General features: G+C 47.3%; 2 non-coding genes and 1 pseudogene across 2 annotated transcripts; all 3 read right to left on the bottom strand.

The window, feature by feature from the left end:
• Positions 1-51,299: 51,299 nt before the first annotated feature.
• On the bottom strand, positions 51,300-54,696 carry LOC149548688 (25S ribosomal RNA). Its single transcript, XR_016354921.1, has one exon. It is a non-coding gene; the product is annotated as a 25S ribosomal RNA (ribosomal RNA).
• A 224-nt stretch (positions 54,697-54,920) lies between these two features.
• Positions 54,921-55,074, bottom strand: LOC149548687 (5.8S ribosomal RNA). Its single transcript, XR_016355003.1, has one exon. It is a non-coding gene; the product is annotated as a 5.8S ribosomal RNA (ribosomal RNA).
• Positions 55,075-55,780: 706 nt separating this feature from the next.
• On the bottom strand, positions 55,781-57,477 carry LOC149548686 (18S ribosomal RNA; annotated as a pseudogene).
• Positions 57,478-72,089: the final 14,612 nt, after the last annotated feature.

The following is a 72,089-nucleotide window of genomic DNA, read 5'->3' as shown; positions in this document are numbered from 1 at the left end:
TAGTGTGAGGCTCACTCTACATTAGAAAATAGCAAAAACACCGAAAACTGCCTTAAAAATCCAAATCCTTGAAAATTCTGATCAAACAGCCATTCACGACCCAATTTTTTATGAGGTCGGCAGAGGAGCAAAAGATTGTCATCGGTTAGGAGATGTGAGTTCATGGAGCCAAGGGACTGAAATGGTCATCGAGCTCATCCAATCAACTGGATGAATTTCACCTTGAAGGGGGCCCAATCCAAAATTTCTAGAGGTCATCTCCTGGAACTCTCAAGAACAAGGTCCATCTTACATGCGAACTCTGCTACTGCACAAACATAGGTTGCAATTAAAGAGAAATTGCGAGGCCATCACACTGGCCTGAGGCCAATGCTCTGACTCAATCAATTTTCTCTTGCAATCACCATGCCACCGTTCATAGAGAGATCTCCCCATTCACTTGTGACACGATGCACAATCCAAGTGCTAGATGCGAGCTCGCCCTTGAAAGAAAGATCACTTTCCAAGACATCCCCCGATGACACATTGGAAGGACAACTGCTGTTGAACCATTCCCAATGTTGTGCCGATTGAGTTGGCACAGAGGTGACCTTAGGGAGCTCTCGTGTAGCAATCGGGATGTGCTTTCATACCCATCTCTCACAAAAACCAATGTTAGCTATGAACAAATTTAGAATCCAAGGCTCGTATCCATCAATATCGTCGGCACTGGGTCTATATATTCAAAGGCCATGGAGAGGTTTCGATAAGAGAAGCTCCCCTGCTCACCCGCACAAACATCCCAAATGCTAGACATAAGCTCCCACCCTTAGCATTGCTCTCTAGATCACCACAATGACACATTGGAATGACAACTGTTGTCGAACAACTCCCAAATTTGTGCCGATGGAGTGAGAAAGAAGAGAAAGTTTTGGGAGCCGCGCATAGCAAACGGGCTGCTGCTTCATTCCGCTCTTATATATAGATCCGATGTCGTTGATTTCATTTGGAATCCGAGGCTGCATTCATCCTTGCTCACACAAGAAAATGGCTCTTCTCATTGAATGGCCATGAGGAGCTTCCGATTACAAAGGCTCCCTTGTCACTCGTGATGTGTAGCCCAACTGCTAGACGACGGCTTGCCCTTCAGATTGTTGCCTAGGCAACCACCACAATGGCACCATTGGAACGACAACCGCTGCCGAACCATTCCAAAAATTTTGTGCCAAAGAAATTGTTGTGAAGAGAACCACTCTAGGGAGAGAGCACTCACATAACAAAATCGGGATGCCTTAACGGCCCTTCTAATAGAAATGATGCTGGTGCCAATATTCCAAATCCGAATAACATGTCTTTCTCAAACACTAGCACCACTTCTATTAGGGAGGGTCGCCGAGAGATTTTTTTATCATAGCCTCCCACTATAACCACGATAGGCATGCAAAAAATAATACTAGAGCTCCAAGCACCCACCTCATGGCTAGAGATAAGGGCTCGCCATTAGATCAACTTCAAAATTGCAGAACAGATGCGCTGTAGAATGGCAACCGCTGCCAAGTCTCTTCCGTATTTTGCGTCGGTCGAGTGATCGAAGAAGGTGATCTAAGAGAGGGTCCAAGCGTAGGCATTCGTTGGGGGATTCGTGCCGATAGAAAAAATTCATGCAATACCCTAGCAACACCAGATGGAGGTGCTAGACGAGGGTTCCCGTTTTAGATCAAGTTTTAAAATCACCAAGTAGATGCGGTGAGGGCTGGTAACCGTTGCCAAACCTTTTTCTAAAATTATGCCAGTTGAGTGACAAGAAAACATGATCTAAAGGAGAGTTGAGGAATAGCACCTCGAGGGTGGGCTTCATGCCCCTCCAATTGATTCAACGTCGGCGTCCACCATTTCAAAATCTGACATTTCCATCCACCTTGACATCGGCATTGAATCAATGAGAGGGGCACGGGAGAGGCTCATGGCAACAACCTCTCCTATATAAGCTATTAGTGCGAGGCTCGCTCTGCATTAGAAATTAGTGAACACACCGACATCCGCCTTAAAAATCCAAATCGTTGAAAGTTCTGACCAAACAGCCATCCACGACCCAATTTTTTATGAGGTCGTCTATAAGGAGCAAAAGATTGTCATCGGTTAGGAGATGTGAATTCGTGGAGCCAAGGGACTGAAATGGTCATCGAGCTCATCTGGTCAATTGGATGAATTTCACCTTGAAGGGGCCCAATCCAAAAGTTTTGGAGGTCATCTCCTGGAACTCTCAAGAACAAGGCCTATCTTACTTGCAAACTCTGCTACTATGCAAACATAGGTTGCAGTTAAAGAGAAATTGCAGGGCCATCACAGTGGCCCGAGGCCAATGCTCCAACTAAGTCAATTTTCTATTGCAATCACCATGCCATCGTTCATAGAGAGATCTCCCCATTCACTTGTTATGTGATGCACAATCCAAGTGATAGACGTGAGCTCGCCCTTGAAAGGCCACTTTCCAAGACATCCCTGATGACACATTGGAATGACAACCACTGTCGAACCATTCCTAATGTTGTGCCAATCAAGTTGGCACAAAGGCGACCTTAGGGAGCTCCCGCATACCAATTGAGATGTACTTTCGTACCCATCTCTCACAAAAACCAATGTTAGCTGTGAACAAATTTAGAATCCAAGGCTCGTATCCATCGATATCGTCGACACTAGGTCTATATATTCAAAGGCCACGAAGAGGTTTCGATAAGAGAAGCTCCCCTGCTCGCTCGCACAAACATCCCAAATGCTAGACACAAGCTCCCACCCTTAGCATCGCTCTCCAGATCGCCGCAATGACACATTGGAACGACAACCGCTGTTGAACAACTCCCAAATTTATGCCGATGGAGTGAGAAAGATGAGCAACTTTGGGGAGCTGTGCATAGCAAACGGGCTGCTGCTTCTTTCTGCACTTATATATAGATCTGATGTCATTGATTTCATTTGGAATTCGAGGCTGCATTCGTCCTTGCTCACACAAGCAATGGCTCTTCTCATCGAATGGTCATGGGGCTCTTCCAATTACAAAGGCTCCCTTGTCACCTGTGATGCGCAGCCCAACTGCTAGACGACAGCTCGCCCTTCAGATCGCTGCCCAGGCAACCACCACAATGGTACCATTGGAATGACAACCGCTACCAAACCATTCCAAAATTATTTTTCCAAAGAAGTTGTTGCAAAGAGAATGACTCTAGGGAGAGAGCCCTCGCATAGCAAAATCGGGATGGCTTCACGGCAGCTGGATGGGATTTGAATTCATGGAGCCAAGGGAGTGAAATGGTCATTGAGCTCATCCGATCAACTAGATGAATTTCACCTTGAAGGGGCCCAATACAAAAGTTTTGAAGGTCATCTCTTGGAACTGTCAAGAACAAAGGCCAATCTTACATGCAAACTCTGCTACTGTGCAAACATAGGTTCCAATTATAGAGAAATTGCAAGGCCATCACAATGGCCCAAGGCCAATGCTCTGACTACTAAGTCAATTTTCTCTTGCAATCACCATGCCACCGTTCCCAGAGAGATCTCCCCATTCACTTGTGATGACGCACAATCCAAGTGCTAGACACAAGCTTTCCCCTGAAAGGACGCGTTCCAAGACATCCCAATGACACATTGGAACGACAACCACTGTCGAACCATTCCCATTGTTGTGCCGACCAAGTTCGCATAGAGGTGATCTTAGGGAGCTCCTGCGTATCGATCAGGAAGTGCTTTCGTACCCATCTCTCAGAAAAACCAAAGTTAGCTGAACAATTTTAGAATCCAAGGCTCGTATCCATTGATATCGTCGGCACTGGGTCTATATTCAAAGGCCACGGAGAGGTTCCAATAATAGAACCTCCCCTGCTCACTTGCAAAAACATCCCCAAATGCTAGACGCAAGCTCCCGCCCTTAGCATCACTCTCTAGATCACCGCAATGACACATTGGAATGAAAACCGCTGTCGAACAACTCCTGAATTTATGCCGATGGAGTGAGAAAGAAGAGCCAGATCGAGTTGACGAAAATGGCTAAGCCAGATTGGGTCGGCCAGCATGGCTCGGCCACCATTTTTTGCAAAGACCTTTCGATATTAAAGCTCCCATGTAGCCGCGATAAGTACACCATGAAAAATTGCTAGAGCGCTGAGAACCCATAGCAAATTGCCATTATACCAAGCAACACTGGAGTGCTAGACAAGGGCTCATGTTTAGATCAAGTTTTAAAATCACCAAAAAGACAAGCCATGGATCGGCAACCACTGCCTCACCTTTTCCAAAATTGAGTCACCGGAAAACATGATCTAAAGGAGAGCCGAGGAAAAGCACTGAGATCATTTCATGCCCCTTCCATTGATTCAACATCACCATACACCGTTTGAAAACCCAACAATTCGATCCGCCTAGATACCAATGTTGAATCAATGAAAGGGGCATGGGAGAGGCTTGCGGCAACAACCTCTCCTATATAAGCTCTTAGTGCAAGGATCGCTCTGCATTAGAAATCTGTGATAGCACGGACAACTCCCTTAAAAAAAAAATTCAATGAAAAATGTCACCAAACAGCCATCCACGACACTATTTTTGGAGCTCGCCCAGAATGGCTCGGCCAGAATGGCTTGCCCAGATCAGCTCGGCTAGATCGGGTTGGCCAGCATGGTGACTTGCTAACTTGGTGAGAGTACTTGGAACTGTGAAGAACAAAGGCCAATCTTACATGCAAACTCTACTACTATGCAAACATAAGTTGTAATTATAGAGAAATTGCAAGAGGCCGTCACAATGGCCCGAGACCAATGCTCGGACTACTAAGTCAATTTTCTCTTGCAATCACAATGCCGCCGTTCACAAAGAGATCTCCCCATTCACTTGTGACGACGCACAATCCAAGTGCTAGACGCGAGATCACCCTTGAAAGGCCGTGTTCAAAGACATCTCGATGACACATTGGAACGACAACTGCTATCGAACCATTCCCAATGTTCTACCGATCGAGTTGGCACAGAGGCAATCTTAGGGAGCTCCCACGTATCTATCAGGAAGTTCTTTCGTACCCATCTCTCACAAAAACCAATGTTAGCTGAACAATTTTAGAATCCAAGGCTCGTATCCATCGATATCGTTGGCACTGGGTCTATATTCAAAGGCCATGGAGAGGTTCTGATAAGAGAAGCTCCCCTGCTCGCTTGCACAAACATCCCCAAATTCTAGACGCAAGCTCCTACCCTTAGCATCGCTCTCCAGATCACCGCAATGACACGTTGGAATGACAACCGCTGTCTAACAACTCCCAAATTTGTGCCGATGGAGTGAGAAAGAAGAGCCAGATCGGGTCAATGAAAATGGCTAAGCCAAATCGGGTCAGTCAGCATGGCTCGGCCACCATTTTTTTCTGAGAGCTTTCGATATTAAAGGTCCCATGTAGCCGTGATAAGTACACCATGACAAATTGCTAGAGCGCTGAGCACCCATAGCAAATTGCCATTATACCAAGCAACGCCGGAGTGCTAGACAAGGGCTCACGTTTAGATCAAGTTTTAAAATCACCAAAAAGACACGCCATGGATTGGCAACCACTGCCTCACCTTTTCCAAAATTGAGTCATCGGAAAACATGATCTAAAGGAGAGCCAAGGAAAAGCACTGAGATTGTTTCATGCCCCTTTCATTCATTCAAAATCAGCATACACCATTTGAAAACCCAACAATCCGATCTACCTAGACAATGGGAGAGGCTCGTGGCAACAACCTCTCCTATATAAGCTATTAGTGCGAGGCTCGCTCTGCATTAGAAATCTATGATAGCATGGACAACTCCCTTAAAAATCCAATTCAATGAAAAATGTGACCAAATAGCCATCCACGACACCATTTTTGGAGCTTGGCCAGATCGGGTCGGCCAGCATGGCTCGCCTAGAATGGCTCGGCCAGCATGGCTCGCCCAGATCGGGTCGGCCAGAATGGCTCGCCCAGAACGGCTCGGCCGGATCGGGTCGGTTAGCATGGTGACTTGGTTACTTGGTGAGAGTACTTGGAACTGTCAAGAACAAAGGCCAATCTTACATGCAAACTCTGCTACTGCGCAAACATAGGTTGCAATTATAGAGAAATTGCAAGGCCGTCACAATGTCCTGAGGCCAATGCTCTGACTACTAAGTCAAATTTCTCTTGCAATCGCCATGCCGCCGTTCACAGAGAGATCTCCCCATTCACTTGTGACGACGCACAATCCAAGTGCTAGACGCGAGCTCGCCCTTAAAAGGTCGCGTTCCAAGACATCCCGATGACACATTGGAACGATAATTGTTGTCGAACCATTCCCAATGTTCTGCCGATCGAGTTGGCACAGAGGCGATCTTAGGGAGCTCCCGCGTATCGATCGGGAAGTGCTTTCGTACCCATCTCTCACAAAAACCAATGTTAGCTGAACAATTTTAGAATCCAAGGCTCGTATCCATCGATATCGTCGGCACTAGGTCTATATTCAAAGGCCACGGAGAGGTTCCGATAAGAGAATCTCCCCTGCTCGCTTGCACAAACATCCCTAAATGCTAGACACAAGCTCCTGCCCTTAGCATCACTCTCCAGATCACTGCAATGACACATTGGAATGACAACCGCTGTTGAACAACTCCCAAATTTGTGCCGATGGAGTGAGAAAGAAGAGCCAGATCGGGTCAACAAAAATAGATAAGCCAGATCGGGTTGACGAAAATGACTAAGCCAGATCGGGTTGGCCAGCATGGCTCGCCCAGATCGGGTTAGCCAGCATGGCTCGCCCACCATTTTTTGCCAAGAGCTTTCAATATTAAAGCTCCCATGTAGCCACGATAAATATACCATGACAAATTGCTAGAGCGCCGAGCACCCATAGCAAATTTCCATTATCCCAAGCAACGCCGGAGTGCTAGACAAGGGCTCGCATTTAGATCAAGTTTTAAAATCACCAAAAAGACACGCCATGGATCGGCAACCGCTGCCTCACCTTTTCCAAAATTGAGTCATCGAAAAACATGATCTAAAGGAAAGCCAAGGAAAAGCACTGAGATCGTTTCATGCCCCTTACATTGATTCAACATCAGCATACACCGTTTGAAAACCCAACAATCCGATGCGCCTAGACACCAATGTTGAATCAATGAAAGGGGTATGGGAGAGGCTCGAGGCAACAACCTCTCCTATATAAGCTATTAGTGTGAGGCTCGCTCTGCATTAGAAATCTGTGGTAGCACAGACAACTCCCTTAAAAATCCAATTCAATGAAAAATGTGACCAAACAGCCATCCACGACACCATTTTTGGAGCTCAGCCAAATCGGGTCAGCCAGCATGGCTCTCCCAGATCGGCTCGGCCAGCATGGCTCGCCCAGATCAGCTCAGCCAGCATGGCTCGGCCAGAACGGCTTGCCCAGATCGGCTCAGCCAGAATGGCTCACCCAGATCGGCTCGCCCAGATCAGCTCAGCCAGAACGGCTCGGCCAGCATGGCTTGGCCAGAAAGACTCGGCCAGCATGGCTTGGCCATAATGGCTTGCCCAGATCGGTTCTCCTAGATCGGCTCGGCCAGGATGGTTCAGCCAGAATGGCTCACCCAGATCAGGTCGCCCAGCATGGCTCACCTAGATCAGGTCAGCTAGCAAGGCTCGGCTAGCATGGCTCACCCAGATCGGGTCAGCCAGAATGGCTCGCCTAAATCGGCTCGGCCAGCATGGCTCTGCCAGAATGGCTCGCCCAGATCAGATCGGCTAGCATGGCTCGCCCAGATCGGCTCGGCCAGGCTGGCTCACCCACCATTTTTCAAGCACACTACCTCCCCTATATAAGCTATTAGTGCAAGGCTTACTCTACATCAAAAATGTACATTCAGTGCACAAGTACCTTACAACCTAATTCAATGAAAAATGTGACCGAATAGCCATCCACGACTCCATTTTTCATGAGGTTGTCAACGGAGACAAAGATTGGCATTGGTTAGGCGATTTGATTGCATCAGTTAGGGGGGTAAATTGATCAATTTTTGGAGACCGACTAGAATGGCTTGATGACCATTTTATATCGGAAGCTACTCGATTTAAGAATTATGACTCAAGTAGAATGGCTCGGGTACCCATTTTACGAACTTAAAGAGTCAACTTGGTGGGCCGACCTGGCAGGGTGACTTGATGAACAAACTTAAAGAGTCGACTTGGTGAGAGTACTTGGTGGGCCGACCTGGCAAGGTGACTTGATGAAGTAACTTAAAGAGTCGACTTGGTGAGAGTACTCGGTGGGCTAACCTGGTCACGTGACTTGATGAACGAACTTAAAGAGTCGACTTGGTGGGCCGACTTGGTCGGGTGACTTGATGAACAAACTTAGAGTCGACTTGGTGGTTCGAACTAGCGGGATGACTTGGTGAGAGTACTTGGTGGGCTGACCTGGCAGGGTGACTCGATGGACGAACTTAGAGAGCCGACTTTGCGAGAGTGCTTGGTCGGTCAAACTGGTGGGGTGACTTGATCAATGAACTTAAAGAGTCAACTTGGTGAGAGAACTTGGTGGGCCGAGCTGGTGGGGTGAATTGATGAACGAACCTAAAGAGTCGACTTTGTGAGAGTACTTGGTGGGCCGACTTGGCGGGGTGACTTGATGATCGAACTTAAAGGGTCGACTTGGTGAGAGTACTTGGTGGGCCGACCTGGCGGAGTGACTTGATGAACAAACTTAGAGAGTCGACTTTGTGAGAGTACTTGGTGGGGTGACTTGATGAACAAATCTAAAGAGTTGACCTGGTGAGAGTACTTGGTCGGCTGACCTGGCAGGGTGACTTAATGAGAAAACTTAAAGAGTCGACTTGGTGAGAGTACTTGGTGGGGTGACTTGATGAAAAAACTTAAAGATTCGACCTTGTGGGTCGACTTGGCAGAGTGACTTCATGAACGAACTTAAAGAGTCCACTTGGTGGGCTGACCGGGCGGGGTGACTTGATGAACGAAGTTAAAGAGTCGACTTGGTGAGAGTAATTTGTGGGCTGACCTGGCAGGGTGACCTGATGAATGAACTTAAAAAGTCAACTTGGTGGGGTGACTTGATGAACGCACTTGAAGGGTCGACTTGGTGCGGTGACTCTATGAACAAACCTAAAGAGTTGACTTGGTGAGATTACTTGGTGGGGCGACTTGATGAATAGACTTAAAGAGTCGACTTGGTGAGAGTACTTGGTGGGGTGACTTGATGAGCGCACTTGAAGAATTGACTTGGTTAGAGTACTTGGTGGGGTGACTTGATGAACGGACTCAAAGAGTCGACTTGCTGAGAGTACTCGGTGGCTTGACTTGATGAGCAGACTTAAAGAGTCCACTTGGTGAGAGTACTTGGCGGGGTGAACTGATGAACGGACTTAAAGAATCAACTTGGTGGGAGTACTTGGTTGGCCGAATTGGTGGGGTTTCTTGATGAACGGACGTAAAGAGTCGACTTGGTGAGAGTACTTGTACTTGTTCTGGTGACTTGATGAACGGACTTAAAGAGTCGACTTGGTGGGGTCACTTGATGAAAGGACTTAAAGAGTTGACTTGGTGAGAGTACTTGGTGGGGTGACTTGATGAAAGAACTTAAAGGGTCAACTTGGTGGGGTGACTTGGTGAATAGACCTAAAGAGTTGACTTGGTGAGAGCACTTGGTGGGGTGACTTGATGAACGGACTCAAAGAGTCAACTTGGTGAGAGTACTTGGTGGCTCGACTTGATGAGCAGACTCAAAGAGTCCACTTGGTGAGAGTACTTGGCGGAGTGAACTGATGAACGGACTTAAAGAGTCGACTTGGTGGGAGTACCTGGTGGGGTGACTTGATGAAGGGACATAAAGAGTCGACTTGGTGAGAGTACTTGTTTTGGTGACTTGATGAACGGACTTAAACAGTCAACTTGGTGGGGTGACTTGATGAAAGGACTTAAAGAGTCGACTTGGTGAGAGTACTTGGTGGGGTGACTTGATGAACGGACTTAAAGGGTCGACTTGGCGGGGTGACTTGATGAACGAACCTAAAGAGTTGACTTGGTGAGAGTACTTGGCGGGGTGAACTGATGAACGAACTTAGAGAGTCGACTTTGTGAGAGTACTTGGTGGGTTGAACTGGTGGGGTGACTTGATGAACGAACTTAAAGAGTAAACCTGGTGAGAGAACTTGGTGGGCCGAGCTGGCGGAGTGAATTGATGAACGAACCTAAAGAGTCAACTTTGTGAGAGTACTTGGTGGGCTGACCTGGTCATATGACTTGATGAACGAACTTAAAGAGTCGACTTGGTCGGCCGACTTGGTCGGGTGACTTGATGAACAAACTTAAAGAGTCGACTTGGTGGGTCGAACTAGAGGGGTGACTTGGTGAGAGTACTTGGTGGGCTAAGCTGGCAGGGTGACTTGATGAACGAACTTAGAGAGTTGACTTTGTGAGAGTACTTGGTGGGTCAAACTGGCAGAGTGACTTGATGAAAGAACTTAAAGAGTCGACCTGGTGAGAGAAATTGGTGGGCCAAACTAGCAGGGTGAATTGATGAACAAACCTAAAGAGTCAACTTTGTGAGAGTACTTGGTGGGCTGACCTGGCGGGGTGACTTGATGATCGAACTTAAAGGGTCAACTTGGTGAGACTACTTGGCAGGCCGACGTGACAGAGCGACTTCATGAACGAACTTAAAGAGTCGACTTGGTGAGAGCACTTGGTGGGGTGACCTGATGAACAAACCTAAAGAGTTGACCTGGTGAGAGTACTCAGTGGGCCAACCTGGCGAGATGACTTGGTGAGCAAACTTAAAGAGTCGACTTGGTGAGAGTAGTTGGTGGGTTGACCTGGCGAGGTGACTTGACGAACGAACTTAAAGAGTCGACTTGGTGGGCCGACTTGGCAGAGTGACTTCATGAACGAACTTAAAGAGTCCACTTGGTGGGCCGACCTGGCAGGGTGACTTGATGAACGAACTTAAAGAGTCGACTTGGTGAGAGTAATTTGTAGGCTGACCTGGCGGGGTGACTTGATGAACGGACTTGAAGAGTCGACTTGGTGGGGCGACTTGATGAATGCACTTGAAGGGTCGACTTGGTGGGGTGACTCTATGAACGGACCTAAAGAGTTGACTTGGTGAGAGTACTTGGAGGGGTGAATTGATGAAAGGACTTAAAGAGTCAACTTGGTGAGAGTACTTGGTGGGGCGACTTGATGAACGCACTTGAAGAATCGACTTGGTTAGAGTACTCGGTGGGGCAATATGATGAACGGACTCAAAGAGTCAACTTGGTGAGAGTACTTGGTGGCTCGACTTGATGAGTAGACTTAAAGAGTCAACTTGGTGAGAGTACTTGGCAGGGTGAACTGATGAACAGACTTAAAGAGTCGACTTGGTGGGAGTACTTGGTGCGCCGACCTGGTGGGGTGACTTTATGGACGGACTTAAAGAGTCGACTTGGTTAGAGTACTTGTTCTGGTGACTTGATGAACGGACTTGAAGAGTCGACTTGGTGGGGTGACTTGATGAAAGGACTTAAAGAGTCGACTTGGTGAGAGTACTTGGTGGGGCGACTTGATGAACGGACCTAAAGGGTCGACTTGGCGGGGTGACTTGATGAACGGACCTAAAGAGCTGACTTGGTGAGAGTACTTGGCGGGGTGAATTGATGAACAGACTTAAAGAGTTGACTTGGTGGGAGTACTTGGTGGGTCGAGCTGGTGGGGTGACTTGATGAACGGACTTATAGAGTTGACTTGGTGAGAGTAGTTGTTCTGGTGACTTGATGAAAGGACTTAAAGAGTCAACTTGGTGGGGTGACTTGATGAACGAACTTAAAGGGTCAACTTTGCTGGGTGACTTGATGAATGGACCTAAAGAGTTGACTTGGCGAGAGTACATGGTGGGGTAACCTGATTAAAAGACTTAGAGAGTCAACTTGGTGGGCTGACCTGGTTGGGTGACTTTGTGAACTAACTTAAAGAGTCAACTTGGTGGGAGTACATGGTGGGGTGACTTGATGAATGGACTTCACGGGTTGACTTGGTGAGGTGACTTGATGAACGGTCCTAAAGAGTTGACTTGGTGAGAGTACTTGGTGTGGTGACTTGATGAAAAGACTTAAAGAGTCGAATTGGTGAGAGTACTTGGTGGGGTGACTTGATGAACATAGTTAAAGAGTCGACTTGGTGAGAGTACTTGGTCGGGTGACTTGATGAACGCACTTGAAGAATCGACTTGGTTAGAGTACTTGGTGGGGTGACTTGATGAATGAACTTAAAGATTTGACTAGGTGGGCCGACCTGGTGGGGTGACTTGATGAACGAACTTAGAGAGTCGACTTGGTGAGAGTACTTGGTGACTTGGTGGGCCGACCTGGTCGGGTGACTTGATGAAGAAACTTAAAGAGTCAACTTGGTGAGAGTACTCGGTGGGCTGACCTGGTCATGTGACTTGATGAACGAATTTAAAGAGTCGACTTGGTGGGCTGACTTGGCCGGGTGACTTGATGAACGAACTTAAAGAGTCGACTTGGTGGGTCAAACTAGCAGGGTGACTTGGTGAGAGTACTTGGTGGGCTAAGCTGGCAGGATGACTTGATGAATGAACTTAGAGAGTCAACTTTGTGAGAGTACTTGGTGGGTCGAACTGGCGGGGTGACTTGATGAACGAACTTAAAGAGTCAACCTGGTGAGAGAACTTCGTGGGCCGAGCTGGCGGGGTGAATTGATGAACGAACTGAAAGAGTCGACTTGGTGAGAGTACTTGGTGGGGTGACCTGATGAACAAACCTAAAGAGTCAACCTGGTGAGAGTACTCGGTGGGCTGACCTGGCGGGGTGACTTGGTGAGAAAACTTAAAGAGTCGACTTGGTGAGAGTAGTTGGTGGGCTAAACTAGCGGGGTGACTTGACAAACAAACTTAAAGAGTCAACTTGGTGGGCCAACTTGGTAGAGTGACTTCATGAATGAATTTAAAGAGTCCACTTGGTGGGCCGACCTGGCGGGGTGACTTGATCAACGAACTTAAAGAGTCATCTTGGTGAGAGTAATTTGTGGGCTGACCTGGCAGGGTGACTTGATGAATGAACTTAAAGAGTTGACTTTGTGGGGCGACTTGATGAATGCACTTGAAGGGTCGACTTGGCAGGGTGACTCTATGAACGGACCTAAAGAGTTGACTTGGTGAGAGTACTTGGTGGGGTGACTTGATGAAAGGACTTAAAGAGTCAACTTGGTGAGAGTACTTGGTGGGGTGAACTGATGAACGGACTTAAAGAGTCGACCTGGTGGGAGTACTTGGTGCGCCGACCTGGTGGGGTGACTTTATGGATGGACTTAAAGAGTTGACTTGGTGGGCTGACTTGGTTGGGTGACTTCGTGAACTGACTTAAAGAGTTGGTGGGGTGACTTGATGAATGGACTTCAAGGGTCGACTTGGTGAGGTGACTTGATGAACGGTCCTAAAGAGTTGACTTGGTGAGAGTACTTGGTGTGGTGACTTGATGAACAGACTTAGAGTGTCAAATTGGTGAGAGTACTTGGTGGGGTGACTTGATGAACATAGTTAAAGAGTCGACTTGGTGAGAGTACTTGGTCGGGTGACTTGATGAACGCACTTGAAGAATTGACTTGGTTAGAGTACTTGGTGGGGTGACTTGATGAACGAACTTAAAGATTCAACTTGGTGGGCTGACTTGGCAGGGTGACTTGATGAACGAACTTAGAGAGTTGACTTGGTGAGAGTACTTGGTGACTTGGTGGGACAACCTAGCCGGGTGACTTGATGAACAAACTTAAAGAGTTGACTTGGTGGGAGTACTCGGTGGGCTGACCTTTTCACGTGACTTGATTAACGAACTTAAAGAGTCGACTTGGTGGGCCGACTTGGCCAGGTGACTTGATGAACGAACTTAAAGAGTCGACTTGGTGGGTCAAACTAGCAGGGTGACTTGGTTAGAGTACTTGGTGGGCTGAGCTAGTAGGGTGAGTTGATGAACGAACTTAGAGAGTCGACTTTGTGAGAGTACTTGGTGGGTCGAACTGGCGGGGTGACTTGATGAACGAACTTAGAGAGTCAACCTGCTGAGAGAACTTGGTGGGCCGAGCTGGTGGGGTGAATTGATGAATGAACCTAAACAGTCAACTTTATGAGAGTACTTGGTAGGCCAACCTGGCGGGGTGACCTGATGACTGAACTTAAAGGGGTGACTTGGTGAGAGTACTTGGCAGGCCGACCGGGCAGAGTGACTTGATGAATGAACTTAAAGAGTCGACTTGGTGAGAGTACTTGGTGGGGTGACCTGATGAGCAAACCTAAAGAGTCGACCTGGTGAGAGTACTCGGTGGGCTGACCTGGCAGGGTGACTTGGTGAGCAAACTTAAAGAGTCAACTTGATGAGAGTAGTTGGTGGGCTGACCTGGCAGGGTGACTTGATGAACAAACTTAAAGAGTCGACTTGGTGGGCCGACATGGTAGAGTGACTTCATGAACGAACTTAAAGAGTCCACTTGGTGGGCTGACCTGGTGGGGTGACTTGATGAACGAACTTAAAGAGTCGACTTGGTGAGAGTAATTTGTGGGCTGACCTGGCGGGGTGACTTGATGAATGAACTTAAAGAGTCGACTTGTTGGGGTGACTTGATGAACACACTTGAAGGGTCGACTTGGTGGGGTTACTCTATGAACGGACCTAAAGAGTTGACTTGGTGAGAGTACTTGGTGGGGTGACTTGATGAAAGGACTTAAAGAGTCAACTTGGTGAGAGTACTTGGCGGGGCGACTTGATGAACGCACTTGAAGAATGTACTTGGTTAGAGTACTTGGTGGGGCGACATGATGAACGGACTCAAAGAGTCGACTTTGTGAGAGTACTTGGTGGCTCGACTTGATGAGCAGACTTAAAGAGTCAACTTGGTGAGAGTACTTGGCGGGGTGAACTGATGAATGGACTTAAAGAGTTGACTTGGTGGGAGTACTTGGTGCGTCGACCTGGTGAGGTGACTTTATGGATGGACATAAAGAGTCGACTTGGGTAGAATACTTATTCTGGTGACTTGATGAACGGTCTTGAAGAGTCGATTTGGTGGGGCAACTTGATGAGCACACTTGAAGGGTCGACTTGTTGGGGTGACTCTATGAACGGACCTAAAGAGTTGACTTGGTGAGAGTACTTGGTGGGGTGACTTGATGAAAGGACTTAAAGAGTCAGCTTGGTGAGAGTACTTGGTGGGGCAACTTGATGAACGCACTTGAAGAATTGACTTGGTTAGAGTACTTGGTGGGGCGACTTGATGAACGGACTCAAAGAGTTGACTTGGTGAGAGTACTTGGTGGCTCGACTTGATGAGCAGACTTAAAGAGTCAACTTGGTGAGAGTACTTGGCAGGGTGAACTGATGAACGGACTTAAAGAGTCGACATGGTGGGAGTATTTGGTATGCCGACCTAGTGGGGTGACTTTATGGATGGACTTAAAGAGTCAACTTGGTTAGAGTAGTTGTTCTGGTGACTTGATGAACGAACTTGAAGAGTCGACTTGGTGGGGTGACTTGATGAAAGGACTTAAAGAGTCAACTTGGTGGGGCGACTTGATGAATGGACTTAAAGGGTCGACTTGGCGGGGTGACTTGATGAACGGACCTAAAGAGTTGACTTGGTGAGAGTACTTGTTGGGGTGAACTGATGAACTGACTTAAAGAGTCAACTTGGTGGGAGTACTTGGTGGGCCGACCTGGTGGGGTGACTTGATGAATGGACTTATAGAGTCGACTTGGTGAGAGTAGTTGTTCTGGTGACTTGATGAAAGGACTTAAAGAGTCAACTTGATGGGGTGACTTGATGAACGAACTTAAAGGGTCGACTTTGCGGGGTGACTTGATGAACGGACCTAAAGAGTTGACTTGGCGAGAGTACTCGGTGGGGTGACCTAATGAAAGGACTTAGAGAGTCGACTTGGTGAGAGTACTTGGTGGGCCGACCTGGTTGGGTGACTTCATGAATTGACTTAAAGAGTTGATTTGGTGAGAGTACTTGGTGGCGTGACTTGATGACCGGACTTTAAGGGTCAAGTTGGCGAGGAGACTTGATGAACGGTCCTAAAGAGTTGACTTGGTGAGAGTACTTGGTGTGGTGCCTTGATGAAGAGACTTAAAGGGTCAAATTGGTGAGAATACTTGGTGGGGTGACTTGATGAACATAGTTAAAGAGTCAACTTGGTAAGAGTACTTGGTCAGGTGACTTGATGAACACACTTGAAGAATCGACTTGGTTAGAGTACTTGGTGGGGTGACTTGATGAACGAACTTAAAGATTCGACTTGGTGGGCCGACCTGGCGGGGTGACTTGATGAACGAACTTAGAGAGTTGACTTGGTGAGAGTACTTGGTGACTTGGTGGGCCGACCTGGTCGGGTGACTTGATGAACAAACTTAAAGAGTCGACTTGGTGAGAGTACTCGGTGGGCTGACCTGGTCATGTGACTTGATGAACAAAATTAAAGAGTCGACTTGGTGGGCTGAGTTGGCCGATTGACTTGATGAATGAACTTAAAGAGTCGACTTGGTGGGTCGAACTAGTGGGATTACTTGGTGAGAGTACTTGGTGGAATGAGCTGGCAGGGTGAGTTAATGAACAAACTTAGAGAGTCAACTTTGTGAGAGTACTTGGTGGGTTGAACTGGCGGGGTGACTTGATGAAAGAACTTAAAGAGTCGACCTAGTGAGAGAACTTGGTGGGCTGAGCTGGCGGGGTGAATTGATGAACAAACCTAAAGAGTCAACTTTGTGAGAGTACTTGGTGGGCTGACCTGGTGGGGTGACTTGACGACTGAACTTAAAGGGTCGACTTGGTGAGAGTACTTGGCGGGCTGACCTGGTAGAGCGACTTGATGAACGAACTTAAAGAGTCGACTTGGTGAGAGTACTTGGTGGGTTGACCTGATGAAAAAACCTAAAGATTCAAACTGGTGATAGTACTCGGTGGGCCGACCTGGCGGGGTGACTTGGTGAGCAAACTTAAAGAGTCGACTTGGTGAGAGTAGTTGGTGGGCTGACCTGGTGGGGTGACTTGAGGAACGAACTTAAAGAGTTGACTTGGTGGGCCGACTTGGAAGAGTGACTTCATGAACGAACTTAAAGAGTCCACTTGGTGGGCTGACCTGGCAGGGTAAATTGATGAATGAACTTAAAGAGTTGACTTGGTCAGAGTAATTTGTGGGCTGACCTGGCAGGGTGACTTGATGAACGGACTTGAAGAGTCAACTTGGTGGGGTGACTTGATGAACGCACTTGAAGGGTCAACTTGGTGGGGTGACTCTATGAACGGACCTAAAGAGTTGACTTGGTGAGAGTACTTGGTGGGGTGACTTGATGAAAGGACTTAAAGAGTCAACTTGGTGAGAGTACTTGGTGTTGCGACTAGATGAACGCACTTGAAGAATCAACTTGGTTAGAGTACTTGGTGGGGTGACTTGATGAACGGACTCAAAGAGTCGACTTGGTGAGAGTACTTGGTGGCTCGACTTGATGAGCAGACTTAAAGAGTCAACTTGGTGAGAGTACTTGGTGGGGTGAACTGATGAACGGACTTAAAGAGTTCACTTGGTGGGAGTACTTGGTGCACTGACCTGGTGGGGTGACTTTATGGACGGACTTAAAGAGTTGACTTAGTTAGAGTACTTATTCTGGTGACTTGATGAAGGGACTTAAAGAGTCAACTTGGTGGGGTGACTTGATGAAAGGACTTAAAGAGTTGACTTGGTGAGAGTACTTGGTGGGGTAACTTGATGAACGGACTTAAAGGGTCGACTTGGCGGGGTGACTTGATGAACAAACCTAAAGAGTTGACTTGGTGAGAGTACTTGGTGGGGTGAAATGATGAACAGACTTAAAGAGTCTTCTTGGTGGGAGTACTTGGTGGGCCGACCTGGTGGGATGACTTGATGAACAAACTTATAGAGTCGACTTGGTGAGAGTAGTTGTTCTGGTGACTTGATGAAAGGACTCAAAGAGTCAACTTGGTGGGGTGACTTGATGAACGAACTTAAAGGGTCAACTTTTCTGGGTGACTTGATGAATGGACCTAAAGAGTTTACTTGGTGAGAGTACTTAGTGGGGTGACCTAATGAAAAGACTTAGAGAGTCGACTTGGTGAGAGTACTTGGTGGGCCGACCTGGTTGGGTGACTTCGTGAACTAACTTAAAGAGTCAACTTGGTGGGAGTACTTGGTGGGGTGACTTGATGAACAAACTTCAAGGATCGACTTGGTGAGGTTTCTTGATGAACGGTCTTAAAGAGTTGACTTGGTGAGAGTACTTGGTGTGGTGACTTGATGAACAGACTTAAAGAGTCAAATTGGTGAGAGTACTTGGTCGGGTGACTTGATGAACATAGTTAAAGAGTCGACTTGGTGAGAGTACTTGGTCAAGTGACTTGATGAACGCACTTGAAGAATCGACTTGGTTAGAGTACTTGGTCGTGTGACTTGATGAACAAACTTAAAGAGTCGACTTGGTGAGAGTACTCGGTGGGCTGACCTGGTCATGTGACTTGATGAATGAACTTAAAGAGTCAACTTGGTAGGCCGACTTGGCCGGGTGACTTGATGAACGCACTTAAAGAGTTGACTTGGTGGGTCAAACTAGCAGGGTGACTTGGTGAGAGTACTTGGTGGGCTGAGCTGGCAGGGTGACTTGATGAACAAACTTAGAGAGTCGACTTTGTGAGAGTACTTGGTGGGTAGAACTGGCGGGGTGACTTGATGAACGAACTTAAAGAGTTGACCTGGTGAGAGAACTTGGTGGGCCGAGCTGGTGGGGTGAATTGATGAAGGAACCTAAAGAGTCAACTTTGTGAGAGTACTTGGTGGGCCGACCTGGCGAGGTGACTTGATGACCGAACTTAAAGGGTCAACTTGGTGAGAGTACTTGGCGGGCTGACCTGGCAGAGCGACTTGATGAATGAACTTAAAGAGTCGACTTGGTGAGAGTACTTGGTGGGGTGACTTGATGAACAAACCTAAAGAGTCGACCTGGTGAGAGTACTCGGTGGGCCGACCTGGTGGGGTGACTTGGTGAGCAAACTTAAAGAGTCGACTTGGTGAGAGTAGTTGGTGGGCTGACCTGGCAGGGTGACTTGAGGAACGAACTTAAAGAGTCGACTTGGTGGGCCAAATTGGCAGAGTGACTTCATGAACGAACTTAAAGAGTCCACTTGGTGGGCTGACCTGGTAGGGTGACTTGATGAACGAACTTAAAGAGTCAACTTGGTGAGAGTAATTTGTGGGCTGACCTGGTGGGGTGACTTGATGAACGAACTTGAAGAGTTGACTTGGTGGGGCGACTTGATGAACGCACTTGAAGGGTCAACTTGGTGGGGTGACTCTATGAATGGACCTAAAGAGTTGACTTGGTGAGAGTACTTGGTGGGGTGACTTGATGAAAGGACTTAAAGAGTCAACTTGGTGAGAGTACTCGATGGGGTGACTTGATGAATGCACTTGAAGAATTAACTTGGTTAGAGTACTTGGTGGGGCAACTTGATGAACAGACTCATAGAGTCTACTTGGTGAGAGTACTTGGTGGCTTGACTTGATGAGCAGACTTAAAGAGTCAACTTGGTGAGAGTTGGCCTAATGGGGCAAGGTGGTGAGTGGGCCTGACAGGGCGAGTTGGTGGGGCGTCTTGGCGAGTGGAATTAGAAAGCTAATGTGGTGAGGTGACTTGGGGAGTTGGTTCATTGAGATGACATGGTGAGCTGACTTGGCGAGTCGACCTGGCAATCGAACTTAAAGAGTCAACTTGGCAACGTGGTTGAGTCGACTTGGTGAGGCGACCTGGCAAGCAGGCTCAAAGAGTCAACATGGTGTGGTGACTCATTGATTCAACATGGTGAGGGGACTCATGGTGAGGAGCTATCCTTGAGGTGACTTGGTGGGCCTACTTGATTAGTGAACTTGGTGAGCCGACCTGACAAGCTGACACAGTGAGCGAGCTTAAAGAGGCGACGACTTGGTAGGGTAACTCAGCAAGCCAACTTATCGAGGTGAGATGGTGAGTCGACTTGGTGAGTTGACTTGGTGAGCACACTTAAGGAGTCAACTTCATGAGGTGACTTGGCGAGTTAGCTCGCTGATGCGACTTCGGCAGGCCGACCTGGCGAGCGAACTTAAAGAGGTGACTTGGGCGGGCTGACCTAGTGAGCGAACTTAAAGAGTTGACTTGGCAACGTACTTGAACAACTGACATGGTGAGCTGACATGGTGAGTGGGCTTAGAGAAGGAACTTGGTGGGACAACTTGGCGAGCACACTTGCTGGGGCAAGGTGGTTAAATGACTAGGTGATTCGACTGGGTGAGCTTACTTAGGGAGCTGACTTGGTGAGTGAACTTAAGGGGTTGACTTGGTGAGGCAACCTGAATAGTCAACTCGGTGAGCTGACTTGGGGAGCCGACATGGTGAGCGGTTTTAAAGAAGAAGCAACCTAGTGGGGCAACTTGGAGAGGCAAGACGATAAGTCATCTTGGTTAGCCGGCTTGACTAGCTGTGAGCAGACTTAAAGAGTTAATTCTTGATTTTGCAAAGACTACATAGTTAGATGACTTGGTGAACCGACCTGGCTAGCAAAATTGGCAAGCAAACTTATAGAATCGACATGCTATCCCCAGCTAGGATCGCACGCCTGGATCGACCCAACTTGGGTCACCCGACTCTGTCGCCCCAGCCTCGGGCGACCCGAGTGGGTCGACGAGGGGAAATTTTTTTTAAAAAAAATCATGGGAGGCCCTGTACAGTGAAAAGCGCTAAATTTTGGGCATTACAAAATTTTAAAAAAACAAGTTACCCGCTTTTGGATCACGCACAAGTTTCAGTTCACGTATTGCCGAGCAGACTCGAGGCGTCACGCCTAGCTAGATAGATTTGAGGTAGGGTAGCCAAAACGATCCGATTTGAGAATTTTCTTTATAAAAAGAGATCATGATAGGCCCCATAAGGCAAAAAAGAATGAAATTTTGGGAGTTCAAAAAAAAACGTTACCCGGTTTTGGATCGCGCACAGGGCTCGGGTCACGTAGCATCGAGGGGTACTGGGTGACATGATTCGAGCAAAAAGTCGACGGTGGCATGAGTCGTGCAAAAATATTGGAGGCCACTAAGGCTCGAGGTGGGTCGGGTTGAAAACTTTGGGAGTCAAACAAAAAGAAAAAGTTAACCGATTTTGGATCACGTACACGGCTCGGGGCACTTAGAATCAAGTCGAGCATGGTGACATGAGTCGTGCAAAAAATTTGGAGACGACTCGAGTCGGGGCATCCGACTCTATTCGAGTTCAAAACTTTGGGACTTGACAAAAAAAAGAAAAAAGAAAAAGTTACCCGGTTTTGGATCACGTAAGTGACTCAGGCCACTCAGAATCAAGGCGAGTGTGGTTACATGAGTCGAGCGAGAAAAAAATGGAGGCGGTTAAGGCTCGAGGCAATTCGAGTCGGGGTAGCTGAGTCGATTCGAAAACCTTGGCCGTTAGCAAAAAAAAGAGTTAATCGCTTTTGGATCACGTACATGACTTGGGGCGCATAGAATCAAGTCAAGCACGGTGACATGAGTGGTTCGAAAAAATTGCAGGCGATTAAGGCTCGAGGCGATTTGAGTCAGGGTTGCTGACACAATTCGGGTTGAAATCTTTGGGTGTTAACCAAAGAAGGAAGAAGTTAACCACTTTTGGATCACGTACATGACCTCACCCACTCAAAATTTGGCACTTGGAAATTACAAAACCCCACCTGCTCGGAATTTGGACTTGGAAGATTTTTCTGCCCTCACAGAAATTGCTAACTCGACCCACATGGAAATTGCACTTGGAAGACTTTTTTGCACTCGCGGAAATCACAAAACCCCACCTGTGAGGAATTTGGCACTTGGGAGATTTTTCTGCCCTTCCGACAATCGCAAACCCCACCAGCTCAAAATTTTTCTAGAGCACCAAGCACCCACCTCATGGCTAGTGACAAGGGCTCGCCATTAGATCAACTTCGAAATCGTAGAACAGACGCGATGTAGAATGGCAACCGCTGCCAAGTCTCTTTCGTAATTGCGTCGGTCGAGTGATCGAAGAAGGTGATCTAAGAGAGGGTCCAAGTGTAGGCATTCCTTGGGGGATAAGTGCCAATGGCATAAATTTATGCAATACCCGAGCAACACCGGACAGAGGTTCTAGACGAGGGCTCCCATTTGAGATCGAATTTTAAAATCACCGAGTAGATGCGATGAGGGCTGGCAACTGCTGCCAAACCTTTTTCTGAAATTGTGCCAGCTGAGTGACAAGAAAAAATTATCTAAAGGAGAGTCCAGGAATAGAACCCTCGAGGGTGGGCTTAATGACCCTCTAATTGATTCAACGTTGGCGTCCACCATTTCAAAATCTGACATATCCATCTGCCCTGATAGCAGCGTTGAATCAATGAGGGGGGCACGGGAGAGGCTCCCGGCAACCACCTCTCCCATTGTAGCCGTGATAGGCACGCAAAATTTTTTTCTAGAGACCCAAAGCACCCACCACATGGCTATAGACAAGGGCTCGCCATTAGATAAACTTCAAAATCGCAGAACAGACGCGGTGTAGAATGGCAACTGCTGCCAAGTCTCTTCCGTAATTGCGTCGGTCAAGTGATCAAAGAAGGTGATCTAAGAGAGGTGCTAGACGAGGGCTCCTATTTTAGATCGAGTTATAAAATCACCAAGTAGACATGGTGAGCGCTGGAAACCACTGCCAAACCTTTTTTCGAAATTGCGCCAGCTGAGTGACAAGAAAACATGATCTAAAGGAGAGTCCAAGAATAGCACCCTCGAGGGTGGGCTTCATGCCCCTCTAATTGATTCAATGTCGGCATCCACCGTTTCAAAATCTGACATATCCATCCACCCTGATAGTGGCGTTGAATCAATGAGGGGGGCACGGTAGAGGCTCGCGGCAACCACCTCTCCCATTGTAGCCGCAATAGGCACGCAAAAAAATTTTCTAGAGTGCCAAGCACCCACCTCATGGCTAGAGACAAGGGTTCGCCATTAGATCAACTTCAAAATCGCAGAACAGATGCGGTGTAGAATGGCACCCGCTGCCAAGTCTCTTCCATAATTGCGTCGATTGAGTGATCGAAGATGGTGATCTAAGAGAGGTTCCAAGCATAGGCATTCTTTGGGGGATTTGCACCGATGGCATAAATTTATGCAACACCCGAGCAACACCAGACAGAGGTGCTAGACAAGGGCTCCCATTTTAGATCAAGTTTTAAAATCACCAAGTAGATGCGGAGAGGGCTGGCAAGTGCTGCCAAACCTTTCTCCAAAATTGCACCAGCTGAGTGACAAGAAAACATGATTTAAAGGAAAGTCTAGGAATAGCACCCTCGAGGGTGGGCTTCATGCCCCTCTAATTGATTCAACGTCAGCATCCACCATTTCGAAATCTGACATATCCATCTGCCCTGATAGCGGCATTGAATCAATGAGGGGGGCATGGGAGAGGCTTGCAGCAACCACCTCTCCCATTGTAGCCGTGATAGGCATGCAAAAGAAATTTCTAGAGCACCAATCACCCACCTCATGGCTAGAGATAAGGGCTCGCCATTAGATCAACTTCAAAATCGCAGAACAGACGTGGTGTAGAATGGAAAACGATGCCAAGCCTCTTCTATAATTGCGTCGGTAGAGTGATCGAAGAAGGTGATCTAAGAGAGGGTCCAAGTGTGTAGGCATTCGTTGGGGGATTCGCGCCGATGGAAAAAATTTATGAAACACCCGAGCAACACTGGACAGAGGTGCTAGACGAGGGTGCCCATTTTAGATCTGTTAGAGTAAATAATTAATATTTAATTATTTATTCTATTGCTTAAGTTTACTTAGGTCATGCATTTATTTAATATTTCATATTTAATGCATGTTGTGACAACACGGGAGTTTGTTCCCTTCTAGTTGTCACACTTATCTTCCAGCTTGTTCTACAAGCTTCCATGAGCTCTTTATATTCGGGCTCTCTCATTGTATTTTCATATCTTCACATCATTTCTTATTGTAAATACATTTTTCATTGTGTTTGCATTCATGGTGTCTCTCATGTCCGTTTAGGGTTTTTTCCCGTGCTCCATGCTCTTCCCTTCTATGGCTTCTCTTTGACAGGTTTGCATGCAGGTGATCTTGGCGTCTTCGGAGTTGGCTTTCCTCAACTCCAACATGGTATCAGAGCCTTCCTGCTGCAGCTTCGTTGAAGAAATTTTGAAGCCATGATTTGAAGTCACAAACCCTAGTTTATTTGTGCATTTTTTCTTCAAATCAGGGGATCAGAATTTTTTGGAGCACTTTCAGCCCAAACGGACATCACCATTGGATCCGGAAGGCCGTTTGCAGTCAGGATTCATATAAAGCTTTTCGTTTTTGGAGACAGGGCAATTTTGGCAATTTTTTGAGGCTTCCAGGGTCGCTGCCGTACAGATCGTACAGACGCAGGGCGTAGAAATTTTTTTAAAAAATATATATTTTGGCCGCCACCACCGCGCCACCGTGGGGCCGCCACTGCGCCACCTGCGCGCCGCCTGCAGCGGCCGCAGCAGGGATAGCCGCCCGCGCTCCGCCGCTGCCCGGCCGCCTCCTGGCCGCCACCGTCCACCGGCGGCGCCTCTCCAGCCCGCCGCCCATCTACTGCCCTCTACCGGCGGCTCCTCCTGGCTTTGCCACCCCTGCAGCCACCTCCGCCGATTCCACTGCCTCCGCCTGCTCTGCGCCACATCTGCAGGGTTTGCTAACTCAGCACCAGCGGGGGTGACACGTGGCATGGGCGCCACGTGGCACATTGCCACGTGGACCCGCCACGTCACCCCTGCCACGTCAGATGCCACGTGGCACTCCTTTTTTGTTGCGACGGTCTCCAAGCCATCAAATTTAATCGCATGACTTGCTGACATCAGCACTGCATCATCATCCTTGCTTGCACTCTCCTTCAAGTTCTCTTTTGGACCTACTTGTGGTTTTTTGGCCATAACTCTTGCATACGGAGGTATTTTTACGATCCGAAAGAAGTGCCAAAAAGCTGGTTCTGAGATGGAGATTTTGGTATAGGTATTTTTAGGTTTTGATGCATTTTTATTGCTCATTTTTTCTGTTGAAGTCCGAAGTCCTGTTTTTGACTCCGGCATGCATATCTTTTACATCCCATGTCAGTTTTTTGAAAACTTTATATTTATGGAAAGCTGGTTCTGTGTTCTTTTCAGAAATGTAGTCTTTTTTCTTCTTTTTTGGCCTCTGCTCTTTCTATCATAGTTTTGGTGTTTTTGCTCTATGGTGAATATTTTGAGTGTTTTAGGCCCGAGGATCATTTTCCTGGCATGGTTTGCTTTCTTTTCGGCTGTACTTTCTTTTGGTTCAGCTCTTTTTCAGTTCTAATCATTGTAGCTATCCTTTTGAAGCACTTTTCTATTTCGCACTGAGATAAACTGTCACTTTTGTATTTTGGAAGTCATGAACATTGTTTTGAGTCAGCTGTACTTGCACTATTTCATAAAGCACCATGGGGTGGATTATTTGTTTGCTGTTTTAGGCATTCTCCCTTTGTCAAGTGAGTGTCCCTTCCACGACATTAGCCCCATGCAGAGTCAGTTAGACCGTGTCTTTATTGGTGTCTGTACTTCTTTTCCTCTCTCCTCGTTCTTGGTTCGTTTGCAGAAGATTTTGGCTCACCTTCTCAGTTGCCTGTCATCACACCCCATCTGCATTAAGGGGGGATTATGCTGTGTTCTAATGCATCCATGGTTTGATGGTTCGATAGTGTGAACTATGTATTCAGTGGTTGATCCTACATATAAGGCGATTGCAGTGGCTGGCTACCTATGCATTTCGGTGAGATGGATCATCTACCATATAGACATGCTCGGTTCGTGCCTTCTTCTTCCATGGAGGTTCTTTAGATCAGCAGTTTGATAGATTTGCAAATTCTTCATGCTTCAGTGATGCTACTTCTTCATGATCACTCATTGTTCCTGATTTAGGGGACAATTTCCCTAGTTGGAGACTTCTTCAGCTCTTCACTGGGTTCTTACCTCTTTTTGGGGGAGGGTTTTTCCCATGTGGTTTTCTCTCTTTCCTCGCTTACAGAGGTTGCATTCTTCTTGCATTGTACTTGGGTACCTAACATGGCCTCATTGCCGGGACCCATTATGCTTTCATCTTTGTTTTGTGAGCTTAAGGCATTTCCCTAAGTTGCACTTAAGGGGGGGTGTTAGAGTAAATAATTAATATTTAATTATTTATTCTATTGCTTAAGTTTACTTAGGTCATGCATTTATTTAATATTTCATATTTAATGCATGTTGTGACAACACGGGAGTTTGTTCCCTTCTAGTTGTTACACTTATCTTCCAGCTTGTTCTACAAGCTTCCATGAGCTCTTTATATTCGGGCTCTCTCTCATTGTATTTTCATATCTTCACATCATTTCTTATTGTAAATACATTTTTCATTGTGTTTGCATTCATGGTGTCTCTCATGTCCGTTTAGGGTTTTTGCCCGTGCTACATGCTCTTCCCTTCTATGGCTTCTCTTTGATAGGTTCGCATGCAGGTGATCTTGGCGTCTTCGGAGTTGGCTTTCCTCAACTCCAACAAGATCCAGTTTTAAAATCACCAAGTAGACGCGGTGAGGGCTGACAACCGCTGCCAAACCTTTTTTCGAAATTGTGCCAGATGAGTGACAAGAAAACATGATCAAAAGGAGAGTCTAGGAATATCACCCTCGAGGGTGGGCTTCATGCCCCTCTAATTGATTCAAAATTGGTGTCCACCATTTCAAAATCTGACATATCCATCTGCCTTGACAGCGGCGTTGAATCAATGAGGGGGGCACGGGAGAGGCTCGCAGAAACCAGCTCTCCTATTGTAAATGCGATAGGCATGCAAAAATTTTTGCTAGAGCACCAAGCACCCACCTCATGGCTAGAGACAAGGGCTCACCATTAGATCAACTTCAAAATTGTAGAACAGATGCGATGTAGAATGGCAACCGCTGCCAAGTCTCTTCCGTAATTGCGTCGGTCGAGTGATTGAAGAATGTGATCTAAGAGAGAGTCCAAGCATAGGCATTCATTGGGAGATTCGTGCCAATGGCATAAATTTATGCAATACCCGAGCAACATCGGACAGAGGTGCCAGACGAGGGCTCCCATTTGAGATCGAGTTTTAAAATCACCGAGTAGACACGATGAGGGCTGGCAACTGTTGCCAAACCTTTTTCTAAAATTGTGCCAACTGAGTGACAAGAAAAAATGATCTAAAGGAGAGTCCAGGAATAGCACCCTCAAGGGTGGGCTTCATGCCCCTCTAATTGATTCAACGTTGGCGTCCACCGTTTCAAAATCTGACATATCCATCTGCCCTGACAGCGGTGTTGAATCAATGAGGGGGGCACGGGAGAGGCTCGCGGCAACCACCTCTCCCATTGTAGCCATGATAAGCACACAAAATTTTTTTCTAGAGATCCAAAGCACCCACCTCATGGCTATAGACAAGGGCTCGCCATTAGATCAACTTCAAAATCGCAGAATAGACACGGTATAGAATGGAAACCGCTGCCAAGTCTCTTTCGTAATTGAATCGGTTGAGTGATCAAAGAATGTGATCTAAGAGAGGGTCCAAGCATAGGCATTCGTTGGGGGATTCGCGCCGATGGCATAAATTTATGCAATACCCGAGCAACACCGGACAGAGGTGCTAGACGTGGGCTCTTGTTTTAGATCAAGTTTTAAAATCACCAAGTAGACGCGGTGAGGGCTGGCAACCACTGCCAAACCTTTTTCCAAAATTGCACCAGCTGAGGGACAAGAAAACATGATCTAAAGGAGAGTCCAAGAATAGCACCCTCGAGTGTGGGCTTCATGCCCCTCTAATTGATTCAACGTCGGCGTCCACCGTTTCAAAAATTGACATATCCATCCACCTTGACACCGGTGTTGAATCAATGAGAGGGGCACGGGAGAGGCTCGCGGCAACCACCTCTCCTATATAAGCTATTAGTGTGAGGCTCACTCTGCATTAGAAAATAGTAAAAACACCGACAGCTTCCTTAAAAATCCAAATCCTTGAAAATTCTGACCAAACAGCCATTCACGACCCAATTTTTTATGAGGTCGGCAGAGGAGCAAAAGATTGTCATCGGTTAGGAGATGTGAGTTCATGGAGCCAAGGGACTGAAATGGTCATCGAGCTCATCCAATCAACTAGATGAATTTCACCTTGAAGGGGGTCCAATCCAAAAGTTTTGGAGGTCATCTCCTGGAACTCTCAAGAACAAGGCTCATCTTACATGTGAACTCTGCTACTACGCAAACATAGGTTGCAATTAAAGAGAAATTGTGAGGCCGTCACAATGGCCCAAGGCCAATGCTCCAACTAAGTCAATTTTCACTTGCAATCACCATGCCGCCGTTCATAGAGAGATCTCCCCATTCACTTGTGATGTGACGCACAATCCAAGTGCTAGACGCGAGCTCGCCCTTGAAAGAAAGACCACTTGCCAAGACATCCCCCGATGACACATTGGAATGACAACCACTGTGGAACCATTCCCAATGTTGTGCCGATCGAGTTGGCACAGAGGTGACCTTAGGGAGCTCCTGCATAGCAATCAGGATGTGCTTTCATACCCATCTCTCACAAAAACCAATGTTAGCTATGAACAAATTTAGAATCCAAGGCTCGTATCCATCGATATCGTTGGCACTGGGTCTATATATTCAAAGGCCATGGAAAGGTTTCGATAAGAGAAGCTCCCCTGCTCGCCCGCACAAACATCCCAAATGCTAGAAACAATCTCCCGCCCTTAGCATCGCTCTCTAGATCACCGCAATGACACATTGGAATGATAAACGCTATTGAACAACTCCCAAATTTGTGCCGATGGAGTGAGAAAGAAGAGAAACTTTGGGGAGCCACGCATAGCAAATGGGCTGCTGCTTCATTCCACTCTTCTATATAGATCTGATGTCATTGATTTCATTTGGCATCTGAGGCTGCATTCGTCCTTGCTCACACAAGAAAATGGCTCTTCTCATCAAATGGCCATGAGGAGCTTCTGATTACAAAGGCTCCCTTGTCACTCATGATGCCCAGCCCAACTGCTAGACAATGGCTCGCCCTTTAGATCATTGCCCAGGCAACCACCACAATGGCACCATTAGAACGACAACCGCTGCCGAACCATTTCAAAAATTTTTGTGCCAAAGAAGTTGTTGCAAAGAGAACCACTCTGGGGAGAGAGCACTCGCATAGCAAAATTGGGATGGCTTCATGGCCCTTCCAATAGAAACGATGCTAGTGCTAATATTCCAAATCTGAATAACGTGTCTTTCTCGAACACTAGCACCGATTCTATTGGGGAGGGTCGTCGAGAGCTTTTGTTATCAAAGCCTCCCACTATAGCCATGATAGGCACGCAAAAAATATTGTTAGAGCGCCAAGCACCCACCTCATGGCTAGAGACAAGGGCTCGCCATTAGATCAAGTTTGAAATCATAGAACAGACGCGATGTAGAATGGCAACCGCTGCCAAGTCTCTTCCTTAATTGCATCAGTCAAGTGATCGAAGAAGGTGATCTAAGAGAGTGTCCAAGCATAGGCATTCGTTGGGGGATTCACACTGATAGCAAAAATTCATGCAATACCCAAGCAACACCGGACAGAGGTGCTAGATGAGGGCTCCCATTTTAGATCAAGTTTTAAAATCACCAAGTAGACGTGGTGAGGGCTGGCAACTGCTACCAAACCTTTTTCCGAAATTGTGCCAGCTGAGTGACAAGAAAACATGATCTAAAGGAGAGTCGAGGAATAGCACCTCAAGGGTGGGCTTCATGCCCCTCCAATTGATTCAACGTCAGCGTCCACCGTTTCAAAATCTGACATTTCCATCCACCTTGACATTGGCGTTGAATCAATGATAGGGGCACGGGAGAGGCTCGTGGAAACAACCTCTCCTATATAAGCTATTAGTGCAAGGCTCGCTCTACATTAGAAATTAGCGAACACACTGACATCCACCTTAAAAATCCAAATCGTTGAAAATTTTGACCAAACAGCCATCCACGACCCAATTTTTTATGAGGTCGTCTATAAGGAGCAAAAGATTGTCATTGGTTAGGAGATGTGAATTCATGGAGCCAAGGGACTGAAATGGTCATCGAGCTCATCCGGTTAACTAGATGAATATCACCTTGAAGGGGCCCAATCCAAAAGTTTTGGAGGTCATCTCCTGGAACTCTCAAGAACAAGGCCCATCTTACTTGCAAACTCTGCTACTGCGCAAACATCGGTTGCAATTAAAGAGAAATTGCAAGGCCATCATAGTGGCCTGAGGCCAATGCTCTGACTAAGTCAATTTTTTGTTGCAATCACCATGCCACCGTTCATAGAGAGATCTCCCCATTCACTTGTGATGTGATGCACAATCCAAGTGATAGACGTGAGATCGCCCTTGAAAGGCCACTTTCCAAGACATCCCCTGATGACACATTGGAATGACAACTGCTGTTGAACCATTCCCAATGTTGTGCCAATCGAGTTGGCACAAAGGTGACCTTAGGGAGCTCTCGCATAGCAATCAAGATGTGCTTTTGTACCCATCTCTCACAAAAACCAATGTTAGCTATGAAAAAATTTAGAATCCAAGGCTCGTATCCATCGATATCGTCTGCACTGGGTCTATATATTCAAAGGCCACAGAGAGGTTCCGATAAGAGAAGCTCCCCTTCTTGCTCGCACAAATATCCCAAATGCTAGACACAAGCTGTCGCCCTTCGCATTGCTCTCCAGATCACCGCAATGACACATTGGAATGACAACCACTGTCGAAGTGAGAAAGATGAGCAACTTTGGGGAGCCGCGGATAGCAAACGGGCTACTACTTCATTCTGCTCTTATATATAGATCCGATGTCATTGATTTCATTTGGAATCCAAGGCTGCATTCGTCCTTGCTCACACAAGCAATGGCTCTTCTCATTGAATGGTCACGGGGAGCTTCCAAATATAAAGGCTCCCTTGTCACCCATGATGCACAACCCAACTACTAGACGATGGCTCGCCCTTCAGATCGCTGCCCAGGCATCCACCACAATGGCACCATTGGAATGACAACTGCTACCAAACCATTCCGAAATTATTTTTCCAAAGAATTTGTTGCAAAGAGAATGACTCTAGGGAGAGAGCCCTCGCATAGAAAAATCGGGATGGCTTCACGGTAGCTGGATGGGATTTGAATTCATGGAGCCAAGGGAGTGAAATGGTCATCGAGCTCATCTGATCAACTGGATGAATTTGACCTTGAAGGGGCCCAATCCAAAAGTTCTGAAGGTCATCTCCTGGAACTGTCAAGAACAAAGGCCAATCTTACATGCAAACTCTGCTACTGCGCAAACATAGGTTCCAATTATAGAGAAATTGCAAGGCCGTCACAATGGCCCAAGGCCATTGCTCCAACTACTAAGTCAATTTTCTCTTGCAATCACCATGCCGACGTTCACAGAGAGATCTCCCCATTTACTTGTGATGACACACAATCCAAGTGCTAGACGCAAGCTCGCCCTTGAAAGGCCATGTTCCAAGACATCCCGATGACACATTGGAACAAAAACTGCTGTCAAACCATTCCCAATGTTGTGTTGATCGAGTTGGCACAGAGGCGATCTTAGGGAGCTCCCGCGTATCGATCAGGAAGTATTTTCATACCCATCTCTCAAAAAAACCAAAGTTAGCTGAACAATTTTAGAATCCAAGGCTCGTATCCATCGATATCATCGGCACTAGGTCTATATTCAAAGGCCACGGAGAGGTTCCGATAAGACAAGCTCCCCTGCTCGCTTGCACAAACATCCCCAAATGCTAGGCGCAAGCTCCTACCCTTAGCATCGCTCTCCAGATCACCACAATGACACATTGGAATGACAACCGCGTTCGAACAACTCTCGAATTTGTGCCGATGGAGTGAGAAAGAAGAGCCAGATCGGGTCGATGAAAATGGCTAAGCCAGATCAGGTCGGCCAGCATGGCTCGGCCACCATTTTTTTCTGAGTGCTTTCAATATTAAAGCTCCCATGTAGGCGCGATAAGTACACCATGAAAAATTGCTAGAGCATCGAGCACCCATAGAAAATTGCCATTTTACCAAGCAACGCCAGAGTGCTAGACAAGGGCTCATGTTTAGATCAAGTTTTAAAATCACCAAAAAGACACACCATGGATCGGCAACCGCTGCCTCACCTTTTCAAAAATTGAGTCATCGGAAAACATGATCTAAAGGAGAGCCGAGGAAAAGCACTAAGATCCCTTCATGCCCCTTTAATTGATTCAACATCACCATACACCGTTTGAAAACCCAAAAATCTGATCCACCTAGATACCAATGTTGAATCAATGAAAGGGGCATGGGAGAGGCTCGCGGCAACAACCTCTCCTATATAAGCTATTAGTGTGAGGCTCGCTCTGCATTAGAAATTTGTGATAGCATAGACAACTCAATTGAAAATCCAATTTAATGAAAAACGTGACCAAACAGCGATCCACAACACCGTTTTTGGAGCTCGCCCAGAATGGCTCGGCCAGCATGGCTCGCCCAGATCAGCTCGGCCAGATCGGGTCGGCCAGCATGGTGACTTGCTGACTTGGTGAGAGTACTTGGAACTATCAAGAACAAAGGCCAATCTTACATGCAAACTCTGCTACTACACAAACATAGGTTGCAATTATAGAGAAATTGCAAGAGGCCGTCACAATGGCCCGAGGCCAATGCTCCGACTACTAAGTCAATTTTCTCTTGCAATCGTAATGCCTCCATTCAGAAAGAGATCTCCCCATTCACTTGTGACAACGCACAATCCAAGTGCTAGACACGAGCTCGCCCTTGAAAGGCCGCATTCCAAGACATCCCGATGACACATTGGAATGACAACCGCTGTCAAACCATTCCCAATGTTCTGCCGATCGAGTTGGCACAGAGGCGATCTTAGGGAGCTCCCGCGTATCGATCGGGAAGTTCTTTCTTACCCATCTCTCACAAAAACCAATGTTAGCTGAACAATTTTAGTATCCAAGGCTCGTATCCATCGATATCATCGGCACTGGGTCTATATTCAAAGGCCATGGAGAGGTTCCGATAAGAGAAGCTCCCCTGCTCGCTTGCACAAAATCCCCAAATGCTAGACGCAAGCTCCCACCCTTAGCATCACTCTCCAAATCACCGCAATGACACATTGGAATGACAACCGCTGTCGAACAACTCCCAAATTTGTGCCGATGGAGAGAGAAAGAAGAGCCAGATCGGGTCGACAAAAATGGCTAAGCCAGATCTTGTCGGCCAGCATGGCTCGGCCACCATTTTTTGCGGAGAGCTTTCGATATTAAAGCTCCCATGTAGCTACGATAAGTACACCATGACAAATTGCTAGAGCGTCGAGCACCCATAGCAAATTGCCATTATACGAAGCAACACCGGAGTCCTAGACAAGGGCTCACGTTTAGATCAATTTTTAAAATCACCAAAAAGACACGCCATGGATCGGCAACCGCTGCCTCACCTTTTCCAAAATTGAGTCATCGGAAAACATGATCTAAAGGAGAGCCGAGGAAAAGCACTAAGATCGCTTCATGCCCCTTTCATTCATTCAATATCAGCATACACCATTTGAAAACCCAACAATCCGATCCACCTAGACACCAATGTTGAATCAATGAAAGGGGCATGGGAGAGGCTCACGGCAACAACCTCTCCTATATAAGCTATTAGTGCGAGGCTCGCTCTGCATTAGAAATCTATGATAGCACAGATAACTCCCTTAAAAATCCAATTCAATGAAAAATGTGACCAAACAGCTATCCACGACACCGTTTTTGGAGCTCGGCCAGATCGGGTCGGCCAGCATGGCTCACCCAGAATGGCTTGCCTAGATCGGCTTGGCCAGCATGGCTCAACCAGAATGGCTCGCCCAGATCGGCTTGGCCAGAATGGCTCGGCTAGAACGGCTCACCTAGATCGGCTCGCCCAGATTGGCTCGACCAGCATGGCTTGGCCAGAATGGCTCGCCCAGATCGGGTCACCCAGCATGGCTCGCCTAGATCAGGTCGGCCAGCAAGGCTCGGCCAGCATGGCTCGACCAGCATGGCTTGCCCAGATTGGGTCGGCCAGAATGGCTCACCTAGATTGGCTCGGCCAGCATGGCTTGGCCAGAATGGCTCGCCCACCATTTTTCAAGCACACTACCTCCCCTATATAAGCTATTAGTGCAAGGCTTACTCTACATTAGAAATGTATATTCAGTGCACAAGTACCTTAAAACCCAATTCTATGAAAAATGTGACCGAATAGCCATCCACGACCCCATTTTTTATGAGGTTGTCAATGGAGACAAAGATTGGCATTGGTTAGGTGATTTGATTGCATCAGTCAGGGGGGTAAATTGATCAATTTTTGGAGACCAACTAGAATGGCTCCACGACCATTTTATATCGGAAGCTACCCGATTTGAGAATTATGACTCAAGTAGAATGGCTCGGGTACCCATTTTACAAACTTAAAGAGTTGACTTGGTGGGCCAACCTGGTAGGGTGACTTGATGAACAAACTTAAAGAGTCGACTTGGTGAGAGTACTTGGTGGGCCGACTTGGCAAGGTGACTTGATGAACTAACTTAAAGAGTCGACTTGGTGAGAGTACTCGGTGGGCTAACCTGGTCACGTGAGTTGATGAACGAACTTAAAGAGTCGACTTGGTGGGCTGACTTGGCCGGGTGACTTGATGAACAAACTTAAAGAGTCGACTTGGTGGGTTGAACTAGTAGGATGACTTGGTGAGAGTACTTGGTGGGCTGACCTGACAGGGTGACTCGATGGACGAACTTAGAGAGTCAACTTTTCGAGAGTGCTTGGTGGGTCGAACTGGTGGGGTGACTTGATGAACGAACTTAAAGAGTCAACTTGGTGAGAGAACTTGGTGGGCCGAGCTGGCGGGGTGAATTGATGACCAAACTTAAAGAGTCGACTTTGTGAGAGTACTTAGTGGGCCGACCTCGCATGGTGACTTGATGATCAAACTTAAAGGGTTGACTTGGTTAGAGTACTTGGTGGGCCGACCTGGTAGAGCGACTTGATGAACGAACTTAGAGAGTTGACTTTTTGAGAGTACTTGGTGGGGTGACTTGATGAGCAAACCTAAAGAGTCAACCTGGTGAGAGTACTTGGTGGGCCGACCTGGCGGGGTGACTTGATGAGAAAACTTAAAGAGTCGACTTGGTGAGAGTACTTGGTGGGGTGACCTAGCGGGGTGACTTGATGAACAAAGTTAAAGAGTCGACTTGGTGAGAGTAATTTGGTGGCTGACCTAGCGGGGTGACTTGATGAATGAACTTAAAGAGTCGACTTGGTGGGGTCACTTGATGAACGCACTTGAAGGGTCGACTTGGTGGGGTGACTCTATGAACGGACCTAAAGAGTTGACTTGGTGAGCGTACTTGGTGGGGCAACTTGATGAACAGACTTAAAGAGTCGACTTGGTGAGAGTACTTGGTGAGAGTACTTGGTGGGGTGACTTGATGAGCGCATTTGAAGAATCGACTTGGTTAGAGTACTTGGTGTGGTGACTTGATGAACAGACTCAAAGAGTCGACTTGCTGAGAGTACTCGATGGCTCGACTTGATGAGCAGTCTTAAAGAGTCCACTTGGTGAGAGTAATTGTACTTGTTTTGGTGACTTGATGAATGGACTTAAAGAGTTGACTTGGTGGGGTCACTTGATGAAAGGACTTCATGAATGGACATAAAGAGTAACCTTGGTGAGAGTACTTGTACTTGTTTTGGTGACTTGATGAATGGACTTAAAGAGTTGACTTGGTGGGGTCACTTGATGAAAGGACTTAAAGAGTTGACCTGGTGAGAGTACTTGGTGGGGTGAATTGATGAAAGAACTTAAAGGGTCGACTTGGCGGGGTGACTTGGTCAACGGACCTAAAGAGTTGACTCAGTGAGAGCACTTGGTGGGGTGACTTGATGAACGGACTCAAAGAGTCGACTTGGTGAGAGTACTTGGTGGCTCGACTTGATGAGCAGACTCAAAGAGTCCACTTGGTAAGAGTACTTGGCAGGGTGAACTGATTAATGGACTTAAAGAGTCAACTTGGTGGGAGTACTTGGTGGGGTGACTTGATGAAGGGACATAAAGAGTCGACTTGGTGAGAGTACTTGTTCTGGTGACTTGATGAACGGACTTAAACAGTCGACTTCGTGGGGTGACTTGATGAAAGGACTTAAAGAGTCGACTTGGTGAGAGTACTTGGTGGGGTGACTTGATGAACGAACTTAAAGGGTCGACTTGGCGGGGTGACTTGATGAACAGACCTAAAGAGTTGACTTGGTGAGAGTACTTGGCGGGGTGAACTGATGAACGAACTTAGAGAGTCAACTTTGTGAGAATACTTGATGGGTCGAACTGGTGGGGTGACTTGATGAACGAACTTAAAGAGTTGACCTAGTGAGAGAACTTGGTGGGCCGAGCTGGCGGGGTGAATTGATGAACGAACCTAAAGAGTCAACTTTGTGAGAGTACTCGATGGGCTGACCTGGTCACGTGACTTGATGAACGAACTTAAAGAGTCGACATGGTGGGCCGACTTGGCTGGGTGACTTGATGAACGAACTTAAAGAGTCGACTTGGTGGGTCGAACTAGCGGGGTGACTTGTTGAGAGTACTCGATGGGCTGAGCTGGCAGGGTGACTTGATGAACAAACTTAGAGAGTCGACTTTGTGAGAGTACTTGGTGGGTCGAACTGGCGGGGTGACTTGATGAACGAACTTAAAGAGTCGACCTGGTGAGAGAACTTGGTGGGCCGAGCTGGCGGGGTGAATTGATAAACGAACCTAAAGAGTCAACTTTGTGAGAGTATTTGGTGGGCCAACCTGGCGGGGTGACTTGATGACCGAACTTAAAGGGTTGACTTGGTGAGAGTACTTGGCTGGCCGACCTGGCAGAGTGACTTGATGAACGAACTTAACGAGTCGACTTGGTGAGAGTACTTGGTGGGGTGACCTGATGAACAAACCTAAAGAGTCAACCTAGTGAGAGTACTCGGTGGGCCGACCTGGCGGGGTGACTTGGTGAGCAAACTTAAAGAGTCGACTTGGTGAGAGTAGTTGGTGGGCTGACCTGGCGGGGTGACTTGAGGAACGAACTTAAAGAGTCAACTTGGTGGGGCAACTTGATGAATGCACTTGAAGGGTCAACTTGGTGGGGTGACTCTATGAACGGACCTAAAGAGTTGACTTGGTGAGAGTACTTGGTGGGGTGACTTGATGAAAGGACTTAAATAGTCGACTTGGTGAGAGTACTTGGTGGGGCGACTTGATTAATGCACTTGAAGAATCGACTATGTTAGAGTACTTGGTGGGGTGACTTGATGAACAGACTCAAAGAGTCGACTTGGTGAGAGTACTTGGTGGTTCGACTTGATGAGCAGACTTCAAGAGTCAACTTGGTGAGAGTACTTGGCACAGTGAACTGATGAACAGACTTAAAGAGTCGACTTGGTGGGAGTACTTGGTGCATCGACCTGGTGGGGTGACTTTATGGACGGACTTAAAGAGTCGACTTGGTTAGAGTACTTGTTCTGGTGACTTGATGAATGGACTTGAAGAGTCGACTTGGTGGGGTGACTTGATGAAAGGACTTAAAGAGTCGACTTGGTGAGAGTACTTGGTGGGGCGACTTGATGAACGGACTTAAAGGGTCGACTTGGCGAGGTGACTTGATGAACAGACCTAAAGAGTTGACTTGGTGAGAGTACTTGGCGGGGTAAACTAATGAACGAACTTAAAGAGTCGACTTGGTGGGAGTACTTGGTGGGCCAACCTGGTTGGGTGACTTGATGAACAGACTTATATAGTCGACTTGGTGAGAGTAGTTGTTCTGGTGACTTGATGAAAGGACTTAAAGAGTTGACTTGGTGGGGTGACTTGATGAACGAACTTAAAGGGTTGACTTTGCGGGGTGACTTGATGAACGGACCTAAAGAGTTGACTTGGTGAGAGTACTCAGTGGGGTGACCTGATGAAAAGACTTAGAGCGTCGACTTGGTGAGAGTAATTGGTGGACCAACCTGGTTGGGTGACTTCGAGACCTGACTTAAAGAGTCAACTTGGTGGGAGTACTTGGTGGGGTGACTTGATGAATGGACTTCAAGGGTCGACTTGGCAAGGTGACTTGATGAACGGTCCTAAAGTGTTGACTTGGTGGGAGTACTTGGTGTGGTGACTTGATGAACAAAATTAAAGAGTCAAATTGGTGAGAGTACTTGGTGGGGTGACTTGATGAACATAGTTAAAGAGTCGACTTGGTGAGAGTACTTGGTCGGGTGACTTGATGAACGCACTTGAAGAATCAACTTGGTTAGAGTACTTGGTGAGGTGACTTGATGAACAAACTTAAAGATTTGACTTGGTGGGCCGACCTGGCGAGGTGACTTGATGAACGAACTTAGAGAGTCGACTTGGTGAGAGTACTTGGTGACTTGGTGGGCTGACCTCGCCGGGTGACTTGATGAACAAACTTAAAGAGTCGACTTGGTGAGAGTACTCGGTGGGCTGACCTAGTCACGTGACTTGATGAACGAACTTAAAGAGTTGACTTGGTGGGCCGACATGGCCGGGTGACTTGATGAAAAAACTTAAAGAGTCGACTTGGTGGGTCGAACTAGCGGGGTGACTTGGTGAGAGTACCTGGTGGGCTGAGCTGGCAGGGTGACTTGATGAACAAACTTAGAGAGTTGACTTTGTGAGAGTACTTGGTGGGTCGAACTGGCGGGGTGACTTGACGAACAAACTTAAAGAGTCGACCTGGTGAGAGAACTTGGTGGGCCAAGCTGGTGGGGTAAATTGATGAACAAACCTAAAGAGTTGACTTTGTGAGAGTACTTGGTGGGCCGACCTGGTGGGGGGACTTGATGATCGAACTTAAAGGGTCGACTTGGTGAGAGTACTTGGCGGGCCGACCTAGCGGAGTGACTTGATGAACGAACTTAAAGAGTCAACTTGGTGAGAGTACTTGGTGGGGTGACCTGATGAACAAACCTAAAGAGTCAACCTAGTTAGAGTACTCGGTGGCCCGACCTGGCGAGGTGACTTGGTGAGCAAACTTAAAGAGTCGCCTTGGTGAGAGTAGTTGGTGGGCTGACCTGGTGGGGTGACTTGATGAATGAACTTAAAGAGTCGACTTGGTGGGCCAACTTGGCAGAGTGACTTCATGAATGAACTTAAAGAGTCCACTTGGTGGGCCGACCTGGCGGGGTGACTTGATGAACGAACGTAAAGAGTCGACTTGGTGAGAGTAATTTGTGGGCTGACTTGGTGGGGTGACTTGATGAATGAACTTAAAGAGTTGACTTGGTGGGGCGACTTGATGAATGCACTTGAAGGGTCGACTTGGTGCGGTGACTCTATGAATGGACCTAAAGAGTTGACTTGGTGAGAGTACTTTGTGGGGTGACTTGATGAAAGGACTTAAAGAGTCAACTTGGTGAGAGTACTTGGTGGGGTGACCTGAGGAACGCACTTGAAGAATCGACTTGGTTAGAGTACTTGATGGGGCGACTTGATGAACGGACTCAAAGAGTTGACTTGGTGAGAGTACTTGGTGGATCGACTTGATCAGCAGACTTAAAGAGTCAACTTGGTGAGAGTACTTGGTGGGGTGAACTGATGAACGGACTTAAAGAGTCAACTTGGTGGGAGTACTTGGTGCGCCGACTTGGTGGGGTGACTTTATGGACAGACTTAAAGAGTCAACTTGGTTAGAGTACTTGTTCTGGTGACTTGATGAACAGACTTGAAGAGTCGACTTGGTGGGGCGACTTGATGAACACACTTGAAGGGTCGCCTTGGTGGGGTGACTCTATGAACGGACCTAAAGAGTTGACTTGGTGAGAGTACTTGGTGGGGTGACTTGATGAAAGGACTTAAAGAGTCGACTTGGTGAGAGTACTTTGTGGGGCAACTTGATGAATGCACTTGAAGAATCGACTTGGTTAGAGTACTTGGTGGGGTGACTTGATGAACAGACTCAAAGAATCGACTTGGTGAGAGTACTTGGTGGCTCGACTTGATGAGAAGACTTAAGGAGTCAACTTGGTGAGAGTACTTGGCGGGGTGAACTGATGAACGGACTTAAAGAGGTGACTTGGTGGGAGTACTTGGTGCACTGACCTGGTGGGGTGACTTTATGGATGGACTTAAAGAGTCCACTTGGTTAGAGTACTTGTTCTAGTGACTTGATGAACAGACTTGAAGAGTCGACTTGGTGGGGTGACTTGATGAAAGGACTTAAAGAGTCGACTTGGTGAGAGTACTTGGTGGGGCGAGTTGATGAACGGACTTAAAGGGTCAACTTGGCAGGGTGACTTGATGAACAGACCTAAAGAGTTGACTTGGTGAGAGTACTTGGCGGGTGAACTGATGAACGGACTTAAAGAGTCGACTTGGTGGGAGTACTTGGTGGGCCAACCTGGTGGGGTGACTTGATGAACGGACTTATAGAGTCGACTTGGTGAGAGTAGTTGTTCTGGTGACTTGATGAAAGGACTTAAAGAGTCAACTTGGTGGGGTGACTTGATGAACAAACTTAAAGGGTCAACTTTGTGGGGTAACTTGATGAACGGACCTAAAGAGTTGACTTGGCGAGAGTACTCGGTGGGGTGACCTGATGAAAAGACTTAGAGAGTTGACTTGGTGAGAGTACTTGGTGGGCCGACCTGGTTGGGTGACTTCGTGAACTAACTTAAAGAGTTGACTTGGTGGGAGTACTTGGTGGGGTGACTTGATGAATGGACTTCAAGTGTCGACTTGGCGAGGTGACTTGATGAACGGTCCTAAAGAGTTGACTTGGTGAGAGTACTCGTTGGGGTGACCTGATGAAAAGACTTAGAGAGTTGACTTTGTGAGAGTACTTGGTGGGCCGACCTGGTTGGGTGACTTCGTGAACTAACTTAAAGAGTTGACTTGGTGGGAGTACTTGGTGGGGTGACTTGATGAATGGACTTCAAGTGTCGACTTGGCGAGGTGACTTGATGAACGGTCCTAAAGAGTTGACTTGGTGAGAGTACTTGGTGTGGTGACTTGATGAACAGGCTTAAAGAGTCGAATTGGGGAGAGTACTCGGTGGGGTGACTTGATGAACATAGTTAAAGAGTCGACTTGGTGAGAGTACTTGGTCGGGTGACTTGATGAATGCACTTGAAGAATCAACTTGGTTAGAGTACTCGGTGGGGTGACTTGATGAATGAACTTAAAGATTCAACTTGGTGGGCCGACCTGGTGGGGTGACTTGATGAACGAACTTAGAGAGTTGACTTGGTGAGAGTACTTGGTGACTTGGTGGGCCGACCTGGCTGGGTGACTTGATAAACAAACTTAAAGAGTTGACTTGGTGAGAGCACTCGGTGGGCTGACCTGGTCACATGCATTGATGAATGAACTTAAAGAGTCGACTTGGTGGGCCGACTTGGCTGGGTGACTTGATGAACGAACTTAAAGAGTCAATTTGGTGGGTTGAACTAGCGGGGTGACTTGGTGAGAGTACTTAGTGGGATGAGCTGGCAGGGTGACTTGATGAACGAACTTAGAGAGTCGACTTTGTGAGAGTACTTGGTGGGTCAAACTGGCGGGGTGACTTGATGAAAGAACTTAAAGAGTGAACCTGGTGAGAGAACTTGGTGGGCCGAGCTGGCAGGGTGAATTGATGAATGAACCTAAAGAGTCGACTTGGTGAGAGTACTTGGTGGGCCGACCTGGGGGGGTGACTTGATGACCAAACTTAAAGGGTCAACTTGGTGAGAGTACTTGGCGGGCCAACCTGGTGAAGCGATTTGATGAACGAACTTAAAGAGTCGACCTGGTGAGAGTACTTGGTGGGGTGACCTGATGAAAAAACCTAAAGAGTCGACCTGGTGAGAGTACTCGGTGGGCCGACCTGGCGGGGTGACTTGGTGAGCAAAATTAAAGAGTCGACTTGGTGAGAGTAGTTGATGGGCTGACCTAGTGGGGTTACTTGATGAACGAACTTAAAGAGTCGACTTGGTGGGCCGACTTTGCAGAGTGACTTAATGAACAAACTTAAAGAGTCCACTTGGTGGGCCGACCTGGCGGGGTGACTTGATGAAAGAACTTAAAGAGTCGACTTGGTGAGAGTAATTTGTGGACTGACCTGGTGGGGTGACTTGATGAATGAACTTAAAGAGTCGACTTGGTGGGGCGACTTGATGAATGCACTTGAAGGGTCGACTTGGTGCGGTGACTCTATGAACGGACCTATATGAACGGACCTAAAGATTTGACTTGGTGAGAGTACTTTGTGGGGTGACTTGATGAAAGGACTTAAAGAGTCAACTTGGTGAGAGTACTTGGTGGGGCGACTTGATGAACGCACTTGAAGAATCGACTTGGTTAGAGTACTTGGTGGGGCAACTTGATGAACGGACTCAAAGAGTCAACTTGGTGAGAGTACTTTGTGACTCAACTTGATGAGCAGACTTAAAGAGTCAACTTGGTGAGAGTACTTGGTGGTGTGAACTGATGAACGGACTTAAAGAGTCAACTTGGTGGGAGTACTTGGTGCGCCGACCTAGTGGGGTGACTTTATGGACGGACTTAAAGAGTCAACTTGGTTAGAGTACTTGTTCTGGTGACTTCATGAATGGACTTGAAGAGTCGACTTGGTGGGGCGACTTGATGAACGCACTTGAAGGGTCAACTTGGTGGGGTGACTCTATGAACGGACCTAAAGAGTTGACTTGGTAAGAGTACTTGGTGGGGTGACTTGATGAAAGGACTTAAAGAGTCGACTTGGTGAGAGTACTTGTTGGGGCAACTTGATGAATGCACTTGAAGAATTGACTTGGTTAGAGTACTTGGTGGGGCGACTTGATGAACAGACTCAAAGAGTCGACTTGGTTAGAGTACTTGGTGGCTCGACCTGATGACCAGACTTAAAGAGTCAACTTGGTGAGAGTACTTCACGGGGTGAACTGATGAACGAACTTAAAGAGTGGACTTGGTGGGAGTACTTGATGCGCCGACCTGGTGGGGTGACTTTATGGACAGACTTAAAGAGTCGACTTGGTTAGAGTACTTGTTCTGGTGACTTGATGAATGGACTTGAAGAGTCGACTTGGTGGTGTAACTTGATGAAAGGACTTAAAGAGTCGACTTGGTCAGAGTACTTGGTTGGGTGACTTGATGAACGAACTTAAAGGGTCAACTTGGCGGGGTGACTTGATGAATGGACCTAAAGAGTTGACTTGGTGAGAGTACTTGGCAGGGTGAACTGATGAACAGACTTAAAGAGTCGACTTGGTGGGAGTACTTGGTGGGCCGACCTAGTGGGGTGACTTGATGAACGGACTTATAGAGTCGACTTGGTGAGAGTAGTTGTTTTGGTGACTTGATGAAAGGACTTAAAGAGTCGACTTGGTGGGGTGACTTGATGAACAAACTTAAAGGGTTGACTTTGCGGGGTGACTTGATGAACGGACATAAAGAGTTGACTTGGTGAGAGTACTCGGTGGGGTGACATGATGAAAAGACTTAGAGAGTCGACTTGGTGAGAGTACTTGGTGGGCCGACCTGGTTGGGTGACTTCATGAACTGAATGGTCCTAAAGATTTGACTTGGTGAGAATACTTGGTGTGGTGACTTGATGAATAGACTTAAAGAGTCAAATTGGTGAGAGTACTTGGTGGGGTGACTTGATGAACATAGTTAAAGAGTTGACTTGGTGAGAGTACTTGGTCGGGTGACTTGATGAACGCACTTGAAGAATCAACTTGGTTAGAGTACTTGGTGGGGTGACTTGATGAACAAACTTAAAGGGTCAACTTTGTGGGGTGACATGATGAACGGACCTAAAGAGTTGACTTGGCGAGAGTACTCGGTGGGGTGACCTGATGAAAAGACTTAGAGAGTTGACTTGGTGAGAGTACTTGGTGGGCCGACCTGGTTGGGTGACTTCGTGAACTAACTTAAAGAGTTGACTTGGTGGGAGTACTTGGTGGGGTGACTTGATGAATGGACTTCAAGTGTCGACTTGGCAAGGTGACTTGATGAACGGTCCTAAAGAGTTGACTTGGTGAGAGTACTTCGTGTGGTGACTTGATGAACAGACTTAAAGAGTCAAATTGGGTAGAGTACTCGGTGGGGTGACTTGATGAACATAGTTAAAGAGTCGACTTGGTGAGAGTACTTGGTCGGGTGACTTGATGAATGCACTTGAAGAATCGACTTGGTCAGAGTACTCAGTGGGGTGACTTGATGAATGAACTTAAAGATTCAACTTGGTGGGCCGACCTGGTGGGGTGACTTGATGAACGAACTTAGAGAGTTGACTTGGTGAGAGTACTTGGTGACTTGGTGGGCCGACCTGGCTGGGTGACTTGATAAACAAAATTAAAGAGTCGACTTGGTGACAGCACTCGGTGGGCTGACCTGGTCACGTGACTTGATGAATGAACTTAAAGAGTCGACTTGGTGGGCCGACTTGGCTGGGTGACTTGATGAACAAACTTAAAGAGTCAATTTGGTGGGCCAAACTTGTGGGGTGACTTGGTGAGAGTACTTAGTGGGATGAGCTGGCAGGGTGACTTGATGAATGAACTTAGAGAGTCGACTTTGTGAGAGTACTTGGTGGGTCGAACTGGCAGGGTGACTTGATGAAAGAACTTAAAGAGTCGACCTGGTGAGAGAACTTGGTGGGCCGAGCTGGCAGGGTGAATTGATGAACGAACCTAAAGAGTCGACTTGGTGAGAGTACTTGGTGGGCCGACCTGGGGGGGTGACTTGATGACCAAACTTAAAGGGTCAACTTGGTGAGAGTACTTGGCGGGCCAACCTAGCGAAGCGATTTGATGAACGAACTTAAAGAGTTGACTTGGTGAGAGTACTTGGTGGGGTGACCTGATGAAAAAACCTTAAGAGTCGACCTGGTGAGAGTACTCGGTGGGCCGACCTGGCGGGGTGACTTGGTGAGCAAAATTAAAGAGTCGACTTGGTGAGAGTAGTTGATGGGCTGACCTAGTGGGGTTACTTGATGAACGAACTTAAAGAGTCGACTTGGTGGGCCGACTTTGCAGAGTGACTTAATGAACAAACTTAAAGAGTCCACTTGGTGGGCTGACCTGGCGGGGTGACTTGATGAAAGAACTTAAAGAGTCGACTTGGTGAGAGTAATTTGTGGACTGACCTGGTGGGTTGACTTGATGAATGAACTTAAAGAGTCGACTTGGTGGGGTGACTTGATGAATGCACTTGAAGGGTCGACTTGGTGTGGTGACTCTATGAACGGACCTAAAGATTTGACTTGGTGAGAGTACTTTGTGGGGTGACTTGATGAAAGGACTTAAAGAGTCAACTTGGTGAGAGTACTTGGTGGGGCGACTTGATGAACGCACTTGAAGAATCGACTTGGTTAGAGTACTTGGTGGGGTGACTTGATGAACGGACTCAAAGAGTCAACTTGGTGAGAGTACTTTGTGACTCAACTTGATGAGCAGACTTAAAGAGTCAACTTGGTGAGAGTACTTGGTGGTGTGAACTGATGAACGGACTTAAAGAGTCAACTTGGTGGGAGTACTTGGTGCGCCGACCTGGTGGGGTGACTTTATGGACGGACTTAAAGAGTCAACTTGGTTAGAGTACTTGTTCTGGTGACTTCATGAATGGACTTGAAGAGTCGACTTGGTGGGGCGACTTGATGAACGCACTTGAAGGGTCAACTTGGTGGGGTGACTCTATGAACGGACCTAAAGAGTTGACTTGGTAAGAGTACTTGGTGGGGTGACTTGATGAAAGGACTTAAAGAGTCGACTTGGTGAGAGTACTTGTTGGGGCAACTTGATGAATGCACTTGAAGAATTGACTTGGTTAGAGTACTTGGTGGGGCGACTTGATGAACAGACTCAAAGAGTCGACTTGGTTAGAGTACTTGGTGGCTCGACCTGATGACCAGACTTAAAGAGTCAACTTGGTGAGAGTACTTCACGGGGTGAACTGATGAACAAACTTAAAGAGTGGACTTGGTGGGAGTACTTGATGCGCCGACCTGGTGGGGTGACTTTATGGACAGACTTAAAGAGTCGACTTGGTTAGAGTACTTGTTCTGGTGACTTAATGAATGGACTTGAAGAGTCGACTTGGTGGCGTGACTTGATGAAAGGACTTAAAGAGTCGACTTGGTCAGAGTACTTGGTTGGGTGACTTGATGAACGAACTTAAAGGGTCAACTTGGCAGGGTGACTTGATGAACGGACCTAAAGAGTTGACTTGGTGAGAGTACTTGGCAGGGTGAACTGATGAACAGACTTAAAGAGTTGACTTGGTGGGAGTACTTGGTGGGCCGAACTAGTGGGGTGACTTGATGAATGGACTTATAGAGTCGACTTGGTGAGAGTAGTTGTTTTGGTGACTTGATGAAAGGATTTAAAGAGTCGACTTGGTGGGGTGACTTGATGAACAAAGTTAAAGGGTCGACTTTGCGGGGTGACTTGATGAACGGACCTAAAGAGTTGACTTGGTGAGAGTACTCGGTGGGGTGACATGATGAAAAGACTTAGAGAGTCGACTTGGTGAGAGTACTTGGTGGGCTGACCTAGTTGGGTGACTTCATGAACTGAATGGTCCTAAAGATTTGACTTGGTGAGAGGACTTGGTGTGGTGACTTGATGAATAGACTTAAAGAGTCAAATTGGTGAGAGTACTTGGTGGGGTGACTTGATGAACATAGTTAAAGAGTTGACTTTGTGAGAGTACTTGGTCGGGTGACTTGATGAACGCACTTGAAGAATCAACTTGGTTAGAGTACTTGGTGGGGTGACTTGATGAACAAACTTAAAGATTCGACTTGGTGGGCTGACCTTGCGGGGTGACATGATGAACGAACTTAGAGAGTCGACTTGGTGAGAGTACTTGGTGACTTGGTTGGTTGACCTGGCCGGGTGACTTGATGAACAAACTTAAAGAGTCGACTTGGTGAGAGTACTCAGTGGGCTGACCTGGTCACGTGACTTGATGAACGAACTTAAAGAGTCAACTTGGTGGGCCGACTTGGTCGGGTGACTTGATGAACAAACTTAAAGAGTCGACTTGGTGGCTCAAACTAGTGGGGTGACTTGGTGAGAGTACTTGGTGGGTTGAGCTGGTAGGGTGATTTGATGAATGAACTTAGAGAGTCGACTTTGTGAGATAACTTGGTGGTTCGAACTGGCGGGGTGACTTGATGAACAAACTTAAAGAATTGACCTGGTGAGAGAACTTGGTGGGCCGAGTTGGCGGGGTGAATTGATGAACGAACCTAAAGAGTCGACTTTGTGAGAGTACTTGGTGGGCCAACCTGGCGGGGTGACTTGATGACTGAACTTAAAGGGTCGACTTGGTGAGAGTACTTGGCGGGCTGACCTGGCTGAGCGACTTGATGAACGAACTGAAAGAGTCAACTTGGTGAGAGTACTTGGTGGGGTGACCTGATGAACAAACCTAAAGAGTCGACCTGGTGAGAGTACTCGGTGGGCCGACCTGGCGGGGTGACTTGGTGAGAAAACTTAAAGAGTCGACTTGGTGAGAGTAGTTGGTGGGCTGACCTGGCGGGGTGACTTGACGAACAAACTTAAAGAGTCGACTTGGTGGGCTGACTTGGCAGAGTGACTTGATGAACAAACTTAAAGAGTCCACTTGGTGGGCTGACCTGGCGGGGTGACTTGATGAACGAACTTAAAGAGTTGACTTGGTGAGAGTAATTTGTGGGCTGACCTGGCAGGGTGACTTGATGAATGGACTTGAAGAGTTGACTTGGTGGGGTGACTTGATGAACGCACTTGAAGGGTCGACTTGGTGGGGTGACTCTATGAACAGATCTAAATAGTTGACTTGGTGAGAGTACTTGGTGGGGTGACTTGATGAAAGGACTTAAATAGTCAACTTGGTGAGAGTACTTGGTGGGGCGACCTGATGAACGCACTTGAAGAATCGACTTGGTTAGATTACTTGGTGGGGCAACTTGATGAACAGACTCAAAGAGTCGACTTGGTGAGAGTACTTGGTGGCTCGACTTGATGAGCAGACTTAAAGAGTCAACTTGGTTAGAGTGGGCCTAATGGGGCGAGGTGGTGAGTGGGCCTGGCGGGGCGAGTTGGTGGGGTGACTTGGCGAGTGGAATTAGAGAGCCAACATGGTGAGGCAACTCGACAAGTTAGTTCATTGAGATGACATGGTGAGCTGACTTGGCGAGTTGACATGGCGAGCAAACTTAAAGAGTCAACTTGGCAACGTGCTTGAGTCGACTTGGTGAGGCGACATGGCAAGCGGGCTCAAAGAGTCAACATGGTGAGGCGACTCATTGAGTCAACATGGTGAGGCGACTCATGGTGAGGAGCTATCCTTGAGGTGACTTGGTGGGCCTACTTGATTAGTCGACTTGGTTAGCTGACCTGACGAGCTGACACGGTGAGCGGGCTTAAAGAGGTGATGACTTGGTGGGGTAACTCGACAAGCCAACTTATTGAGGCGAGATGGTGAGTCGACTTGGTGAGCTAACTTGGTGAGCACACTTAAGGAGTCAACTTTGTGAGGTGACCCGGTGAGTTAGCTCACTGATGCAACTTGGGCGGGCCAACCTGTCGAGCGAACTTAAAGAGGCAACTTGGGCGAGCTGACCTGGTGAGCGATATTAAAGAGTTGACTTGGAAACATACTTGAACAGCCGACTTGGTGAGCTGACATGGTGAGTGGGCTTAGAGAAGCAACTCGGTGGGGCAACTTGGTGAGGACACTTGGTGGGGCAAGGTGGTAAAATGACTAGGTGATTTGACTTGGTGAGCTGAATTAGGGAGCTGACTTGGTGAGCAAACTTAAGGGGTCGACTTGGTGAGGCAACCTAAATAGTTGACTCGGTGAGCTAACTTGGGGAGCCAACATGGTGAGCAGTTTTAAAGAAGAGGCAACTTGGTGGGGCAACTTGGTGAGGTGAGACGGTAAGTCATCTTGGTGAGCTAGCTTGACGAGCTATGAGCGGACTTAAAGAGTCAATTCTTGATTTGGCAAAGACCACATGGTCAGATGACTTGGTGAGCCGACTTGGCTAGCAAAATTGGCAAGCAAACTTATAGAATCGACTTGCTTTCCCCAGCTAGGAGCACACGCCTGGGTCGACCCAACTTGGGTCACCCGACTCCGTTGCCCCAGCCTTGGGCGACCCGAGTGGGTCGACGAGGGGAAAAAAAAATTAAAAAAAATCATGGGAGGCCCTGTACAGCGAAAAGCGCTAAATTTTGGGCATTTCAAAATTAAAAAAAAAAAAGTTACTTGCTTTTCGATCATGCACAAGTTTCAGTTCACGTATTGTCGAGCCGACTCGAGGCGTTACTCCTAGCTAGCAAGATTTGAGGTTGGGTAGCCGAAACGATTCGATTTGAGAATTTTCTTTATAAAAAGAGATCATGATAGGCCGCATAACGCAAAAAAGAATGAAATTTTGGGAGTTCAAAAAAAAATGTTACCCGATTTTGGATCACGCACAGGGCTCGGGTCACGTAGCATTAAGGTACCTTGGGTGACATGATTCGAACGAAAAGTCGACGGTGGCATGAGTTGAGTGGGGTTACATGAGTCAAACGAAAAAAAATGGAGGCGGTTAAGGCTCAAGGCAATTCAAGTCAGGGTAGCTGAGTCGATTCGAAAACTTTGGTCGTTAGCCAAAAAAAGAGTTAATCACTTTTGGATGACGTACATGACTTGGGGCGCATAGAATCAAGTCAAGCACGGTGACATTAGTGGTTCAAAAAAATTGCAGGCAATTAAGGCTCGAGGCGATTTGAGTCGGGGTTGCTAACATGATTTGGGTTGAAATCTTTGGGTGTTAACCAAAGAAGGAAGAATTTAACCACTTTTGGATCACGTACATGAATCAAGGCACTAAGTCGAGCACGGTGACATGAGTACTGCGAAAAAACTGGAGGGAGTTAAGGCTCGAGGTGATACGAGTCAGGGTTGCCGACACAATTTAGGTTGAAAACTTTGGATGTTAACCCAAAAAAAGAGTTGACTGCCTTTGGATCACGCACATGACTCGGCACACTTAGAATCATGTCGAGCACGGTGACATGAGTCGTGCGAAAAAATTGGAGGCAGTTAAGGCTCGACGCGATTCGAGTCAGGGTTTGGGTAGTTGGGGCGATTTGTGTCGGGGTTGCCAACATGGTTTGAGTTGAAAACTTTGGGCATTAACCCAAAAAAAAAAAAGTTGACCTCTTTTGGACCACGTACATGACTCGGGGCACTTAGAATCAAGTCGAGCACGGTGACATGTGTTGTGCAAAAAATTCGGAGGCGATTCGAGTTGGGGTAGCCAACTCGATTTGAGTTCAAAACTTTGGGCGCTAACCAAAAAAATAAGTTGACCGATTTTGTATCACGTACATGAGTCGTCTTCCCTCGCAAAAATTACAAAACCCGGGGACCCGCCTAGAATTTGCAATCGAAAGATTTTTCTACCCTCACAAAAATTTACAAACCCCACCCGCTCGAAATTTGGACTTGGAAGATTTTTTTCGCCCTCGCAGAATTTACAAACCCCACCCGCTCAGAATTTGGCACTTGGAAATTATGAAACCCCGCCCGCCCAGAATTTGGACTTGGAAGATTTTTTTGCCCTCACAGAAATTACAAACCTGACCCACATGGAAATTGCACTTGGAAGACTTTTTCACACTCACGGAAATCACAAAACCCCACCCACAGGGAATTTGGCACTTGGGAGATTTTTTCGCCCTTCCGACAATCGCAAACCCCACCAGCTCCAAATTTGGGACTCGGTAGATTTTTTTCCCCCTTGTGGAAATTTTACAAAACCCCACTCGCTCGAAATTTGGCACTCGGGAGATTTTTCTACCCTGGCAGAAATTTCTACAAAACCCCTCCGTCCCGTCCGAAATTTGGCACTCGGGAGATTTTTTCCGCCTTGGCAGAAATTGCAAACCCCACTTGCCAGGAATTTGGCACCTGGGAGATTTTTATGCCCTCGCAAAAATTGTAAACCCCACCTGCCAAGAATTTGGCACTTAGGAGAATTTTTTGCCCTCCCGAAAATTTTCACAAAACCCCACCTGCCCGGAATGTGGCGCTTGGGAGATTTTTCTGCCCCAGCAGAAATTGCAAAACCCAACCTACTGGGAATTTGGCACCTGGGAGATTTCTTCGCCCTCACAGAAATTTTCAGAAAACCCCACCCTCTCAAAATTTGGCACCTGGGAGAGTTTTCCCATTCTCACAGAAAATTGCAAACCCCACTTACAATACCCCGTCACTTATCTAAGTCATCTGCAAAAGATTCTTCTCGCCGACCGCTTGAAATTAATATCCAAGGTTGCTCCAACAGGCTAGTGTGCCGATCGGAGATGGCCAATGACACGAGCCCATGAGAGTGGAAGAGCACCCCTACTGCGGGTCACGATGCAATCGGAGAGAGATATGCACCGCATCTAGTGTGGATTCTGACTTAGAGGAGTTCAGTCATAATCTGACACACGGTAGCTTCATGCCACTGGCTTTTCAACCAAGCGCGATGACCAAATGTGTGAATCAACGGTTCCTCTCGTACTAAGTTAAATTAATATCATGGCGCAGATCATCAGTAGGGTAAAACTAACCTGTCTCACGACGGTCTAAACCCAGCTCACGTTCCCTATTGGTGGGTGAACAATCCAACACTTGGTGAATTCTACTTCACAATGATAGGAAGAGCCAACATCAAAGGATAAAAAAGCAATGTTGCTATGAATTCTTGGCTGCCACAAGCCAGTTATCCCTATGGTAACTTTTCTGACACCTCTAGCTTCAAATTCTGAAAGTCTAAAGGATTGATAGGCCACGCTTTCACGGTTTGTATTCATACTGAAAATCAAAATCAAATGAGCTTTTACCCTTTTGTTCCACATGATATTTCTTTTCTCGTTGAGCTCATCTTAGGACACCTATATTATCTTTTAACAGATGTGTCGCACCAGCCAAACTCCCCACCTGACAATGTCTTTCGCCTGGATTGGCGCGCCTAGACGCACCTTAAGGCCAAAAATAGGGGCATTGCCCCATCTCTGCCTCACGAAATAAGTAAAATAATGTTAAAAGTAGTGGTATTTCACTTGCACCCGAAAGCTCCCACTTATTCTACACCTCTCAAGTCATTTCACAAAGTCGGACTAGAGTCAAGCTCAAGAGGGTCTTCTTTCCCCGCTGATTCCACCAAGCCCATTCCCTTGGCTATGGTTTCGCTAGATAGTAGATAGGGACTGTGGGAATCTCATTAATCTATTCATGCACATCACTAATTAGATGATGAGGCATTTGGATACCTTAAGAGAGTCATAGTTACTCCCGCCATTTACCCGCGCTTGGTTGAATTTCTTCACTTTGACATTTAGAGCACTGGGTAAAAATCACATTGTGTCAGCATCCGCAGGGACCATCGCAATGCTTTGTTTTAATTAAATAGTTGGATTCCCCTTGTCCATACAAGTTCTGAGTTGATTGTTCGTCGCCTAGGGAAAGCCCTCCGAAGGGGGCGTCCTACATCCATCGCCAGATCGGCACGCGATGGCCCGCCCTCGCCGCGGGAGCAGCTCGGGCAGGTTGCCAATAGCCCATGAGTTTGGGGCATAGACCCCTAGGCCCAGCCCTCAGAGCCAATCCTTTTCCTGAAGTTATGGATCCATTTTGTCAACTTCCCTTACCTACATTGTTCTATTGACCAGAGGCTATTCCCCTTGGAGACCTGATGCGGTTATGAGTACGACCGGGGGTGAACGGTACTCGGTCCTCTAGATTTTCAAGGGCCACCGAAGGCGCACCAAACACTGCGGGATGTGCGGTGCTCTTCCAGTCGCTGGACCCTATCTCTGGTTGAACCAATTTTAGGGTGGGCAGGCTGTTAAAAAGAAATGATAACTCTTCCCAGGGCCCCCCCCGACGTCTCCAAATTTCCTAACGTTGCCGTCTGCTGCCACATCCCGGTTCGAGAATATTAACCTGATTCCCTTTCAATGATCGCACAAAGTGCACCCGTGAAATAGGGTTTCCCCACCTCTTAGGATCGACTAACCCATGTCGAAGTGTTGTTCACATGGAACCTTTCCCAACTTTAGTCTTCAAAGTTCTCATTTGAATATTTGCTACTACCACTAAGATCTGCATCGGGGGCCGGTCCACCCAGGCTCACGCCCAAGGTTTCACAACAACCCTCGCGTCCTCCTACTCATTGGTGCCTAGCACTTTCCCCGACGGCCGAGTATAGGTTGCGTGCTTCAGCGCCATCCATTTTCGTGGCTAGTTGATTCAGCAGGTGAGTTGTTACACACTCCTTAGCGGATTTTGACTTCCATGACCACCGTCCTGCTGTCTTAATCAACCAACACCCTTTGTGGGATCTGGGTTAGCATGCAATTTGGCACCGTAACTCGACTTTCAGTTCATCTTGCATCACCAGTTCTGCTTACCAAAAATGGCCCACTTGGAGCTCGCGATTTCGTGGCACGGCTCAACAGAGCAGCCGCACCGACTTACCTATTTAAAGTTTGAGAATAGGTCAAGGGCATTACGCCCCTGATGCCTCTAATCATTTACTTTACCCGATAAAACTTGCACGTGAGCTCTAGCTATCCTAAGGGAAACTTCAGAGGAAACCAGCTACTAGACGGTTTGATTAGTCTTTTGCCCCTATACCCAAGTCAGACAAACGATTTGCACATCATTATCACTGTGGGCCTCCACTAGAGTTTCTTCTAGCTTCGCCCTGCTCAGGCATAGTTCACCATCTTTCGGGTCCCAACAGGTGTGCTCGCACTCGAACCTTCATAGAAGATTAGGGTCGATCAGCGGTGCACCCCTCGAGAGGGGATCTTGCCAGTCATCTTCCTTGTGCCTCGCGAGTTTTCCCAACCTGCCAACTCACACACATGTTAGACTCCTTGGTCCGTGTTTCAAGACAGGTCAGATGGAAAGCCCGCTGGCCAGCGCCAGGAGCGCACAGGTGCCCGAGAGCCCGCTGTAAAGGCGTGTGCTTTGCTCCTCAACCACTGCGACAGAAGTATTTGTGTGACCAGAAGGTCGCGCTTGTGCCGCCATGACAGCCTGCGCTAGCACGTCCCCCAATTTGAGTGGCAGTTCGACTCACACCATTCTGCATCCGACCGGGGCACATCGCCAGCCTCCATCCGCTTCCCTCTCATCAATTTCAAGCACTCTTTAACTCTCTTTTCAAATTCCTTTTCATCTTTCCCTCATGGTACTTATTCGCTATCGGTCTCTCACCCGTATTTAGCCTTGGACGGAATTTACCACCCGATTAGGGCTGAATTCCCAAACAACCCGACTCGATGACAGCACCTCATGGTGCAACAGGGTCCAGGCCCGATGGGGCTCTCACCCTCTCCGATACCCCTTTCTAGGGGACTTGGGCCTTTTCCATCGCTGAGGACGCTTCTATAGACTACAATTTGATAGGCACGACAGTCGATTTTCATGCTGGGCTCTTCCCAGTTCACTCGCCGTTACTAGGGGAATCCTGGTAAGTTTCTTTTCCTCTGCTTATTGATATGCTTAAACTTAGTGGGTACTCATGCATGACTTGGGGACATGGTAGACATGTAGTAATGCCCGCACTGCGGCAGGCCACTGAGCCCAGAATAAAGTTCCTCTTGAGGAATCGTTCGATCGGTACAAAATAACGCTGGCCTTTGCGAGCCACCACTCGTCGCAACGGATCGACGTACCTCGTGCTCATTTTAGCCGACCATGCATCACTTGCAGATGTGGACGGCCATCTCCGCTCCTCGCTGGGGAGGGAAAAATTTTGTAGTGCGACGCCCAAGCAGATGTGCCCTTAGCCGAGGCCTCGGGCACAACTTGCGTTCAAAGACTTGATGATTAATGGGATTCTACAATTCACACTAAGTATCGCATTTTGCTACATTCCTCATCGTGGTGAGAGCTGAGATATCCATTGCCGAGAGTCATGATTTTGTTTTATTTTTTTCTTTTAGCAACCCAAGCGTGCAAGGCGCTAGCTTGCACTTTGTTCTTTGGATTTCTAAGGTGCGCGATGCACCCGTGTGTTGGGTGTTGACACATCTCGAACCCCGAGTAGCCAATGGGTGCGATGACAAACGCTGTGGTGTGTCCCTGCCCCATCACCTCGCAAAGGTGGGAGGCAACGCATGGGAGAGCCGTGTAAGTGGACAGGGCCCCTACCCCACAAATCATGCAAGTGCACCCATCCTAAACAGAGAACACTCCAAGCGATGAGTCAACACACCTGGGCAAGGCAACGGGGGGTTGCGGCACTCCTGACTTGCCGCCGTCGAAATGACGGATCCCTCACACAGCGCCACACATGCGATCGGACCATGAAATCTCAATGGGGGATGAGGCCCAAACCCCCTCTGAACTGCAACCAAGTAGAGACCTCTCGCTCTGACGTAGATGTTATTCAAAGGCACCGATCCTAATCCAGATTGCATCCGAGTCTCTTCTTCGCCCCGCGGGGAATCCACGCTTTCGATCACGGGCATTTGATGTGACCCTCGACCTCAACGGTGCTGGACCCATAGCTTGGCCATCTAGCACATGATTTTAGGGCCGAGTGTCTGCACATCACCAAGATTTTAGGGGCAAGTAGGAGGCCAGCTCCATCCCCTACACGATTTAGGGTCTCAAACCGACAATGATCCTATCGCAAGTTCAACTACAGTAACCTTGTTACGACTTCTCCTTCCTCTAAATGATAAGGTTCAGTGAACTTCTCAAGACGTCTCCAATAGGAACCATCGTCTTCATCATGATTCGAACACTTTACTAGATTATTCAATCGCTAAGAGTGAGGGGCGGTGTGTACAAAGGGAAGGGACGTAGTCAACGCGAGCTGATGACTCACGCTTACTAGGAATTCCTCGTTGAAGATCAATAATTGCAATGGTCTATCCCCATCATGATGCAATTTGGAAAGATTTCCCAAACCTTTTGGGCTAGGGAGAGAAACTCGTTGGTTACATTAGTGTAGTGCGCGTGCGGCCCAGAACATCTAAGGGCATCACAGACCTGTTATTGCCTCAAACTTCCATGGCCTAGGAGGCTATAGTCCCTCTAAGAAGCTGGCCGCAAAGGGGAACCTCTGCATAGCTAGTTAGCAGGCTAAGGTCTTGTTCGTTAACAGAATTAACTAGATAAATTGCTCCACCAACTAAGAACGGCCATGCACCACCACCCATAGAATCAAGAAAGAGCTCTCAATCTGTCAATCCTTACTATGTCTGGACCTGGTAAGTTTCCCCATGTTGATTCAAATTAAGCCGCAGGCTCCACTCCTAGTGGTGCCCTTCCGTCAATTCCTTTAAGTTTTAGCCTTGTGACCATACTCCCCCCGGAACCCAAACACTTTGATTTCTCAGAAGGTGCTGGCAAAGTCCTTAGAGCAACATCCGCCGATCCCTGGTCGACATCATTTATGGTTGAGACTAGGACGGTATCTGATCGTCTTTGAGCCCCCAACTTTCATTCTTGATTAATGAAAAAATCCTTGGCAAATGCTTTCCCAGTGGTTCTTCTTCCATAAATCCAAGAATTTCACCTCTGAAAATGAAATATGAATGCCCCCGACAGTCCCTATTAATCATTACTCTGGTCCCGAAGGCCAACGGAACAGGACCAGACTCCTATCGCGTTATTCCATGCTAATGTATTCAGAGCATAGGCTTGCTTTGAGCACTCTAATTTTTTCAAAAGTAACGGCGCCGAAACCGTGTCCCAGCCAATTAAGGCTAGGAACACACCACCAGCAGAAGGGATGTGAGGGTCAGTGTACACCCAGAAGGCGGACCGACCGTGACGACCCAAGGTCCAACTATGAGCTTTTTAATTGCAACAACTTAAATATATTGTTATTTATTGTCACTACCTTCCCGTGTTAGGATTGGGTAATTTGTGCACCTGCTGCCTTCCTTGGATGTGGTAGCTGTTTCTCAAGCTCCCTCTCTGGAATCGAACCCTAATTCTCTGTCACTCATCACCAGCATGGTAGGCCTCTATCATACCATCGAAAGTTGATAGGGCAGAAATTTGAATGAAGCGTTGCCAGCACAAAGGCCGTGCAATCTGTCGAGTTATCATGAATCACCAAAATAGTGGGCGAGCCCACGCCAACCTTTTATCTAATAAATGCATCCCTTCCGAGAGTCAGGATTTGGTGCACATATTAGCTCTAGAATTACTATGGTTATTTGAGTAGCAAAGTACCATCAAAGAAACTATAACTGATTTAATGAGCCATCCGCAGTTTCACAGTCTAAAATAGTTCATACTTAGACATGCATGGCTTAATCTTTGAGACAAGCATATGACTACTGGCAGGATTGACCAGGTAGCTTCTAACAATGAGGGGACCCCCAAGACCTGCTGCAGCCAAGGGATGCCCGCCATGATGGGAAATCAAAATTTGCATTCGCTTTGTCATGCATCCAAACATAATCCGCCGCACAAGCAACAAGAATGACGTTCACAGCACATGCAGGACTCGCAACACTCAAAGATTTCACACAAGAGGAAAGTGTCCCATCGTCGATCGGAGAGGGCTAAACAGGGAGCCTCGATTCACAGGCACCTGGGAAGAACATCCCGTACGGAACCCTTTACCCTTGAACTCGCTGTCGCCACTACTCAGAAAGAAGCCTCGAGTCTATACGAGATGGCACCGCACACGTAGCCACCTCAATTGTAAGGCCACTCAGAGACATCCATTTCCCAGGCATATGCCTCCTACATGCCTGTTGAGGTGCACCCACACAGAAAAAATCCTTCTCAATCGCAACAAACATTTTCCCATGATGAAGAGCTGGTTGCCAAAGTGCCAACGGAGACCACCGTGCTGAAGGGTGAAGGGTCGTGCAAGTCAAAAACATGGATGGTTATGCGATTGGCGGGGGCATCACTGTGCACGTAACCACCTCAATTATAAGGCCACTCAAGGGCATCATGTATAACACCCCCTCCACAAATTTATAGGTGATGAGAGCTCGGCCACATACACGGACATGTCTAACCTCTGGAAAATATCTCCTTTCCTAGCACAACCTCGCTAACCATTCCCCATGACACGTGATCTACCAGTGCAGGTACAAAAAAGTTCCTACGGGTGAACACTCTCACACTAGCATTGTCGAACAAGCTTCAATCTCATGCACATGAACATACTGGAGAACTACACCACGAGGGAACCACCCATGAGCACCCACATCTTAGAAAAAAGCATTCGTGTGATTTCTTCCCCTAGACAGACACGTTGGGCCTGCACTTGTCGGAGCATTTCAAAGACGAGCGCTCTGGTTCGCAAGAGCCTAAGAAGAACATCTCGTATGAAACTCGTTCCCCCAAAATACTCAAATCACAAATGCTCGCAGCAGAGTTGTAATGCAAAGATGTACACCACGCACGCGACCAAGTAAGGACACTCAGAGACATCCATTTCCTAGGCATATGCCCCCTACATGCTTTTTGGTGCACCCCGTACAAATGGCCATACTTCGACAAGCCCTCCCAGAATTTCGCATTTGAAGAGAGATGAAATGCCTTGGGCTTTTTTCCACACAATGCAAACACTGAATGCTCTCTTTAGGGGGGAGCTGAAGAAGAGTATCTCCCGTAGAACCCATGAGCCGTAGCTGTTCGGATCGCACAGGGCAGGACAGGGCATGGAGAGTTTCCACATCCAAACAAAAATTATCGGTAATACTCTACGCTTCTACTGGCCTAGACCACAAAAGTTGTCACGACAGTGCCATGCACTTCTATAGGATGAGACAGTGAAGAGGCAAGCATGCACTGAGAATGCACTAGCAAATAAATTATGCAGCAACCAAACCTTTTGTCAGCCCCCCTCTCAATCCCAAGGCTCTACCAATCGGCAAAAACTTAGGGTGGAGACCGGACCTTGACGAAATTAGGGATGTCGAGCAATGCACCCATGTAACCATCTCTTTCCTTCTTGCCATCTGGGCAGGATAAAAATGCAATGATAGAACGTGCCAATGAGATGGAGCCCTTGGCTAAAAGATACAACTCCATACACACTCTGCAACAAGCGCATCTTAGAATCGAACACCAAATGTGTAGTGCGTTGCAAGCCATGTAGAGACCTACATATAGGGTATATTCAACAAAACAAAGTGACAAGTACTTCCCACCAGCTCTGCCACTGCGATATTACCGAATGGGATATATACTCACCGCCATAGATTAATGACCATCATTACCGTCTCGGAATAGATACAAGCACATCGAGCTTCATCTGATCAACTGGATGAATTTCACCTTGAAGGGGCCCAATCCAAAAGTTTGGGAGATCATCTCCTAGAACTCTCAAGAACAAGGCCCATCTTACATGAAAACTTTGCTACTGCGCAAACATAGGTTGCAATTAAAGAGAAATTGCAAGGCCGTCACAATGGCCCAAGGCCAATGGTCCGACTAAGTAAATTTTCTCTTGCAATCACCATGCTGCCATTCACAGAGAGATCTCCCCATTCACTTGTGACGTGATGCATAATCCAAGTGCTAGACACGAGCTCGCCCTTGAAAGGCCACTTTCCAAGGCATCCCTCGATGACACATTGGAACGACAACTACTGTCAAACAATTCCCAATGTTGTGCCGATCGAGTTGGCACAGAGGCGACCTTGGGGAGCTCTCGCATAGCAATCGGGATGTGCTTTCGTACCCATCTCTCACAAAGACAAATGTTAGCTATGAAAAAATTTGGAATCCAAGGGCTCGCATCCATCGATATCGTCGGCACTGGGTCTATATACAAAGGCCATGGAGAGGTTTCAAGAAGAGAAGCCCCCCCTGCTCGCTCGCACAAACATCCCAAATTCTAGACACAAGCTCCCACCCTTAGCATCACTCTCTAGATCACCACAATGAAACACATTGGAATGACAACCGCTGTTGAACAACTCCAAAAATTGTGGCAATGGAGTGAGAAAGAGGAGCAACTTTGGGGAGGAGGCGCATAGCAAACGGGCTGCTCCTTCATTTTGCTCTTATATACAAATCTGATGTCATTGATTTCATTTGGAATCTGAGGCTACATTCATCCTTGCCCACATGAGCAATGGCTCTTCTGATCAAATGGCCATGGGGAGCTTTCGATAACAAAGGCTCCCTTATCACTTGTGATGTGCAACCCAACTGCTAGACGATGACTCGCCCTTTAGATCGCTTCCCAGGCAACCACCACAACGGCACCATTGGAACGACAACCGCTGCCAAACCATTCTGAAAATTTTGTGCCAAAGAAGTTGTTACAAAGAGAATGACTCTGGGGAGAGAGCACTCGCATAACAAAATCAGGATGGCTTCATGGCCCTTCCAATAGAGAAATGATGCTGGTGCCAATATTCAAAATCTAAATAACTTGTCTTTCTCGACCACCAGCACCAATTCTATTGGGGAGGGTCGCCGAGAGCTTTTGTTATCAAAGCCTCCCATTGGAGCCATGATAGGCACACAAAAAATTTTGCTAGAGTGCCAAGCACCCACCCACGTCATGGCTAGATACAAGGGCTCACCATTAGATCAACTTCAAAATCACAGAACAGACGCGGTGTAGAATAGCAACCGCTGCCAAGTCTCTTCCATAATTGCATTGGTTGAGTGATCAAAGAAGGTGATCTAAGAGAGGGTCCAAGCATAGGCATTCGTTGGGGGATTCACGCTGATGAAATAAATTTATGCAATACCCGAGCAACACTGGACGGAGGCGCTAGACGAGGGCTCCCATTTTAGATCAAGTTTTAAAATCACCAAGAAGACTATGTGAGGGCTTGCAACCACTGCCAAACCTTTTTCCAAAATTGCACCAGCTAAGTGACAAGAAAACATGATCTAAAGGAGAGTCCAGGAATACCACCCTCAAGGGTAGGCTTCATGCCCCTCTAATTGATTCAACATCGGCGTCCACTGTTTCAAAATCTGACATATCCATCCACCCTGACAGCGGCGTTGAATCAATGAGGGGGGCACGGGAGAGGCTCACAGCAACCACCTCTCCCATTGTAGCCATGATAGGGATGCAAAAAATTTTGATAGAGTGCCAAAGCACCCACCTCATGGCTATAGACAAGGGCTTGCCATCAGATCAACTTCGAAATAATAGAACAGACGCGGTGTAGAATGGCAACCGATGCCAAGCCTCTTTCGTAATTGTGTCAATCAATTAATCGAAGAAGGTGATCTAAGAGAGGGTCCTAGCATAGGAATTTTTTGGGGGATTCATGCCAATGGCATAAATTTATGCAACACCCGAGCAACACCGGATGGAGGTGCTACACGAGGGCTCCCATTTTAGATCAAGTTTTAAAATCACAAAGTAGTAGACGCGGTGAGGGCTAGCAACCACTGCCAAACCTTTTTCCGAAATTGTGCCACTTGAGTGACAAGAAAACATGATCTAAAGGAGAGTCCAGGTATAGCACCCACGAGGGTGGGCTTCATGCCCCTCTAATTGATTCAACGTCGACATCCACCTTTTCAAAATCTGACATATCCATCCACCCTGATAGCGGCGTTAATTAAATATGAGGGGGGCATGGGAGAGGCTCGCGGAAAACCACCTCTCCCATTGTAGCCGTGATAGGCATGCAAAAAATTTTGCTAGAGCGCCAAGCACCCACCTCATGGCTATAGACAAGGGCTCGCCATTAGATCAACTTTGAAATCGCAGAACATACGCAGTGTAGGATAGCAACCGCTGCCAAGTCTCTTCTGTAATTGCATCGGTCAAGTGATTGAAGAAGGTGATCTAAGAGAGGGTCCCAGCGTAGGCATTTGTTGGCGGATTCGTGCCGATGGCATAAATTTATGCAATACCTGAGCAACACCGCACGGAGGTGCTAAACAAGGGCTCCCATTTTAGATCGAGTTTTAAAATCACCAAGTAGATGCGTTGAGGGTTGGCAACCGCTACCAAACTTTTTACTGAAATTGCACCAGCTGAGTGACAAGAAAACATGATCTAAAGGAGAGTCCAAGAATAGCACCCTCGAGGGTGGGCTTCATGGCCCTCTAATTGATTCAATGTTGGCATCCACCGTTTCCAAATCTGACCTATCCATCCGCCCTGACAGCGGCATTGAATCAATGAGGGGGGCACCGGAGAGGCTCACGGCAACCACCTCTCCCATTGTAGCCACGATAGGCATGCAAAATTTTTTTCTAGAGTGCCAAGCACCCACCTCATGCCTATAGACAAGGGCTCACCATTAGAACAACTTCGAAATCGTAGAACAGACGCGGTGTAGAATGGCAACCGCTGCCAAGTCTCTTCCGTAATTGCGTCGGTCGAGTGATCGAAGATGGTGATCTAAGAGAGGGTCCAACCGTAGGCATTCATTGGGGGATTTGCATCGATGGCATAAATTTATGCAACACCCGAGCAACACCGGACGGAGGTGCTAGATGAGGGCTCTCATTTTAGATCAAGTTTTAAAATCACCAAGTAGATGCGAAGAGGGCTGGCAAGCGCTGCCAAACCTTTCTTCGAAATTGTGCCAGCTGAGTGACAAGAAAACATGATCTAAAGGAGAGTCAAGGAATAGCACCCTCGAGGGTGGGCTTCATGCCCCTCTAATTGATTCAATGTCGGCGTCCATCGTTTCAAAATCTGACATATCCATCCACCCTGACAGCGGCGTTGAATCAATGAGGGGGGCACGAGAGAGGCTTGTGGCAACCACCTCTCCCATTGTAGCCATGATAGGCACGCAAAAAATTTTGCTAGAGAGCCAAGCACCCACCTCATGGCTAGAGACAAGGGCTCACCATTAGATCAACTTCAAAATCGTTGAACAGACGCAGTGTAGAATGGAAACCGCTGCCAAGCCTCTTCCTTAATTGCGTCGGTAGAGTGATCGAAGAAGGTGATCTAAGAGAGGGTCCAAGCGTGTAGGCATTCATTTGGGGATTTGCACTGATGGCAAAAATTTATGCAACACCCAAGCAACACCAGACAGAGGTGCTAGATGAGGGCTCCCATTTTAGATCAAGTTTTAAAATCACCAAGTAGATGCGGTGAGGGCTGGCAACCACTGCCAAACCTTTTTCTAAAATTGTGCCAGATGAGTGACAAGAAAACATGATCTAAAGGAGAGTCTAGGAATAGCACCCTCAAGGGTGGGCTTCATGCCCCTCTAATTGATTCAACGTCGATGTCCACGATTTCAAAATCTGACCTATCCATCCGCCCTGACAGCGGTGTTGAATCAATGAGGGGGGCACGGGAGAGGCTCGTGGCAACCACTTCTCCTATTGTAGCCATGATAGGCATGCAAAAAATTTTGCTAGAGTGCCAAGCACCCACCTCATGGCTAGAGACAAGGGCTCGCTATTAGATCAACTTCAAATTTGCAGAACAGACGCGGTGTAGAATGGCAACCGCTGCCAAGTCTCTTCCGTAATTGCGTCGGTCGAGTGATCGAAGAAGGTGATCTAAGAGAGGGTCCAAGCATAGGCATTCATTGGGGGATTCATGCCAATGGCATAAATTTATGCAATACCCGAGCAACACCGAATGGAGGTGCTAGACGAGGGCTCCCGTTTCAGATCAAGTTTTAAAATCACCGAGTAGATGCGGTGAAGGCTGGCAACCGATGCCAAACCTTTTTTTGAAATTGCGCCAGCTGAGTGACAAGAAAACATGATCTAAAGGAGAGTCCAGGAATAGCACCCTTGAGGGTGGGCTTCATGCCTCTCTAATTGATTCAACGTCGGCATCCACCATTTCAAAATCTGACATATCCATCTGCCCTAACAGTGGCGTTCAATCAATGAGGGGGCATGGGAGAGGCTCGCGGCAACCACCTCTCCCATTGTAGCTGTGATAGGCAGGAAATTTTTTTGCTAGAGTGCCAAAGCACCCACCTCATGGCTATAGATAAGGGCTCGCCATTAGATCAACTTTGAAATCATAGAACAGACGCGGTGTATAATGGCAACCGCTGCCAAGTCTCTTTCGTAATTGTGTCGGTCGAGTGATCAAAGAAGGTGATCTAAGAGAGGGTCCAAGAATAGAAATTCATTGGGGGATTTGCACCGATGGAAAAAATTTATGCAATACTCGAGCAACACTAGATGGAGGTGCTAGACGAGGGCTCCCATTTTAGATCGAGTTATAAAATCACCAAGTAGACGCAGGGAGGGCTGGCAACCACTGCCAAACCTTTTTCGGAAATTGCGCCAGCTGAGTGACAAGAAAACATGATCTAAAGGAGAGTTGAGGTATAGCACCCATGAGGGTGGGCTTCATGCCCCTCTAATTGATTCAATGTTGGCATCTACCGTTTCAAAATCTGACATATCCATCCGCCCTGACAGCGGTGTTGAATCAATGAGGGGGGCACGAAAGAGGCTCGCGGAAACCACCTCTCCCATTGTAGCCGCAATAGGCACACAAAAATTTCTTCTAGAGTGCCAAGCATCCACCTCATGGCTAGAGACAAGGGCTCATCATTAGATCAACTTTGAAATTGTAGATCAGACACGCTGTAGAATGGCAACCGCTGCCAAGTCTCTTCTGTAGTTGTGTCGGTCGAGTAATCAAAGAAGGTGATCTAAGAGAGGTTCCGAGAATAGGAATTCATTGGGGGATTCACGCCGATGGAAAAAATTTATGCAATACCCAAGTAACACCAGACAGAGGTGCTAGACGAGGGCTCCTATTTTAGATCAAGTTTTAAAATCACCCAGTAGACGCGGTGAGGGCTAGCAACCATTGCCAAACGTTTTTCCAAAATTGCGCTAGCTGAGTGACAAGAAAACATGATCTAAAGGAGAGTCCAGGTATAGCACCCATGAGGGTGGGCTTCATGCCCCTCTAATTGATTCAACATCGGCATCCACCATTTCAAAATTTGACATATCCATCCGCCCTGACAGCAGCGTTGAATCAATGATGGGGGCACGGGAGAGGCTCGCGGCAACCAACTCTCCCATTGTAGTCATGATAGGCACGCAAAAAATTTTGCTAGAGCACCAAGCACCCACCTCATGGCTAGAGACAAGGGCTTGCCATTAGATCAACTTCGAAATCGCAGAACAGATGCGGTGTAGAATGGCAACCACTGCCAAGTCTCTTCCATAGTTGCATCGGTCAAGTGATCGAAGAAGGTGATCTAAGAGAGGGTCCAAGCCTAGGCATTCAATGGGGGATTCGCACCGATGGCATAAATTTATGCAATACCTGAGCAACACCGGACGGAGGTGCTAGACGAGGGCTCCTATTTTATATCGAGTTTTAAAATCACCAAGTAGATGCGGTGAGGGCTAGCAACCGCTGCCAAACCTTTTTTTGAAATTGCACCAGCTGAGTGACAAGAAAACATGATCTAAGGGAGAGTCTAGGAATAGCACCCTCGAGGGTGGGCTTCATGCCCCTCTAATTGATTCAACGTCGGTGTCCACCGTTTCAAAATCTGACATATCCATCTGCCCTGACAGCAACGTTGAATCAATGAGGAGGGCATGGGAGAGGCTCGAGGCAACCACCTCTCCCATTATAGCCGCGATAGGCATGCAAAATTTTTTTCTAGAGTGCCAAGCACCCACCTAATGGCTAGAGACAAGAGCTCGCCATTAGATCAACTTCAAAATTGTAGAACAGATGTGGTGTAGAATGGCAACCACTGCCAAGTCTCTTCCTTAGTTGCGTCAGTCGAGTGATCAAAGAAGGTGATCTAAGAGAGGGTCCAAGCATAGGCATTCATTGGGGGATTCGCGCCAATGGCATAAATTTATAAATTTATGCTAGACGAGAGCTCCTATTTTAGATAGAGTTTTAAAATCACCAAGTAGACGCGGTGAGGGCTGGCAACCACTGCCAAACCTTTTTCCAAAATTGCACCAGCTGAGTGACAAGAAAACATGATCTAAAGGAGAGTCAAGGAATAGCACATTGAGGGTGGGCTTCATGCCCCTCTAATTGATTCAACATCGGCGTCCACGGTTTCAAAATCTGACATATCCATCCACCATGACACCGGCATTGAATCAATGAGAGGGGCATGGGAGAGGCTCGCGGCAACCACCTCTCCTATATAAGCTATTAGTGTGAGGCTCGCTCTGCATTAGAAATTAGTGAACACAGTGACAACAGCCTTAAAAATCCAAATCCTTGAAAATTCTGACCAAACATCCATTCACGACCCAATTTTTTATGAGGTCGGCAGAGGAGCAAAAGATTGTCATCGGTTAGGAGATGTGAGTTCATGGAGCCAAGGGACTGAAATGGTCATCGTGCTCTTCTGATCAACTGGATGAATTTCACCTTGAAGGGGCCCAATCTAAAAGTTCTGGAGGTCATCTCCTGGAACTCTCAAGAACAAGGCCCATCTTTACATGCAAACTCTGCTACTGCGCAAACATAGGTTGCAATTAAAGAGAAATTGCAAGGCCGTCACAATGGCCCGAGGCCAATGGCTCTGACTAAGTCAATTTTCTCTTGCAATCACCATGCCACCGTTCATAGAGAGATCTCCCCATTCACTTGTGACACGATGCACAATCCAAGTGCTAGACGTGAGCTCGCCCTTGAAAGAAAGACCACTTTCCAAGACATCCCCCGATGACACATTGGAACGACAACCACTGTCGAACCATTCCCAATGTTGTGTTGATCGAGTTGGCACAGAGGCAACCTTAGGGAGCTCTCACATAGCAATCTGGATGTGCTTTCGTGCCCATCTCTCACAAAAACCAATGTTAGCTGTGAACAAATTTGGAATCCAAGGGCTCGCATCCATAGATATCGTTGCCACTGGGTCTATATACAAAGGCCACGAAGAGGTTCCAATAAGAGAAGCTCCCTTGCTCGCTCGCACAAACATCCCAAATTCTAGACACAAGCTCCTGCCCTTAGCATCACTCTCCAGATCACCGCAATGACACATTGGAATGACAACCGCTGTCGAACAACTCTCAAAATTGTGGCAATGGAATGAGAAAGAAGAGCAACTTTGGGGAGCCGCGCATAGCAAATGGGCTGCTACTGCTTCATTTCACTCTTATATAGATCCGACATCATTGATTTCATTTGGAATCTGAGGCTGCATTCGTCCTTGCTCACACAAGCATTGGCTCTTCTAATCGAATGGCCATGGGGAGCTTTCGATAACAGAGGCTCCCTTGTCACTCGTGATGCGCAGCCCAACTGCTGGACGACGGCTCGCCCTTCAGATCGCTGCCCAGGCAACCACCACAATGGCACCATTGGAACAACAACCACTACCGAACCATTCTAAAAATTTTATGCCAAAGAAGTTGTTGCATAGAGAATGACTCTGGGGAGAGAGCCCTCGCATAGAAAAATCGGGATGGCTTCATGGCCCTCCCAATAGAAACGATGCTGGTGCCAATATTCCAAATCTGAATAACGTGTCTTTCACGAACACCAGCACTGATTCTATTCAAGAGGGTCATCGAGAGCTTTTGTTATCAAAGCTCCCATTGTAGCCACAATAGGCACACAAAAAATTGCTAGAGCCCCAAGCACCCACCTCATGGCTAGACAAGGGCTCGCCATTAGATCAATGTCAAAATTGCTAAATAGACGCGCTGTGGAATGGCAATCGCTACCAAGCCTCTTCCGTAATTGCGTCGGTCGAGTGATCGAAGAAGGTGATCTAAGAGAGAGTCCAAGGCTAGGGATTTGTTGGGGGATTCACTCTGATATCAAAAATTTATGCAATACCCTAACAACACCTAAAGGAGAGTCTAGGAATAGCACCCTCGAGGGTGGTCTTCATGCCCTTCTAATTGATTCAACGTCGGCGTCCACCATTTCAAAATCTGACATATCCATCTGCGCTGACAGCGATGTTGAATCAATGAGGGGGGCATGGGAGTGGTTTGTGGCAACCACCTCTCCCATTGTAGCCATGATAGGCACGCAAAAAATTTTTCTAGAGCACCAAGCACCCACCTCATGGCTATGGACAAGGGCTCGCCATTAGATCAACTTCGAAATCTCAGAATAGACGCGGTGTAGAATGGCAACTGCTACCAAGTCTCTTCCGTAGTTGCGTCGGTTGAGTGATCGAAGAAGGTGATCTAAGAGAGGGTCCAAGCATAGGAATTCGTTGGGGGATTCACGCCGATGGCATAAATTTATGCAATAACTGAGCAATACCGGACGAAGGTGCTAGACGAGGGATCCCATTTTAGATCGAGTTTTAAAATCACCAAGTAGACGCGGTGAGGGCTGGCAACCGCTGCCAAACCTTTTTCCAAAATTGTGCCAGCTGAGGGACAAGAAAACATGATCTAAAGGAGAGTCCAGGAATAGCACCCTCGAGGGTGGGCTTCATGCCCCTCTAATTGATTCAACGTCGGCGTCCACCGTTTCAAAATCTAACATATCCATCCACCCTGACAGCGGTGTTGAATCAATGAGGGGGGCACGGGAGAGGCTTGCAGCAACCACCTCTCCCATTGTAGCCACGATAGGCATGCAAAAATTTCTGCTAGAGCGCCAAGCACCCACCTCATGGCTATAGACAAGGTCTCACCATTAGATCAACTTTGAAATCATAGAATAGACGAGGTGTAGAATGGCAACCGCTGCAAAGCCTCTTCCATAATTGTGTCGGTCAAGTGATTGAAGAAGGTGATCTAAGAGAGGGTCCAAGTGTAGGCATTCATTGGGGGATTCGTGCTGATGGCAAAAATTTATGCAATACTCGAGAAACACCGAACGGAGGTGCTAGATGAGGGCTCCCATTTTAGATGAGGTTTTAAAATCACCAAGTAGATGCGGTGAGCGCCAACAACCACTGCCAAACCTTTTTCCAAAATTGCGCCAGCTGAGTGACAAGAAAACATGATCTAAAGGAGAGTCCAGGAATAGCACCCTCGAGGGTGGGCTTCATGCCCCTCTAATTGATTCAACGTCGGTGTCCACCATTTCAAAATCTGACATATCCATCTGCCCTGACAGTGGCATTGAATCAATGAGGGGGGCACGGGAGAGGCTGGCGAAAACCACCTCTCCCATTGTAGCCATGATAGGCATGCAAAAAATTTTGCTAGAGCGCCAAGCACCCACCTCATGGCTAGAGACAAGGGCTCACCATTAGATCAACCTCGAAATCACAGAATAGACGCGGTGTAGAATGGAAACCACTGCCAAGTCTCTTTCATAGTTGCATCAGTTGAGTGATTGAAGAATGTGATCTAAGAGAGGGTCCAAGCATAGGCATTCATTGCGGGATTCAAGCCGATGGCATAAATTTATGAAATACCTGAGCAACACCAGACGAAGGTGCTAGACGAGGGCTCCCATTTTAGATAGAGTTTTAAAATCACCAAGTAGACGTGGTGAGGTCTGGCAACCGCTGCCAAACCTTTTTCCAAAATTGTGCCAGTTGAGTGACAAGAAAACTTGATCTAAAGGAGAGTCAAGGAATAGCACATCGAGGGTGTGCTTCATTCCCCTCTAATTGATTCAACGTTGGTGTCCATCGTTTCAAAAATTGACATATCCATCCACCTTGACACCGATGTTGAATAAATGAGAGGGGCACGGGAGAGGTTCGCGGGAACCACCTCTCCTATATAAGCTATTAGTGTGAGGCTCGCTCTGCATTAGAAAATAGCAAAAACACAACTGCCTTAAAAATCCAAATCCTTGAAAATTCTGACCAAACAGCCATTCACGACCCAATTTTTTATGAGGTCGGCAGAGGAGTAGAAGATTGTCATTGGTTAGGAGATGTGAGTTCATGGAGCCAAGGGACTAGAATGGTCATCGAGCTCATCCGATCAACTGGATGAATTTCACCTTGAAGGGGGCCCAATCCAAAAGTTCCAGAGGTCATCTCCTGGAACTCCCAAGAACAAGGCCCATCTTACATGCAAACTCTGGTACTGTGCAAACATAGGTTGCAATTAAAGAGAAATTGCGAGGCCGTCACAATGGCCTGAGGCCAATTCTCTAACTCAGTCAATTTTCTCTTGCAATCACCATGCTGCCGTTCACAGAGAAATCTCCCCATTCACTTGTGACGCGATGCACAATCCAAGTGCTAGACGTGAGCTCACCCTTGAAAGAAAGACCACTTTCCAAGACATTCCCTGATGACACATTGGAACGACAACTGTTGTTGAACCATTCCCAATGTTGTGCCGATCGAGTTGGCACAAAGGCGACCTTACGGAGCTCCTGCATAGCAATCGAGATGTGCTTTCGTACCCATCTCTCTCAAAAACCAATGTTAGCTATGAACAAATTTAGAAGCCAAGGCTCGTATCCATCAATATCATCGATACTAGGTCTATATATTCAAAGGCCATGGAGAGGTTCCGATAAGAGAAGCTCCCCTACTCGCCCACACAAACATCCCAAATGCTAGACACAAGCTCTCGCCCTTAGCATCGCTCTCCAGATCGCCACAATGACACATTGGAATGACAATCATTGTCGAACAACTTCCGAATTTGTGCCGATGGAGTGAGAAAGAAGAGCAACTTTGGGGAGTCGTGCATAGCAAACGGGCTGCTGCTTCATTCCGCTCTTATATATAGTTCTGATGTTGTTGATTTTGTTTGGAATTCGAGGCTGCATTCGTCCTTTCTCACACAAGCAAATGGCTCTTCTCATCGAATGGCCATGGGGAGCTTCTAATTACAAAGGCTCCCTTGTCACTCATGATGCGCAGCCCAACTGCTAGATGATGGCTCGCCCTTCAGATCGCTGCCCAGGCAACCACCACAACGGCACCATTGGAATGACAACCGCTGCCAAACCATTCCAAAAATTTTGCTCCAAAGAAGTTGTTGCGAAGAGAACCACTCTGGGGAGAGATCACTCGCATAGCAAAATTGGGATGGCTTTATAGCCCTTCCAATAGAAAGCATGCTGGTGCCAATATTCCAAATCTGAATAACGTTTCTTTCTTGAACACCAGCACTGATTCTATTGGGGAGGGTCACTGAGAGATTTTTTTATCAAAGCCTCCCACTGTAGCCACGATAGGCATGCAAAAAATATTGCTAGAGCGCCAAGCACCCACCTCATGGCTAGAGACAAGGGCTCGCCATTAGATCAACTTCAAAATCGCAGAACAGACACGCTGTAGAATGGAAACTGCTACCAAGTCTCTTCCGTAATTGCGTCGGTCGAGTGATCGAAGATTGTGATCTAAGAGAGGGTCCAAGCATAGACATTCGTTGGGGGATTTGCACCAATAGAAAAAATTCATGCAATACCCCAGCAACACCAGACGGAGGTGCTAGATGAGGGCTCCCATTTTAGATCAAGTTTTAAAATCACCAAGTAGACGCAGTGAGGGCTGGCAACCGCTACCAAACCTTTTTCTGAAATTGCACCAGTTGAGTGACAAGAAAACATGATCTAAAGGAGATTCGAGGAATAGCACCTCGAGGGTGGGCTTCATGCCCCTCCAATTGATTCAACGTCGGCGTCCACCATTTCAAAATCTGACATTTCCATCTGCCTTGACACCGACGTTGAATTAATGAGAGGGGCACGGGAGAGGCTCACAGCAAAAACCTCTCCTATATAAGCTATTAGTGCGAGGCTCGCTCTGCATTAGAAATTAGCGAACACACCGACATCCACCTTAAAAATCCAAATCATTGAAAATTTTGACCAAACAACCATCCATGACCCAATTTTTTATGAGGTCATCTATAAGGAGCAAAAGATTGTCATCGGTTAGGAGATGTGAATTCATGGAGCCAAGGGACTGAAATGGTCATCGAGCTCATCCAAACAACTAGATGAATTTCACCTTGAAGGGGCCCAATCCAAAAGTTCTAGAGGTCATCTCCTGGAAATCTCAAGAACAAGGCCCATCTTACTTGCAAACTCTGCTACTGTGCAAACATAGGTTGTAGTTAAAGAGAAATTGCAAGGCCATCACAGGGGCCTGAGGCCAATGCTCTGACTAAGTCAATTTTCTATTGCAA

The sequence above is a fragment of the Cupressus sempervirens genome, chromosome 7 (genome assembly GCF_028749045.1).
Source record: "Cupressus sempervirens isolate cs-2001-9-10 chromosome 7, ASM2874904v1, whole genome shotgun sequence".
NCBI lineage: Eukaryota > Viridiplantae > Streptophyta > Pinopsida > Cupressales > Cupressaceae > Cupressus > Cupressus sempervirens.
The sequence above is the reverse complement of the archived record's forward strand: the minus strand, read 5'-3'. Positions and strand labels throughout refer to the sequence as shown.